At 41.1% G+C, this 71,438-nt stretch overlaps 3 protein-coding genes, 1 long non-coding RNA gene and 1 pseudogene across 8 annotated transcripts; 4 read left to right on the forward strand and 1 right to left on the reverse strand.

Moving 5' to 3' along the window:
• Window positions 1–31,854: 31,854 nt before the first annotated feature.
• On the forward strand, window positions 31,855–34,841 carry LOC133831186 (uncharacterized). Of its 3 annotated transcripts, none has more exons than XR_009892433.1 (5): window positions 31,855–32,274; window positions 32,377–32,579; window positions 32,678–33,328; window positions 33,417–33,959; window positions 34,144–34,841. It is a non-coding gene; the product is annotated as an uncharacterized LOC133831186 (long non-coding RNA). The 3 variants fall into 3 exon arrangements; XR_009892432.1 differs by having other exon boundaries at window positions 32,678–32,783; window positions 33,175–33,328; window positions 33,417–34,841; XR_009892431.1 differs by having other exon boundaries at window positions 33,417–34,841.
• Window positions 34,842–40,036: 5,195 nt separating this feature from the next.
• Window positions 40,037–42,390, forward strand: LOC133829395 (uncharacterized). The gene is made up of 2 exons (XM_062259155.1): window positions 40,037–41,674; window positions 41,777–42,390. The coding sequence occupies exons 1-2, from the start codon at window positions 41,171–41,173 to the stop codon at window positions 42,245–42,247; spliced, it is 975 nt and encodes a 324-aa protein (XP_062115139.1). The 5' UTR covers window positions 40,037–41,170; the 3' UTR covers window positions 42,248–42,390.
• Window positions 42,391–58,546: 16,156 nt separating this feature from the next.
• Window positions 58,547–60,072, forward strand: LOC133831187 (zinc finger protein ZAT5-like). Its single transcript, XM_062261393.1, has one exon. The coding sequence runs from the start codon at window positions 58,793–58,795 to the stop codon at window positions 59,852–59,854; it is 1,062 nt and encodes a 353-aa protein (XP_062117377.1). The 5' UTR covers window positions 58,547–58,792; the 3' UTR covers window positions 59,855–60,072.
• A 2,628-nt stretch (window positions 60,073–62,700) lies between these two features.
• On the reverse strand, window positions 62,701–70,136 carry LOC133831188 (cyclin-dependent kinase D-3-like). Of its 3 annotated transcripts, none has more exons than XR_009892435.1 (9): window positions 69,863–70,136; window positions 69,332–69,657; window positions 68,703–69,001; window positions 68,513–68,621; window positions 67,566–67,691; window positions 67,056–67,291; window positions 66,705–66,983; window positions 65,022–65,144; window positions 62,701–62,946 (listed from the first exon to the last, which is right to left on the reverse strand). XR_009892435.1 is itself a non-coding variant. In XM_062261394.1 (8 exons), the coding sequence occupies exons 2-8, from the start codon at window positions 69,434–69,436 to the stop codon at window positions 65,075–65,077; spliced, it is 1,224 nt and encodes a 407-aa protein (XP_062117378.1). In that variant the 5' UTR covers window positions 69,437–69,657; window positions 69,863–70,136; the 3' UTR covers window positions 64,429–65,074. The 3 variants fall into 3 exon arrangements, 1 of the variants encoding a protein (XP_062117378.1); XR_009892434.1 differs by lacking the exon at window positions 62,701–62,946 and adding an exon at window positions 64,429–64,934; XM_062261394.1 differs by lacking the exon at window positions 62,701–62,946 and having other exon boundaries at window positions 64,429–65,144.
• On the forward strand, window positions 63,718–64,057 carry LOC133831190 (cytochrome b-c1 complex subunit 9, mitochondrial-like; annotated as a pseudogene).
• Window positions 70,137–71,438: the final 1,302 nt, after the last annotated feature.

A 71,438-nucleotide genomic window follows, 5' to 3' on the forward strand; every position in this document is an offset into this window, starting at 1 on the left:
CCCAAATTCCCTAATAAGGCTTAGTGCCTTGATTAGGGGGGGGGGGGGTGGGGGTAGGAGGGCAATAATTGATTTAATTGCATTATTATATGATGATATGCATGATTATATGAATTATGTGAGTTATATTATAATATGACTATATTGGCATGTTTAGGTGTATTAAGCATGCATGTGGGCCTGTTTCCTATTAGAAAGGCATTTTCATAATTTGGCCTGTTGAGGGCATGTTTGTATATGTGTGTGTGTGTGCATATTGATTGAGACCACATTATTATGTGGATATGTTTGAGTTATTTGGCACGAGACGATCCTAGGAAGCAAGTAGTGGTTTACTCACAACGGGGAGAAATACCTGGCTCGGGGGGCGAGCCAATGGGTATTTTGGGTGATCTGGAAAGTCATCGAGACTCATTATAGCGTGAGTCGTATTTTGAGAGAAATAGAAATATTCCGCGTTTAGTGGAATTATTTGGGGAAATTTTAGCATAGATCGGGATTAGAGAGTGAAAATGACATTTTTGCCCTTATGGGGTGTGGAGAGAGAAGTAGGTTGAGTGGGGGCATTTTGGTCATTTGGGACTATTCGAATATAAGGGTTCAGCTGAGTTCATTAACTCAGGAGAAACACAATCTCACTCTCATTTTCTCTCTCGTTCTCTCTTTACGCTTGTTAGAGTTTTCGAAGGAAACTCGAGTTTTAGAGCTCGGATTCAAGCGAGGTTAGAGTCATAACGATTCTAGGGAAGATTAGAAGCTTGATAGCCTAGGAATTTAGCTGGAAAATGACTGTATCAGAGGTAATTTGAGCTTTAAGTTTCTGAGTTTTTGTTTTCTTTAAATTTTTTAAGCTTGATTGAATGTTATGGTTTTGTGGAGTTTTTGATTCATTTAAGAGTTCGGTTTTGTTGCCTGTGATGTACTAATGATGTTCTGGAACTCAGTTGGAGGTTTGGCACTGTTATTAGAGTGAATTTTAGAGGAATTATCTCAAAGAAAGTTTGAAAAACTGGGTTCACGGGGTCGCGCTGCAGTACTCATGAACCCAGGAGCCTCGGCGGTTCCCTAAACCGCCATCGTGACGCGACCCGTGTCAAACAAAAGAGAGGGTGGGCTCTCTGACTTGAGGAGAGTCGTGGTGCCTGTGAGGGGCACCGCGGCAGCTCAAAATGGGAATTTTGTCCAAGTCAGGTTTTGGGTGGCGGGAATTCAAACCTAAAGGCTCGGGAAGGATTCTACAACCCGGTTTAATAGAATTCAAGGTCTCATAATAATAATGATGATGATGATGATTAAAGACAAAGTCTTACATTTCATTTTAAAATCCTTTTCAAAATGTTTTATTAATTAATTAAATAAAATAAAAAACCAATAACGGATCACCATCAGTAGTGCTACACGCATAGGGCAGTCCAAGAAGCCTATGCGTGTGGCACTCTCCTTGAAAAAATGAGATTTGATTTTTTCATGCATTTTTATTTTAATTAATTAATAATTAGAAATTCAAATAAGGTATCATCTTTTTAAGGAAAAGATAACAACTTAAATTTCAAAATTCAAAATTTGAATTTCTATTATCATCTTATTAATAATTAAATAAATATAATAATCAAAACAAATTTTGACTATCCATATTTATAATTTCGCACTTAAATGAAATAATTGATTAAAATCAATTTCTTTTATTTCTACACAATTTAGAAAATTGCACAAATGCAATAATAAATTGTGTAATTTCACTTATCACATAATTGCACATTTATCTCGAAGAATAAATATTCTCTCAAATAGCTCATTCATAGTTTGACCCTTATATCAACTCTTACTTTGATTAATGTTGATAGAGTCGCCTCGGGGACCTATGGACTAATAATTCCAAGCTCCAATAAATAAAAGATTATTAACCAAAATTCTTTGATTCAATAATCATATTTATTAATCTCATGATTATTCCACTATAAATATGAGCCTACACTCTTGAGAATTAAAGATATATATTTACTGAGTACTTTATTATAACCATAAAGTGTCCATTGATATAATCATTACATAAGCTACATAAATGTAATAATTGAATTCATTCATTTATTTCATTAAAACCATTGTCAACTACAATTACTTTAAGGGCACAATTCCCAAAAATCTCCCACTTGCCCTAAAGCAAATGAGGCATTTCCCTCAACCTCATGCTTCTTACATGACCCTGAAAAGATTTAATAGATAAAGTCTTTGTGAATGGATATGCAAGATTATCTTCAGAGGCAATATTCAAGACAGTAACATCTCCTCGGTTGACTATCTCTCGGATCAAGTTATATTTCCTCTCGATGTGCTTTCCCCTCTTGTGACTTCTGGGTTCCTTTGAATTAGCTACTTCCCCACTATTATCATAGTACAGAACAAGTGGTTGATCCATGCCTGGAACAACTTCCAGATCAATATAGAACTTCTTGAGCCATACAGCCTCTTTAGCTACCTCACAAGATGCTATGTATTCGGCTTCCAAGGTGGAGTCTACAATGTTGGATTGTTTAATACATCTCCAAACTACAACACCTCCTCCAAGTGTGAAAACTGATCCAGATGTTGACTTTCGACTATCTTTGTCTAATTGAAAATCAGAATCAGTATATCCAGTGGGGTTCAGGTCTCCACCTGAATACACAAGCATGTAATCTATAGTATGTCTAAGATACTTGAGAATATTCTTTACTATTGGCGAATGACTCAATCCTGGATTGGATTAATAACGGCTGACTATCCCTACTGCATAACAGATGTCAGGTCTGGTGCATAACATTGCATACATCAGACTGCCTACTGCAGAGGCATAGGGATACTGTCTCATGTCCTCCTCTTTCTGAGGTGTTTGTGGACATTTTTCTTTAGACAATTTAACTCCTGATAGGGTAGGCACAGTGTCTTTCTTTTAGTTTTGCATGCCAAAGCGTTCTAGCACTTTGTCAATATAAGTTGCTTGAGACAGTGCCAAAATTTTGTTCTTTCGATCTTTACAGATCTGAATTCTGAAAACATATTTGGCTTCTCCCAAATCCTTCATTTGGAATTTCTCAGCTAACCATTTCTTTACTTTTGATAATGTTTATATGTCATTCCCAATGAGTAGAATATCGTCAGTGTAAAGAATGAAGAATACCACAATCTTATCTTTGATTTGTTTGTAAACACAAGGTTCATCAATGTTTTGTTCAAAATCAAACGTTTTGATTGTTTCATCAAATCTTAGATTCGAAGATCTCAAAGCTTGTTTAAGTCCATAAATAGACTTAAGAAGCTTGCAAACTTTTTGCTCCTGGCCTTTAACTTCGAACCCTTCTGGTTGAGACATGTAAATGGTTTCGTCAAGATAGCCATTCAGAAAAGTTGAATTAACGTCCATTTTCCAAATCTCATAATCCATGCAAGCAGCTATGGATAAGAGTATGAGGATAGATTTGAGCATGGCCACAGTTGAAAAAGTTTCTTCATAATCAACTCCTTGTTTTTGTGTGTAGCCTAGCTTTGAAAGTCTGTACTTTCCCATATGCTCCTCTTTTCTTCTTGAATATCCATTTGCAACAAATATGTTTAACATTTTCAGGTGGTTCTTCAAGAGTCTAGACAGAATTGGAATAAATCGATTCCATATCAAGGTCCATGGCGTTTAGACAATTTTCTTTGTCACAATCTTCCATTGCATCTTTATATGTCAATGGATCATCTTTGTTTGTGTCAGACACAAGCATCTGAACTTCATGCTCATAACGTACTGGTTGTTTACCAACCCTCCCACTACGACGAAGCTCTCTATTGTTCTAACTAGAACTAGCGATATCCTCTGGCCGTTTTTCATTTGTCAATGTTAGTGATTGGTCTTGTTTACTTTAGACCATTTCCTCAAGTATGACTTTACTTTGAGGTTTTTGATTATTTATATAGTCATGCTCTAGAAAAGTAGCATTTGTTATCTTTAGGAATATAAAATATACCACATTTTGTTTCTTTGGAATATCCTACAAACATGCACACTTCAGTGCGTGACTCCAACTTCCTAGTCTTTCCTTTAAGCACGTGTGCAGGACAACCCCATATACGGAAATGACGTAAACTAGGTTTAGTACCATTCCATAATTCCAATGATATTTTCTGAATAGACTTAGATGGAATAACATTGAGTATGTATAAAGAACATTTTATTGCATAACCCCATAATGTTAAAGGCAATGATGAGAAATTAATCATCGATCTAACCATATCCAATAAGGTTCTGTTCTGCCTTTCTGAAACACCATTTTGTTATGGTGTTCCAGGTGAAGTGAGTTGGGATCAAATTCCATGCTCATATAAATGGTCCTCCAATTCATAATCTAAGTACTCTCCACCTCGATTTGATCGAAGTAATTTTAGTAATTTACCTAATTGCTTTTCAGCTTCTGCTCGGAATTCTTTAAACTTACCATAGGTTTCGGATTTCCTTTGCATCAAGTATAGGTAACCATATCTTGAATAATTGTCAATCAAAGTGACGAAATATTCAAAACCTCCTCTAGCTTGGACATTTAGTGGACCACAAACGTTTTTATGTACAAGTTGAAGTGGTTCTGTGGCTATTGAACCTTTATCAGAGAAAGGTCTCTTGGTCATTTTGCCTTCTAGGTAGGATTCACAAACTGGGAGAGAACCAATAGATAGTTCTCTTAAAGGACCATCCTTTGTTAGTCTGTTAATTATGTCTAGACCAATATGTCCCAGTCTCAAATGCCACAGATATGTTTCACTATTGGAATCTATCTTCTGTCTTTTAATAGATCTGGGATTTGTAATTTTAAATAATTCATAATTATAAAAATGCTCGACATTGGACTCTAACTTGTAAAGTCCACCTTTAGAATTTTCAGAACAAATGTCAAAACCATATTTCAAAATAACAATCGAATTATTATTAAAAGAAATATTAAAACCTTGTTCATGCAATTTTGATAAGGAAAATAAATTTCTAGTAAATCTAGGAATAAAATAAACATTGTCCAATACAATAAATTTATTATTATAAAAAATAGGCGACCTTTTCCAAATTTAGCTGTCGAGATCTCATGTCCACTTCCAACTCTCATGGTCACCTCTCCATGAGACAGCTTCCTCGAAATACTAAGACTCTGCGAAGAAAAACAAACATGATTAGTGGCTCTGGAATCAACTATCCAAGATGAAAAATCACGTTCCAGTAAACAAGATTCTAAAACAAGCAAATCAAATTTATCCTTCTTTTTGTCTTTCAGTTCAGCTAGGTACTTAGGACAATTCATTTTCCAATGACCGTCAACTCCATAATGAAATAATGATCCTTTCGGTTCCTTCTTTTTGGAGTTCTTTGCAAAATTATTCTTCTTGGAAGATTTGTTGGTCTTCTCTGGTTGTTTGTCCTTTTTCTTGTCATTTCCTTTGCCACCCTTCCTTATCTTAGAATTACCATTTTAAGTGGAAGGCTTGGTTTCAACAATATTTGCCTCCTCAACCTTGGTGGAACTTTTGTTTAGAGACTCAAAAGTTTGCAACTTATTTAGCAGTTGGGTCATATTGTACTTCAACTTGTTCATAACATAGTTGGTAGTGAATGTCGATAAAGTTGGTGTGAGCAATTCAAGTATCACAGTTACTTGAGTACTCTCATCGATCGCACCATGGATTTTAGCATCGTGCAATATGTTGATCATGTCTAGGACATGTTCTCTGACGAAAACATTTTTCTTCATTTTCATATTCATGAAGCTTCTATCATGTCTGCACTTATCAGATTGCTAGCCAAACATGCCTTGTAGAGATTCTCAAATCTCATAAGCTGTTTCAATTCAACGGTTTCAAACATCTTTCTGAGCACATCGCTCATACTAGAAAGCATATAACATTTGGCCTTATTGTTAGATAAGATTTAATTGTCATATTTTTCTCTAGCATTTTTGGCAGCAGTGAGAGCGGGATCCTCAGGACATTCCTTATTAAGGACAAACATATGGTTTTCACATATCAAAACAATGTTCATGTTTGATTTCCATTTCATGTAGTTATCACCAGTCAATTTCTCATTAGCAAGTAAAGCAGTTATAGGATTTGGATTGGACATATTACTGAAAATTAAATAAACAAAATATAATGAATTAATGCATATAATAAATATCAGTTTATATTTGGAATAGTAAACATGATGCATGAATGCAACAGATAAAATAACACACAAAAAATAGTTACTAGTCCACGATATATTAATTTGAAAATTAATGGACCACCTTAGGGTAGGTCAGACTAATCACAAATTAATCTTGAGATAAGATCTCAACTCCATAAGTGAAAACTTAAAAACTCATTTTTCTCTTTTGACTTATGAATTACCATTAGTTTGGTCAAGATGCACTAGTCGTGCTCGAAAGCCTAGTTACATCTTCAGAGTGTAACCCATTATTTTTTTATTAATGACTTAACTCAAGAGTGTACCTTAAGGTCAGTCAAACTTGAAATACATCACTAATTTTATTCTCTTATGAGAAGTCAACCTTGAGATAAAATAAACATATTTGGAAACCTTTCCTTAGGGAGGCTGCAAACGGAGGCGACACGAGGCCTTTCCTATGCCTCTCGGTGTTCAACCAATAATGGAGACCGTGGGACTTATTTTCATAATTCCCTCTCCCCATCATTATTAAAAAAATGTGTTTTTTCTCAAAATCAATATTTTTCAATTTGTAAAACTAATTAAATAAATTTTACCAAATGATATTCTAATAAATATTAATCCAATTATGCAAAATAAATAATTGTGTCCTAGATTTTATTTTGCCTTTTTAAATAGAATATCATTTAATTTAATAAAAAAAATTTATTAAATAAGAAAATAAACAACTTTAAATTCTTTTTACCATCTTAACTAATTAAGACTAAATTAATTATATGAGTTATCAAATAAAAACATATAATCAATCCTAAGCATGTTTCTAAAAATACATGCTTAATATGTATGGCATGATATCATGCATGATAAAGTATTAAACAATTTAATCATGTTCAAACAAATAAATAAATAGATACGGGTTGGGTGCTTTGGGTATTTCTAGAAAATTACAACACTTGCAAAAACTAAACAAAAATAATTAAACTAACTAAGGTCTAATGAAGAGCAACTCATTTGATCTTGGACCTTCTCTTTTAGTCTTTGGATCATTACCATTTTAATTATCCATTATGAATTAAATAACCTTTTAATTATTTTAAACAACTTTAAAATAATCAAACTTTGGGTTTTAATACCCAACAAGTTATTGAGGCCCAATTGGAATTTGGACTCGCCACAATTAACTCAAAAATTATAATTAAAACACTTTTAATTATATTGTGCTTAAAATGGCCCTAATGGGTGTGTCAATGGTGGGCGGCGGCCGAAGGCCATAGATGGCTGGCAAGGGTGAGGGATGCAGGTGCGCTGGGGCGCAAGGCCACAGGGTGCGCAGGCACGCTAGGTGCGGGGCCACGGGGTGCGCAGGCGCACTAGGCGTGGGGTCGCGGGATGCACAGGCGCCCTAGGCATAGGGCCATGGGGTGCGCAGGCTCGGGCCTCGAGGTTCGAGCTCGAGGCTCGAGCCACACCAAATTTTTTTAAGAATTTAAAAATAAATTACAAAATTCCTATGCCCCAAATTGGCTTACAATTTTTGTATATCTAGAAAATTTAAGAACTTTTCCTAACCCAAAAACACCATGAAAATCAACCCTTAAGAACATAAATGATTCATACATAAACATCCATCAATTCATGTATTAAACATAATATAAAAAATGCATATGATACCCACACAGTAATTAACATATGCAGGGATTAAAGATGGCTCAGGTACCAATTGTTAGGAATAGTTCCTAGTGCGTAGCGGATAATACAATAATGGTAGTATTGTATCCAACAAAAAAATTTCATATAAACAAATTTATATGAGGATCCTTTAATATGCAATATATTAATCAATATAATACGTATATGTGAAAATAATACGAAATGATTTACCTCTTGTAGCCTATCAAGAATCATTGAATCTTTTCGTATATATTTCGATCTTCCTATCCTCACTAGAGTACTCAAACCTAGATCTTCCAAGATGGTCTCTACACCTCAAGATGTGGATGGGCACATAGAGAACAAGAATCAATATTTATGATTCAAAATTATTCTCATCGCATGAGACTCTTGATTATAGGCTAGAGAGAAATGTTTTTCTTTTGTATGAAAAAGATGATACTTTCTTCTTTGTATAAAACTTGTTGTTTCTAATTTCTATCATAAAGAATATATAGACATTATTATCATAATAATAAAATTCATCATCTTTAATAATACAAATAATAATTATTATTAAAGACAAAGTCTTACATTCCATTTTTTTTAAAAATGTTTAATTTATTAATTAAATTAAATAAAAAAACTAATAACGGGTCATCATCAATAGTGCTACACGCATAGGGCATTCCAAGAAGCCCTATGTGTGTGGTACTCTCCCTGAAAAAATAGGATTTTATTTTTTCATGCATTTTAATTTTAATTAATTAATAATTAGAAATTCGAATAAGGTATCATCATTTTAAGGAAAAGATAACAACTTAAATTTCAAGATTCAAAATTCAAAATTTGAATTTCCATTATCATCTTATTATTAATTAAATAAATATAATAATCAAAACCAATTTTGACTATTCATATTTATCCTTTCACACATAAATAAAATAGTTGATTAAAATCAATTTCTTTTATTTCTACACAATTTCGAAAATTGCACAAATGCAATAATAAATTGTGCAATTTCAGTTATCACATAATTGCACATTTATCCCGAAGAATAAATATTCTCTCAAATAGCTCATTCACAGTTTGACCCTTGTATCAACTCCTATTTGGATTAGTGTTGATAGAGCCGCCCTGGGTACCTATGGACCAATAATTCCAAGCTTCAATAAATAAAAGATTATTAACCAAAACTCTTTGATTCAATAATCATATTTATTAATCTCATGATTATTCCACTAAAAATATGAGACTAGACTCTTGAGAATTAAAGACATATATTTACTGAGTACTTTATTGTAACCATAAAGTGTCCATTGATATAATAATTACATACAAATTAATCTTCTATTGATGATTCATAATTAAGTGAGAATAAAATTACTATTTTACCCTTTTAATTATATCTTGATTCCTAGTGTACCATTGACTTTACTTGTGAAGGTTAATTCATAATCTCATTATGAATTTGACGTCAATAACCTTTTCAATTCTAAAAGCCAACCCAATAGGGAACCGCCATTCAATCTATAAGAAGGTATAGATTCCATATCTGTTAAGCTATGTCCCCAGCCATATACATCATTGAGTCCCCAAAACAATAGTTCTTAGCCTGATCATTCTAACAAACTGTAACGCATGAATAAAAGGATCAAATGACATATATAGGAATTCATAGTAACTTTAGGATTAAGATCAATTTGTATATGATCATCAGTTGATGTGTTTTATAATACGACAAAACGGTATTTAAACAAGTATTATTAAATCACATCTGGTTCAGTTCTACATACTTTCAGCATGCAAAATACCTCCACTAAAGTGTCTTACTACACTAGTAACTCGAATCTAGGTCACATGTATTCATAATACTAGTGGACCATACTAGTCGTAATTAATCTAAAGATTCCATAACTTTATTTTACTACGAACTATTTAAGTTCATTATCTCAATCTCGATCCTCTCATACCAATATGAGATTGAGACCACATAGATGAACTTGGGAATTTTCTGATATTTACTTAATATTATTGACAATAATATAGTACATAAGCTACATATATACAATAATTGAATTCATTCATTTATTTCATTAAAACCATTATCAACTACAATTGCTTTAAGGGCAAAATTCCCAACAGTTAGGCCTAATCAAGAGCGCATTATACGCTTGACCAACCCTATGGTCATTGGAAAATTAAAGCGCCAGATACGTTGGGCCAACTCTAAGGCTGGTTATACAAAGGATAGGGTAGTGGGCCCCAGGGTGACTCTATAGTCCAATATCCTAGCGCAACGGGCCTTGGTATGACTTATTAGTCATTTATTTAGGGCAGCGACCCCAGGGTGACTCTATGGTCACGTATATAGGGCGACGGGCCCCAGTGTGACACTGTAGTCACTTATCTGAATAGAATGCATGCATGAGTAGGGTTATTAATGCTAGGCATGCTTATTATGATTATGTGATATGTTATCAACTGCTTATGAGTATGTTTAAGTTTTCTTGATGAGTCTTCGCTCACGGGTGCTATGTGGTGCGAGTAAGGGGAAAGGGAAGTTGGACCAGCCATAAGTTGGAGAGCTTCGGTGGTGATGTGTACATATGTGGCTGCTCGACCACCACGGCCGGGGTTTCTCAGAGGAACTAGGGTGAAACACTATTTTCCCGCTTAGGTGGGCTTGTTGTTCCTTTTGAACTATAATTAGCTTTTTAAACGTTATTTTGGGATCACATGTACGAACGTAAATATTTAATGAAATGGTTATTCCTTTTGATCAAAAAATTTAACCCTAAACCTTAAGCATGTTTAGTTACACATTTATGACCAAGAGACTCGTTTAAATAGTCTATTACTATTTAAAACATACAGTGTAACGGTCTTGGCTATCCAGGGCTTTATAGTTTCCTTGCGGCTTTGCTACTTTAAATAATTCTGAGTTATTAAGTGTTCGTTCAATTTACATGAAAGTGTTTTTAAAGTCTGAATATTCAATTGCATGTCTAAAGGAAAAATTAAGAATAATCAAATTATAAATAAAATATTCTAAAGTCAATACATGCAATAAAATTCAAAATACTAAAAGAAACAAACTAAGACATTGTTCAAACAACAATAAAGTTTCTTTTAATAATAACTAAAGAATTTTAAAATAAAAGGAATTTCTTTAAGGCTTTCTTGAACTAAGGCTTTCTCTCTCTTTGACCTCATGAACATCATCAGCAGCCTTCTTTGAATCGTAAGATTCAATCATCTACATAGAAGAATAAACATTGTTAGTGGACCTCGGGTGTAAAATTTAGGATGACATATCTTTTTCCACTTAGTTATAAGAATGAATAAATCATATTTACCTTTCTTATTCTTCATAATTTTAGCGATTATTTCACGCTTGGCCGATAGAATTTCATTCTCATAAAACCACTTATCATATTGTTGACGGTCTGAACTCATCAACGAAGTTAAGTTAGAAAAATTAAAGTATAATGCTTATAAATGAAGAACTTCAAAAATCTAAACAGAAACTTAGAAAATAGTTGCAGAAGAAAAATGGAGGAAAGAACTTGTATTTCTCTTTTGTGTCCAACTACAATGTTTTTTCCAACCCCTTTCCATGTGGAAGTGGGGTTCCTTTTGTAGAGGGCTCTAATGGCTCCTGATACATCGTAGTCCAGGGGACCAAATGGTACACAAGTACATTGTCAGGAGAGTGGTCTCAGGGGTAGTGGTGTTGGTTTCAGTACATGGTCAGATTCCGTGGAGATGTCTCCACTACTTATTTAGTATGAGTGTTAGAGGAGTGGCACCAGGAGTAGTGGTGCTGGTGGTGTCGACTCTGACATCTGGTTATAAACATACAGGCCATGTCCCCTCTCCTAGTACTCCCACTACTTGTCTGACATGGGCCTTGTGTCCATGCTTTAGCTCCCCTCAGTTTGTCAGGTTGCTCAGTATTTCTTCTGACTCTGCATGAATTGCTATGAGGCTTCCCCAATTCGTTCTTAATGGTGTGTTAAAGAGGTCCTTGATCTTACCTCTTGTTAGGCCCACAGAAAGAGTGGTGCCCCATTAGTAGCACTTATCTTAAGCGGAGAGATAAGGATCCTCCAACGAGGCCCACTGCGTACGCGACCCCTAGTGACACGGATGTGACGAGGCGAGGTGGGGGCATCTCTCGTGAGGCTCATGGCGCGGCTGGTGCATGGGCGAGGTGAGGGTGAGACACTGGTCTCATAACGCCCACAGCGCGGCTGGTTCGTGGGGTGAGGCAAGGGCGAGACACGGGTCTCGTGAGGCCCATGGCGCGGCTAGTGTGCAGGGCAAGGAGAGGACGAGACAACCGTCTCACGAGGCCCATGGCGCGGCTGATGCGCGGGGCGAGGTGAGGGCAAGACAACCGTCTCGCAAGGCCCATGGTGCGGCTGGTGCAATGGGCGAGGCGAAGGTGAGACCCTGGTCTCGCGAGGCCCATGGCGCGGCTAGTGCGCAAGGCAAGGTGAGGGCGAGACAACCATCTCGCAAGGCCCATGGCGTGGTTCATGCGTTGGGTGAGGTGAGGGCGAGACAACTATCTCGCGAGGCCCATGGCGCGGCTGGTGCGCGGGGCGAGGCGAGGGTGAGCACTGGTCTCGTGAGGCCCATGGCGCGGCTAGTGCGCGGGGCAAGGTGAGGGCGCGACAACCGTCTCGCGAGGCCCATGGCGCGGCTGATGCGCAGGGCGAGGTGAGGACGAGACAACCGTCTCACGAGGCCCATGGCGCGGCTAGTGCATGGGGCGAGGCGAGGGCGAGACAACCGTCTCGCGAGGCCCATGGCGCGGCTGGTGCGCAGGGCGAGGCGAGGGCGAGACACTGTTCATGCGAGGCCCATGGCACGGCTGATGCACGGGGCGAGGCGAGGCGACATGGCTTGCGAGACACTTGGGGCACGCGAGGCAGTTGTGCGACCTCAGGGGCGCACATGAGACCCTCATGCACCTGTGAGGCCACGTGGGCGCGAGGCGCCGTATGCACCTGTGAGGTGCGAGGTGCCTTGGCTGGTGCAAGGCGATGAGTCTCACGAGACGTCTAGGGCGCTCGTGGGTGCCCAAGGCGAAGTGATCATTTGGAGCAAGGTTGGTTTGGGCATCCTTTCAAGGGATAAAAGGGATTTCAGACATGGTTGCTTTGGATCTCCCAGGGACCTTACACATGAGATGCGGGCCTTTTACCGGTGTAGAATTTTCAGCATCCACACTTGCCCCCCAGTCTAGGAGAGGGCCTTTAGGTGCTCTGGTAGACTCTTCGGTATGGTGTTTTGAAAGCATAGGCGGTGTCTATGATGATCCTTGTTATTGCTTGAGCTTGGGTGTGAGCCCATTATTGGCTTCACGGATCCCAATGCAAGTGTTTAGCTTTATTTTTTTACCATAGATCAAGCACTAGACTTAATGGCTAAGATGAGATCATGATCCTTATAAATAGCCCTTCATGTCTAGCCTATCCTTCACCCTTTATTTCTTTGGCTTAGTGGTTTTGGAAACATTACTCTTTTCAAGAGGTGAGTTCGATTCCTCACCACCTCAATTTTTATTACTTATGTCATTTCATTTTTTTTATGCCCATAGTCATGTGGGTGCTTGGAGACTAAAACATCCTTTTCCTTTGTTTGTACAGACGCGTACTTTCGACCATTTGCCTTTCTTTGACCGTGACGGTGCTTTTGGCCCTCGACCTCTTTTTGACCACGACAGTGCCCAATTCTACTTGCTTGAGGAATACTTTCTTTCTTCCTTATGTTTATTGGGTCCAAATTAGCACCACTTGGGATGGGGTACTTTGGCCTGAGCTCATCAGGAGTTAACCCAGTTCCATGCCCTCATTCATACCTCGTAGTTGGTTATTTAGAGTGCTTGTGCCTAGAGGTTTTGAGCCCATTCTTTTGTGTTTTTTAGCAATCCTCTCATTTATACGTGAACCCTTTTTGCTTTCGGGACGAGGTCTCATGGCATGTAAAGGATCATTCGACGCTCCTCCGGGGGTCGAGTTTGTTGACTTGTCTTCAGACTCAGAGTCTCCCGAGGACAACCCTCACCAAGACTACGACACCTTAAGGCAGGCCTGTATTCGTCATCTTGAGCACATGGCTGAACTTAGGTGTAAAATCTGGGTGGTCGAGAGCGAAATAAACTCAGTTTTGAGGGGAGACAGAGTGCCTTTCCCTCTTGACCTTAACAGCCATGTAGTGACCCTTAGGGTGACCCTTTTAGATTTGCAGACGGAGTTGGAGTTTATGGAGGGAAATCTCCCGCCTGAGCCTCCTACCCCGTTTTTCCCTAATAACTGTCATGGGGCCGTCCCATCTTCTCCTCAACCCTTATTCTCGATCTACCCTTGCTTAGCGCTTTCACACCCGGTGCCTCGGTGGAAGACCCTTGCTAGGAAGAAAAAATGGAAGGTAAAGTGCCCTGTTTCCCCCCTCACCTTTTTCTTTTGGTTTTGCAGATATGTCGAAGAGAGTGCGACAATAGTTGACTGTTGAGGATCAAGACACTGGCCCCCTGTTGGCATCCACCCTAGTGTCCCATGTGTCTAAAAATAAATTGTTGGAGATAATGGGGAACTACCATGTTGGCCCGAAATACAAATTATACGTTCCTTCGAACAAGTGTCAGGCCGATCGCCCAAATCTGGGTTACGTGGCCATGAGCGAGCATATTTTGAAAGCGGGTGGAACAATCCCATTACACCTGTTTTTCGTCATAGTTCTCAACTATTTTGACCTTGCTCCGCTGCAGTTGGCACCCAACAGCTGGCTGACCTTAAGTTGCCTTTTTATTGCATATATGGAGGGCTTCAAGCGTGCTCCCATGTCCCAAGAGGTGCACTTCATGTACAACCTCACGCCCTCTCCTAAATCCAAAGGCTTTTATTTCCTACAAAAAGCCAATACTTCGGTCTCCTTGATAGAGGGTTCTGTATCCAACCCAGGGTCTTGGAAGCAGGACTTCTTCTTTGTGAAGGGTCCCCTCTCTGTTCGTGAGCACTTTCGTTCAACTCCTAGTAAGTACTTCAAGTTTTTTTTTTTGGAACTTACTGTTTTGGAACATATGTTTGTGTCGGCAACTGTGTTGATTGTATAGAGTATTTCACCATCCCTGAAGTTATCGGGTTAAAGGCGGATGCAGTGGATAAATTCCTCAAGGCCGATCCTGCCAAAAAAATGGTTGTACACCTCTTCACCGTGACCAAACTCAACTTTCACAATCTATCCCCAGTTTCGGAGCCCGAGTTGTTGTGGACTATTTCTGGAACAAAGAAGAAAAAGGTTGTTTTGGCTGAACATCGCTCAGACGGGGGTGAGGCTGAGCGTGTGCCAGAGGGGGTCTCCCCAGGACATGGGCAACCCAACCGACCATCTTTATCTCCCAGGGGTGCCTTCATTTAGCCCCTACAGACCATGACATGGCCTCCCACTCCCAGGATCAACAGGCCATGCCGAGGGGTTTCGTCTATCCTTATTCTGAGGACTTCGATGCTTTCCCTTAGGCTTCCATTGATCCTGGTTCATCGGGGGCTCTTTTTTCTGATCTTCCTGCACCCCCTCCTGGTCCATCGGGGGCTCATTTTTCTGATCTTCCTGCGCCCCCTCCTCCTTCGGCATGTGGGTCATCTGTCCCTACCTATCCAAGTGCCCTTGGCTTAGAAGGGGCGCCCTGGGTGGGCTGCATGGCGGCATCTTATGGGCGATGGTATGTCCAGGTCGCCACGGATCTTCCTGAGGCTGATTGGAGTGGTCTTGGGAATTTTTCCATGTCAGAGCTCAGGGAGACTCTTGCGTGTTCCGCCACATGGGTGAGTTTATGCATCTTACGTCGGCCTTATCCCTTTTCTCTCTTTTTTTTGTTTCTTATCATTGTTATTGTTATTTTTCTTGTGTAAACCTATACAGTGGCTCAGCGATTTGCCGACTCAGCTCAAGACCTCTCCATGTCAAATGCTGAGAGGGACCATCTTATAGTCCAGGTCCAGGGGCTCGAGAGGGAACTTGCTGAAACCAAGCTTAAGCTAGAGAAGGCCCTGATGAAGGCCTCTTCCTCATCAAAAAAGAAGAAGAGGGCGATTTCCAAGGCCACGATGCTGCAAGAAAATGTGACTTGCTTAGAGACCGAACTTGAGGGTGCAAAGGCTACCATCGCAGCATTGCAGGGAGGGTCGCTTCCTTAAAGGCAGACAAGGAGGATATTGAGTATAGATCCATAGAGCGCGCCCTCTACGGAGTATGGAGGCAGAATCCTAACTTCGATTTCTCCTCCTTTGATGAGCACGTCGTTGCCCAGGCGGCTGAGTGGAATGCCCATGGCAAGAGGCCTTGAGATTATCATTCTGCGATTTTTGCCAGTTAGTCCAATGTGGATGTATGCTCATTTAAGCCCTATTTTTCTTGTAATTTCTCCGAGTCCTGTTATGTTATCAAAACTCTTTATATATATATACATATGTGATCATTCATCTTTATTCCTTTGTGTTTGAGGTCCTTTTAAGCCCGCACAATGGGGTTCGATAGGTTCTCTTTTTTATTTATTAGGCTTAAGGCCCTTTGGAGCCCATGTGAAGGGGTTCAATAGGTCCCTCTTTGGTGCCTCTTGATTGTTCCTATAAGGATATATCAACCCCTTGGGTTCTAGTTATCCTTTTATATATTTTTGCGTGCGCTTATTATTTCTTGCGAGAAGCGTCCTTCTCGTCATTATTCATAGTACTTTTTTTCAAGGGTCTCTTTTAGGACCCTTTTTGGCTAGACGGCTTGGTGGCCGCTCTAGGCTTATCGGAGGGTGCTTCCCCTGAGGCACCTCCTCTTGTGGAAGCATTTACTCTTATTTAGATGCTTTTCTTGTAGGACCTTTTGGCCTCCTTGATGTTCATAAGGGTAGCTAATCCTTGTGAACTCAAGCAATACCTTACAAGGTCTTCTTCTTGATTTATAAGGGGGTTTTATATATATATATATAAGGGTCTCATTTAGGAACCTGAGATAAGGGGTCCTTTTAGGGTCCTCCTGATAAGGGGGTCCTTTTAGGATCCCTCTGATATAAGGGGTCCTTTTAGGGTCCTCTTGATAAGGGGGGCCTTTTAGGATCCTCCTGATGGGGGGTCCTTTTAGGGTCCTCCTTATAAGGGGGTCCTTTTAGGATCCTCCTGATAGGGGGTCCTTTTAGGATCCCTCTGATATAAGGGGTCCTTTTAGGATCCTGAGATAAGGGGTCCTTTTAGGGTCCTTCTGATAATGGGGGCCTTTTAGGATCCTCCTGATAGGGGGTCATTTTAGGATCCCTCTGATATAAGGGGTCCTTTTAGGATCCTTTTGATATCAGGGGTTCTTTTAGGATCCTTTTGATATAAGGGGTCTTTTAGGATCCTCCTGATATAAGGGTCCTTTTAGGATCCTCTTCTTTGCTATATATTTTGCCTCCTGTCCTACCCCCCCAAGTGCTTGGCGGAATTTATTCCAGCAGGCACTTTGGTGGATGCTATAGAGAAGAAAATAACATGTGAAGTTTTGAACAGTTTCATTCATAGCAGGCGATTTAGAATGACATATATGAAAGGGTTACATCTAATTGGGAGGTTACCTGGGTAGCCTCTTTGATTCCTATCTACTAAGTTAACATAACAAGGAACAAACTAAACATAGGTCTTCTTTGCATCGGGTGCAGAAGTCTCACTGGTAGTATTTCTTGAGGTGTTCCGCATTCCATGCTCGAGGTATGACGGTGTTATCCATGTGGGCCAGTTTATAGGTGTTTGGTGGTATGCATTGAGCGACTTGGTAGGGTCCTTCCCAGTTCGCCCCTAGTATCCCCGCCCCCGGGTCTCGCGTGTTGGGGAGTACTTTTCTCAGTACCAAGTCTCCTACCCTGAACATTCTCTCTCGCACCCTTGAGTTGTAGTACCTCGCTGCTCGTTGCTGATATGTGGCTAACCTTAGTTGTGCCCTTTCTCTCTTGGCTTCCAACAGGTCCAAATTCCCGACCAATGCTGTGATATTAGCCTGGTCATCATATGCTTGCGTGCAGATGGAGTTAATCTTCATTTCTATTAGAAGGACAGCCTCGCAGTCGTAGGCCAAGTCGAAAGGTGTCTCCCCACTGGTCGAACGAGGGGTGGTCCTGTACGCCCAGAGTACATTGGGGAATTCCTCGACCCAGGCCCCTTTCAACTTTTCCAACTTTGTTTTCAAGTTCCTTTTTAGGATCTTGTTGATGACCTCTACTTGTCCATTGGCTTGTGGGTGTACTACTGCAGAGAAACTCCTCTTGATTCCTTTTTCCTTGCAGTATTCCTCAAATATTCCTCCTTCAAACTGCGTTTCATTGTCGGAGATAATCTTGTAGGGTACTCCAAATCTGCAGACAATATACTTGTTGACAAAGGTGGTAATTTTCTTAGCCGTTATGTTGACTAAAGGCTCTGCTTCCACCCACTTAGTGAAATAATTGACTGCTACCATAGCGTATTTAGCTCCTCCTCTTCCTGTTGACAACGCTCCAATCAAGTCAATTCCCCACACAGCGAAGGGCCACGGATTGGTCATGTTCACCAGCTCATTTGGTGACTATCAGGGGTAATTTGCATGTCTCTGGCACTTGTCACACCTTCTCGCGAAGTCACTTGCGTCCTTCTCCATGGTAGGCCAATAATACCCCTGGCGGATGGCCTTTTTTGCCGTGGACTGCCCCCCAGCATGATTTCCACATTCTCCTTCGAGTATCTCTTGTAAAAAATTTAAAGCCTCTCCCTTTTCTACGCACCGTAGGAGCGGTGTAGAGAAGCCTCTCTTATATAAGGCTCCATCTACTAGGGTGTACTGAGTGGCTTTGTAAGTCAGTTTACGGGAATCTTTTTTGTCCAAAGGCAAGGTCCTGTCATTTAAGTACCTCACGATGGGTGCAAACCATGACTCCTCAGTGCTATTGATCATGTTGATCCTTTCTTCTGCTATGCTTGGCTTGGGGAGGTATTCAACCGGGACGGACTCTCAAGCGTGTCTTCGTCTCGTGTGGAGGCGAGTTTCGCGAGTGCATCAGCGTTTGTGTTCTGCTCCCTTGGGATCTGTTCTATGGTGTATTTTTCGAACTGACCCAAATACCCCTTCACCTTGGCGAGATATGCGACCATTTTTTACCTCTAGCTTGGTATTCACCCATCACCTGAAACACTACCAGCTGTGAGTCACTAAAGACATGTAAATGGGTTACCTATAACTCCCTAGCTAGTCACAGGCTGGCCAACAGCACCTCGTATTCTGCCTCATTGTTGGAAGCTTCGAATCCAAATCTCAAGGCACAATACATCTTGTGCCCCTCAGGTCCCATCATTACTATGCCAGCGCCGGTTCCTCCTTCATTAGATGCCCCATCTACATGGAGGCTCCATTCTTCAGGGTGTTTTCCCTCTTCATGCGCCGGTTCATTCTCTTCTATTTCTCCCTCTTCATGGGGTTGGTGTGCAAACTCGACTATGAAGTCTAGAAGTACCTGCCCGTTGATTGAGGTCCTTGGGGTGTAAGTGATGTCGAATTGACTCAATTCAATCGACCAGTTTAACAACCTTCCTGAAATCTCCGATTTGTGCAAGACTTGACGCAGAGGGGTGTTTGGGAGCACCTCGATAACATGAGCATGAAAATAGGGCCTTAACTTTTGAGAAGCCACTATCAAGGCATTTGCTAACTTCTCTATTTCTGGGTACCATGCTTCTGCGTCTACCAACCATTTGCTCACATAGTACACGGGCTACTGGTGCTTCTTTTCTCCTTTGACCAAGGCGGCGCTTATAGCATGTTCTGATACAGCTAGATACAAATACAACTTCTCCCCTTTTATTGGCTTGGCCAAAAGGGGTGGTTTTCCAAGTTGTTCCTTTATCTTGGTGAAGACATCCTGGCATTCATCATCCCAAGCGAACTTTTTGTTCCCTTTTAGGATGCTGAAGAAAGGGAGGCATTTGTCAGTAGACCTGGAGATGAACCTATTGAGGGCTGCTACTCTCCCTATTAAGCACTGCACCTCCTTCTTTCTTCGTGGTGGGCTCATTTCTCGCAATGCCTTGATTTTTTCAGGGTTAGCCTCGATACCTCGGGAATTCACCATAAAACCCAGGAACTTTCCTGACGAAACTCTGAAGGTGCACTTGAACGGGTTTAGCTTCATTCTAAACTTTCGAAGGGTGTCGAACATTTCCATGAGATCGTTGGTGAGCTCTCCCGCCTTCTTTGTCTTTACCAGCATATCGTCCACGTATACTTCCATGTTCCTTCCTATTTGATTTGCAAACATTTTGGTCACCAGCCTTTGATAAGTAGCACCTGTATTTTTTAAGCCAAAAGGCATCACTTTGTAGCAATACAGCCCCTTGTCTGTTATGAACGAAGTGTGCTCTTCATCAGCCGGGTTCATGGGTATTTGGTTGTACCCAGAATATGCATCCATGAAGCTAAGTAGCTCATGCCCCGATGTGGTGTCTACTAACTGGTATATCCTAAGAAGCAGGAAGTTGTCCTTAGGGCAGGCCTTATTGAGGTTAGTAAAGTCCACGCAAGTCCTCCACTTTCCGTTGGGCTTCGGGACTAGCACTGGGTTTGATACCCATAGTGGGTAAAATGCCTCTCGGATAAACCCATTTGCCTTCAACTTTTCAACCTCCTCTTTTAGGGCCACGTATCTCTCTAGGTCCAGCGCTCTACTTTTTTGCCTCACAGGCCTTGCTTTTGGGTCGATGTTCAGGTGGTGGCACATGATCGCTGGGTCTATCCCTACCATGTCCTCATGACTCCAGGTGAATACGTCGAGGTTGGCTTTCAAGAATTCTACTAGCTTCTCCTTCACGTCATCCATAAGGTTTTTCCCTAATTTCAACTTTCTCAATGGCTCATTCATGACCGTGACTTCTTCCAACTCTTCAACCAGTTTGGCTCTAGGTTCTTCTGCGACTCGTGGGTCTATTGGGCCGACCGAAGCGTAACCACGCTATAAGACTAACAACAGTATGCAGCGTCATTCCGATTCGCATGGGCTTCTAAGGAGATCCAGAGGACAAGATTCATCAGAGTAATGGCAGTACGGTCCTGAAATAACGACGTACATTCCGTATGTAACCTCTTCTGTAGGTTAGTTATGGGGATAAAACTCAGTGTTTCTCGGGGCTATGTCAGTATCGTGGACAACTTATCACACCCAACCTAGTCGCCTAGTCCGGGTTCGTTTACTAACATCCTTCTTCATTTACCAAGACCCTGGTTAGTTTACCAGGATCCGGGTTCGTCTACTGTCGTCCTGGTCCATTTTTAGACTTGGAGGAATTAATATCCTTATCGCATCCCGGACACACCATGCGAAGGGTCCAGGAAGATGAAACATGCCAACCTCACGGTCCCGACTTTCACTCTAGGACAAAGTTTAGGCTGTACCGATATTTGGGCCATCGGGACTCACACCCTCTCCATCTATAAGGCCCGATCTGGGCCTTAAGTCCCTTCAGGGTGGCCCATGGACTAAATGTACGCATCCGCAAAGGGAGGGAGGAAACGGGGATAACATTTACCCCCCAAGCCTGTATCTGTGCTTGCGTAGTGAAGGCTTGCTTCCTTTCCCAAATCGATTCTCGACATCCCGGTTCTTTCCTCAGGTGACGGGTCCGTTTTCGTGGGGGATTGATTGCTGGGAACCTGTATAAAAAGTATCAGAGTTAGCATCCCTGATCAAATCCCAAAGGCCCAATCCATTTACGAGGACCCTGGTTCGTTTACCAGAGCCCAGGTTCGTTTACTTCAAGGCCATTTTGATGATCCTCAATCTTTCAACTTCATCATGCTACACACACGTGTCTCCCTATAACTGGCGCGTCGATGGTACTCACGTCTGACAAATTTGGATACAATCTCTTGGTTATCGTGTCGGCAACCAAACGTCAGCGTAAATTCTGAAGCGTCCCATTTGTACGAACAGATCCTTTAATATTCCTGCATTATTGAGGACTGTTGGATGGGAAATTTTTTGAAATTCCTTTCCTTTGGACCGTTGGATCGAGGTGGCACAGATCGCGACTTGGGGAACCCGCGATCCGATACTCGAGTGGGCTAATTAAAACCCTTGTATAATCCAGGACCGTCCGATGTGGGGGATTGTTCCAAACCGTTAGATCAAAAACAAGCTTTTGGTCCTTATAAATACCCCCAGATTTTTATTTAAAAATTTTACGCATTCTGAACAACCAAAACCACAGAGAGAACTTTTTATGTCCGAGCTCGCCGACAAAATTCTCTGTCAACTACTCTGTCTTTGTCGTCGTCTCTTTCCGACGCATCTGATTTCTGCGCCCCTGCCTGAAAGTGTGACCTCGGCTCGACCATTGGATGAACTTCTGTATCGCCTCTGCCTGTTCAAGACTGTGATTCTGCCGTCCCTGTCGCTGGAAACACGTCACCCTCCACGATCAGCACTTTACAGTAAGTTTCCCAAACCTTTTAATTTTGTTTTCTCGTGCCTATCGTTTTGTGATATCACATTTGTAGCTATAGGGTTGTTAGAGCCGGGGCCACCGTTGAGGGTGGCTCTGGGTGTACTAGAATAGTAGAACAAATTGTCTGGGTCATCCTGTATCCTTCTAAGTCTGGGTTGTCCTTGAACAAACGGTAATAGGCTGACTAGGGGAAACTTTGGCAAAATTCTTCTTATTTGTTCCCGGTTAGGGTTATGGGGATCCTTGGTGATCCCGGATCTTATCCAGAGGGGACTCTTCCAAGAAGTTCGTAGGAGAGCCCCCGTACCTTAACCAAATTTTTGGGTTTTGGTGCTAACTACTTGGTTATTTGCTTCCTTTTCTTTTGTTCCTAGATCATCATTCATGAGTCACGGCGTTACCCTCCATCCGGAAGAGTATGTCCAATCGACCCCTTTCATCATGGAAGGACACAAACCCCCCAGTGACAACACATGGGAGATGGACGGGGAGAAGAATTTGTTCCAGAACTACCGGATGCTGGACATTCTGGAGAGGCATTTGGGAGTGGACTCAACTCCCGGACTCTTTTATAACCACCTGGCCAGGAAGGAGGAAAAGGCCCACACCAGCGTGGAAGAATTTGGGGCCTGGATCATGGGCCACATCAGTGCGGGAGCCACTCTCCCACTTCATAACTATTTTGCACAGTTCCTGAAGTTTGTGGGGATCACGCCCTTTCAGCTCCTGCCCCAAGCTTATCGACTTCTCGCAGGATGGCGTATCTTTTGCGTGGCGAGGGAGATACCGGAGCCGACCCCAGCAGAGGTGTTGTACTTCTATAAGTTGAAGCCGTAGCTTAATGCCAAGGACAAGACCCGAGATGGCTTCTACAGACTGAAGCCTCGTGGCAATTATCCTACTCCCACCAGCACCTGGAAACACCCTCCGAATGTCAGACACTATTGGTTTATGACATCTGGGTTCCTTTTGGATAAGAACCCCACGCTGGTGCTAGACTTCCAGCGAGTGGGTGAGTAATTTTTTTTCTTAGTTATGTTCGTTCTTTTCATTCTTTTTATTATCCGCTTTCAACTTACAGCCGTGGATGACAGGACCATATGCCCAGACCCCTCTCACTTAGTCAATCCTTGACCGGAAGAAGTTCTACACCACTTTAAGCGCAGAAGAACTGGATGTAGGAAGCTACGTAAACACTGCCAAACTGCGAACAATTGGGATGTTGGCGTCCAGTCAGACAATTGTGGCCCCTAGCCACCGCCTCTGAGGAGCTGGATGCCCTATTTGAATAGGCCCAGCCGAACATGGGGGCTCCCGGGGCTAGTATATCGGGGCAAGGTAATTCGCCTTTGCTTTTGACTTATGTTCCCCATTTTGGGGACTTAGTTAGGGATAGACTAGTTTATCGAGGCCATCTCTTCGGGGTCGTTAGAGAAATGGGACCTTCATCCCCCATCGTCGTAGACCCAGAGACTCTCATGTACTCATCCGGGTTCCTTCAATATGGTAACTTCTTGGACCTGGACGACATGGGAGATCGAATCCATTCCTTCGCTTTAGGAGAGTTGAGTCGAGCCCGAGTTCTAGATAAGGGTTTGTCCCGGAGAACCTTAGACTAGTTTTTTAATTACTTCTTATCCTCACCCGTATATTTTGCTGACTTTCTTTTTGTTTGTCTATTTCAGACGATTTCGACATGTCCAATCCTGTGGTCAAGATGAAGCAGGCCATGGAGGCCTGGGCGGCCAAGTCTGGGGCATCGACGAAGAAAGCCGCCAAAGGTGTGCCCAAGAACAAGGTGTTGGATTTGATCCTTGGGGGCTCGGTGCCGGAGGCGGATGCTGTCGGGGAGGCTCCAATCGCGATCCCTCTTACGATGGTACATACCGAAACTGCCCCATCTCAGCCTGCTCATTTTCCAGTCATTGACCTGGAGCAAGAGCCTCTGGAAAGTCGGGGGTCAGAGAAAAGAGCTGCGGACTCAGCTGCTGATGAGTCTGCGAATCGGGCCAAGAGGGCTAAAACCAAGGACCCTTCCTTGGCTGAGGAAAACTCTTCCGGGGAAATCTAGCTCGCCACCCGGGAGCTCCCACGCTTTCCATCAATCTGGTTCTCCCCAAGGAGGGGGACATGGTCCTCCGGGAGGAGAGATCGAGGATGGTATCCCATGCCTGGGAGGATGGCCAGGATAGAAGGGAGGAGGTCTACCAGGCCCTGAAGATCTAGCGCAAGGTGGAGTTCATTGAGTGCCTAACCGCTTTCAGTGCCCCTCAGCCGATCATGGATCGGCTCGCCGCTGAGAATGGATTTCGCCCCAAACTGGGGCAGGACACGGCCCCACTTGCTGCGGATCTGTTGGAGCAGGTTGGGACTACCATGTCTAACCTTCAACTGAAACGGTACGCCGCCTTGGCTAACCGGGACACCTTGTTCATCTCCTAGGCTATCCTTCACCAGGCCACCGCTGTAAGTTATCTTTCCATATCTTCCTCTGCTTTTCATATTTTTAACCTGTATGTTTTCTAACTTTGATTTTTTCCAGGACGCCTTACTGGCCCATCGGAATGTCGACTTGGTGGCAGAGATGGTGATGAGGCTGGAGACGGGCCAGCTGGAATTGGAGGGGGCTATGAACCAGCGGGAAGCCGCTAGGGAAGCCCTGGCCAAGGAGGTTACTCAAGCCAAAGCGTACCGCGATGAGGCCACCCGGGCTCGGTTGCAACTTGAAGAGACTCTTTCCGGGAAGGAAGCTGACCACAAGAAGTTGGTGGATAGTCTGGAGGCAGAACTTCATCTTGTTCGGGGCTCTGAAGCATCATCGAAGATCCTCCTGGAGGTAGCCGAAGCCTAGTCTTGCCAGGATCGGGAAAAGATCACCTATCTTGAATCTCGGGTCCAGGACCTGGACAAACTGCTTCAGCAAGAGGTGAAAATGCACGAGGAGGCCCGCCAAGGGAAAGAGTAGGCAGATGCCTTGTTGGAGGCCACCTTCGACGAGGCTATCTACATGGACTGGATCCAGGACAAGAACATGAACCTCCTGCTTTACCCCGATCCTGCCGCGAAGAGAGCTGAGTTCAAGGCTAAGGAGAAAGCTTACATGGAGCCCTTGGCCGAGGAGGAGACTGATGGGGCCAACCTAGAGGCATCAGGGCACGGTGAAGCCTAGGCCCAGATCTTTTACTTGTTTTTCTTTCTCTTTTTTTTTTTTTGTAACACTTTTATGGACGCGGATGTGTCCAAGACAATTTTTATGTGAATCTATTTTATCTTTTGCACAAGTTTTTCCCGTTCCACCCGTTAGAATTTTACTAAGTGTTTTACCACCTTGCATGAATGAGTCGAATGTTCGGTCCTGGTTCCAACGACCGGGACCATTGGAAAAAAGTTGTAGAAAACGTTTATCTCATCTGGGGACCCATGTTCGGGTCTTTATGGTCCGGAGTGAGTCACCCCGACTTTATAATACGGGCTCCAACGGCCTGGACCATCAGAGATCTCTTTTTAGATTTTAACTTATTAACTCGCTTTAATCTTGTTGTTCCGGTTCCAATGGCCTGGGCCACTAGATAGTTAACAACTGTCACCAAATTTGTTTGTCCTAATTCTGGTGTTCAGGTTCCAACGGCCTGGGCCATCAGAGATTAGTTGATTAGCTTATTTTGGACCTATGGGTAAGGTTCCCACGGCCTGGGCCATTTATAAGATTAATTTTAGATAACTCATACCTAGGACTCACGTTCCAATGGTTCTGGGCCATTATAGGAAGGTGTGGACAGGTATTTGGTTATTTGGGACCACATTTGGTCGACCGATTTTCAGGTTTTTTATACTCCCGGACCATGTATGTCCAAGTTGGGACTAGGCCTAAGCCATTTATCCTATTTGGTTTGTACCCCCCGGGCCATGTATGTTCGGGTTGGGACCAGGCCTGAGCCTTGTGTCCTATTAAGACTAGGTCTGAGCCTTGCGTCCTATCGGGTCCACACCCCCCAGACCATGTATGTCCGGGTTAGGGACTAGGCCTAAGCCTTTCATCCTGTCGGGTTTGTACCCCTCGGACCATGTATGTTCGGGTCGGGACTAGGCCTGAGCCTTGCGTCCTTTTGTTAGGAATCGGGTTTCTGCTACCCCCAGTCTGTACGGTCCGAACTAGGACTAAAATTTGCGCTTTGCATCCTGTTTGTTTTTGTTCCTGGACTTGTTCGTACGAATGGTTATACCCCCCCTCCCCCCCAAGTGAGCGAAGAATGTAGTCTTGGGTCACTTGTTTGTGAAGATAGACGCAAACTTTCATTTCTTTACAATATTTCTTTGTGATGTTTTGTACACATCATTTTCATTTAATAAGAAACCGCCCTGGGGCGTACATTGTTTAAAAGAAAAATTAAAAATAAGAACATGTCCTCCTGACTATTGATAGTACTTATGGAGGTGTTCTGCGTTCCAGGCCCTTGGGACCTCTGTTTCCTCAAGCCGCCTTAAGCAATACATTCCCAGACACACTTCATGTTGGATTTCGTATGGTCCTTCCCAGTTTGAGCCCATAACCCCCACTCCCGGATCTTGGGTTGCAGGGAAGACTCTTCTCAAGACCAGTCGTCAGTTTCAAACCTTCAGCCCTTAACTTTAGAGTTAAAATGCCGGCCAATCTTGCCTTGATACATCTTCAGCTAAACCTAGGACTCTTCTTAGATCTCTTCAATGAGGTCTAAAGATTCTTGGAGTAAGGCGTGGTTCTAGGCGGGATCATACGTCTCTCGTCGGTGGGACAAGACAACTGTTTCCACTGGGATGACTGCTTCGCATCCGTATACCATGGAGTAGGAAGTGTGCCCGGTAGACGTTCTTTTGATGGTCTGGTATGCCGATAGTACGCGGGGCAGCTCTTCCAACCACATGCTTTTGTAGGCTTGAAGCTTTTTCTTCAATGTTCCCTTCAAGATCTTGTTCACGACCTCTGTTTTCTCGTTTGCTTGAGGCCTAGTGACCGCGGAGAAGCTTTTGATGATGCCATGCCTTTCAAAGAAGTCAGTGAACTGGACGCTGTCAAATTGCTTCCCGTTGTCAAACACGATCTTGTGAGGGAGGCCATATCGGCACACAATGTTGTTGATGACAACGTCCAGGGCCTTTTTTGAGGTGATAGTGTTCATGGGTTCTACCTTGACCCACTTGGTGTAATAATTGACGGCCACGGTGGCATACTTCACACCACCCTTCCCGGTCGGGAGCAACCCTACTAGGTTGATACCCCATACTGCGAAAGGCCAGGGACTCGTCATCAGGGTTATTTCCGTTGGAGAGGCTCATGGGATCTTCGCGTACCTTTGGCATTGTTCGCACTTGCGGACGTAAGCGACACAATCCTTGTTCATTGTTGGCCAGAAATATCCTTGCCTTAGGATTTTCTTAGACAAGTTGAGTCCGGCTGTGTGATCTCCACAGAAACCTTCGTGCACCTCGTGCATGATTGTGCTCATTTCAGTCCGGACACGCATCGGAGGTATGGCATGGATAACCCTCTATGATAGAGTTTACCTTCCATCATGACGTATCTGGGGGTCTGGTACTGAAGCTTCCTGGCTGCTACCCTGTCCGCGGGCAACCCCCTAGTTGTTAGGTAGTGGATGATAAGTCCCATCCAGGACGTGGAATAGTCTATAGCGTTGATCGTGGGGGCTTGAATTCTTGGTTCAGGAAGATGGTTGATCGGGACAAGCCCGAAGAGCTCCGCCTCAGCATCCATGGCTAGTTTTGCCAATGTGTCTGCAAACACATTTTGTTCCCTGGGGATCTGGCAGATGGAATACTTCTTAAAAGACTGAAGCAGGTCTCGAGCTCGTGCCACATAAGCAGCCACATTTTCCCCTTTCGTTTTGTATTCCCCCGAGATTTTTCTGACAACCAATTGGGAGTTGCTATAGACCTCCAGACTTGCTGCCCCTACTTCCTAGGCCAAACGCAATCAGGCCAACATGGCCTCATGCTCGACCTCGTTGTTCGATGCATCGAACTGGAAACGCAGGGCACTTTGCAACTGGTGTCCTTGTGGTGACACTAAGATGATCCCGGTCCCCGCTCCATTTTCGTTCGAGGCCCCGTCTACGAAAATCTTCCATAAGGGTGCTGTGGGGTCGATGGGATCATCGTCTTCAGTGATCCCGGTGCACTCCATCATGAAGTCGGCCAAGGCCTGCCCCTTGATTGATATTCTGAGGACATACGTAATGTCGAACTGATTCAGTTCCATGGCCCACTTCAGAAGTCTCCCCGATGATTCAGGTTTTTGTAACACTTTCCGTAAGGGATGGTTGGTCAGTACTCTTATGGCGTGGGCCTGAAAGTAAGGCCTAAGCTTCCGAGATGCAATTAGTAAGCAAAATGTCAATTTTTCGATTAGTGGGTATCGCGACTCCGCACCTAATAACCTCTTGCTTACGTAATAGATTAGGAGCTGGGCCTTCTCTTCTTCCCGTATGAGCGCAGCACTGATGGCGTGTTCAGTCACGGCCAAATAGAGGTACAACGGCTCTCCATCTATCGACTTTACTAAGATTGGCGCTAGGGCCAAATGCTCTTTCAGTCTCTGGAAAGCCTCTTTGCATTCGGCTGACCATTTGAACCTTTGGCTTCCTCGAAGGATGTTGAAGAACGGGATGCATTTGTCTGTGGCTTTCGAAACAAAATGGCTTAGGGCGGCTATTTGCCCTATCAAGCTCTGAACGTCTTTGTGCTTCCATGGTGAGGGCATATCGATCAATGCTTTGATCTTGTTCGGGTTGGCCTCTATTCCCCGGTAGCTTACTATGAAGCCCAGGAACTTCCGGATGCCACACCGAAGGTGCACTTCTTGGGGTTCAGCTTCATCCCATACTTCTGAATAATGGTGAACGCTTCTGCCAGATCATCGGCGTGTCCTCCAGAGGTTTTGGACTTGACTAGCATGTCTTCTATATAGACCTCCATATTCTTTCCCAGCTGGGCTTGGAATATTCTGTTGATGAGCCTTTGATGCGTGGCTTTGGCGTTTTTGAGTCCGAAGGGCATGACGATGTAGCAGTACACCCCCTTGTCTGTCTGGAAGCTGGTGTGTTCCTGGTTTGCTACATGCATTGAGATCTGGTTATAGCCTGAATAGGCATCCATGAAGCTCAAGATCTCGTATCCGGATGTTGCATCTACCATTTGGTTGATCTGGGGTAGAGGGAAACAATCTTTGGGGCAGACCTTATTGAGGTCCGTGAAGTCGATGCAAGTTCTCCACGTCCCGTTTGGCTTGGGCCCCAGCACCGGATTGGCTAGCCATATGGGATACAAAGCTTCCCAAATAAATTTGATCGAGTATAACATCTCAACTTCTAACTTTAGGGCCTTTGCCCTCTCCGCCCCCAGAGGTCTCCGTTTCTGTCGGATCGGAGTCTCGCCCTCGTCGATGTTCAAGGCGTGGCAGATGATGTTGCAGTCTATCCCGATCATATCCGAATGAAAACTAGGCCAAGACGTCCTGATTCTTTTTCACTCGAGCAATGATGGCAGCCCGAACCTCTGCATTCAGGTTCTTCCCGACTTGGATCACCTTGGTCAAGTCGGTGTCGATGATGCACACCTCTTCAATTTCTTCCATGGGCTCCAACGCGTAGTTCGCCCCTATCCGCGGATCCAATTCGTCCTCCTCCCGGACCATCCTTCGTGCCGGGGGAGGAGGCGGGGCTGGATCAACATTTCCCTCCACAAGAGGTTCTTTGCGGACCATATAAATAGGTCGGGCAGACACGTGGTGCAAACACGTGGTAACATTTCCGGGCGCTCTTCTGGTCTCCCCAGACTGTTCCTACCCCTTCGTTGTCGCAAGGGAACTTCATACAGAGGTGGCGGATGGAAGTGATGGCACCGAAATCGACCAGTGCAGGCCGACCAAAGATGACGTTATATGCAGTGGAGCAGTCCACCACTATGAACGTACAGAATTTGAACGAGCCTTGGATCTCGTTCCCTAACATCACGGGCAACTGGATCTTCCCCATTGGGAGTATTGAATCTCCGTTGAGCCTATAGATCTGAGTTGGGCATTAGGCCAGATCTACCTCAGTCAAGCCAATCGCGACGAAGGTTGGCTTGAACAAAATATTGACGGAGCTTCCATCAACACTCGGGACACCATTTTGTTGGCGATTTGGGCATCGATGACCAGAGGATCATGATGTAGGAAGTGGACGTTCCGGGCGTCTTCTTCCGTGAAGGTGATGGGGAGACTTATCAACTTTGAGCATTGAGTCGGAGCTTGGACCAAGGCGCATACCTCTTGGTCATGGTCAAGCTCACTGAGATACCGCTTTTGATCATTCTAGGATGGTCCCCCCAAGTGTGGCCCGCCCGAGATGGTGGCTACGTGACCATCTATTTGTGGAGGCGCGATTCCGGAGGGGAAAGGCATCTCGGGTCTGGGTGCCTACACAATTGGGGTCCCCCAGGGGGGCCTGTGCCACTACTACAAAACTGGGCTTTCCTGACACCCAACCACGACAGTCAACTCTGTTGACTGTCGTAATTGCTTAGCGGGACTCTAAGCCGACAGTTAAAAACTGTAGGCATAGAGACCAACACCGACAGTTAATAACTGTCACTGTTGCTTTTGACTGTCGCTATTGACCCAAACGCCGACAGTTAATTCGAGACCAATGCCGACAGTTAAAATGTGTCGCTATTGACCCCACACCGACAGCTAATTCGAGACCAACGCCGGCAGTTAAAATGTGTCACTATTGACCCCAATGTCGATAGTTAATTCGAGACCAATGTCGACAGTTGAAAGGTGTCGCTATTGACCCCAACGCCGACAGTTAATTCAAGACCAATGCCGACAGTTAAAAATTGTCGTTATTGACCTCAACGCCGACAATTAATAAAAGTCCAATAACGACAGTTATAAAATGTCGCCGAAATTCAAATAAAAAAATCTTAAAATATAATTAATAAATAATTTAATTTTAAAAATAAACTAAATTTTTTTAAATATATATTTATGAAAATTATATATATTTATTAAAAATTTTTAAAACTATTTTTTTTCTAAATTTTTCATATTATTAAATTTTGTATTTATAATAATTTTTATATTAAAATTTAAATTTAATTATATAATGAGATAATAGATGGATTTATGTCTCAAATTATGTATTATTTCTTGGAATAATTAATAAGTGACATTAAAATTTAGAAATGGAGAATAGATTGAATTTAAAGATTTTTACTTTTGTTAAATTGTATTATTATATATTGAGAAATAATTAATAAGAAATCTTTAAATTTAATAAATAAAATTTATCAAGAATTAAAAATTTATATTTTAAATTATGAGAATCAAAATAAAAGAAAGTATATTATTATTGGAAATAAATATCAATATGCTTTTAATTTGAATAAAAAAATTTGAGTTAATTAAAAATGAATTTATATATTAAAATCAGATTTTTTTTGTAATTAAATAAATAAGAAAAGTTTAAATAAAAAGAAAAATCTGTAAGTTAAAACTTTCCCTTTCCCTATTTTCCCTCTCTTCCACGAATCTCTCTCTCTCTCTCTCACTACTGTGTTGCTTCAGCTAGGCCCGAACGGTCGTCGTCCCATCGCTGGAGCCGTACATGTGCCAGCCAAGTCGAACCACTAGCCCTCGAAACGTTGACCCCCACGAGCTCACCACGGTACGCACCGCCCAGGGCTGTCAACCAACAGTCCGAAGCCGTCCGCCTCCTGCACTTTCTGGCAAGATTCTGACTACCCCGAGCCTCCCCAAGCCTAACCAGCATCACCACCATACTCCTCGTGGTCTAAGCTTCAAAACCCACCAAAGGATCGGCCTCACTAGTGGTTGGAAAAAGAAAGGGTATTAGTCGGAATCCATGGAGGTCCGAAGCTTGTAGTGGAACCACCGCCGTTGTCACCATTAGATAGGTAAACAAAGCTTCAAATTTCAAACTAGATATGTGTATGTATATATATATATGTGTGTGTGTGTGTGTGTGTGTGTGTGTTTTGACGATGAAATTGAAACAGGGGGAAGATCTCATCATAGCGAATTTGGGGGATTCAAGGGCTGTTTTGCGAACTAAGAACTAGATGTGTGTATGTATATACATATATATATATATATATATATATGTGTGTGTGTGTGTGTGTGCATGCAGGATTTTTGCAGACTTCCAGAAACGTTTTCATCCTAATTCCCAAATCTATATACCAATTCCAACATGGTCCAAGTGAGTTGTATTTAAAAATCACCACTGATGCTCAAAACTTTAAATAACATTTGTATCTTTGGATTTATTTCTGATTATATGATTCCAATATTTTACAGCCATCATAACATTTGGAGAGATGCCCAAGTTCCTCAGAGGACTTTGCATTACTATCACCCAGAATCTAAGGGGTTAGATTTTGATGGACTGGTGGATGACATTAAGGTAAGTTAATGTACATTCTCAAAAATAATTATTAAGCTTTATACACAAATTTCAATCAGCAAAATTTGTTTACTCTAATCTAATGGCCAGCCTGCCAAACCTACTTATAATGTCTATAGTCTTAACTGCAAAAACGAATTGCACTACATCACAATCACAAATATTTTAGGCGTGGTTTGATTTTGTTTCTCTACACCAGCACAAATTAGCAGATACTTCTTTTAACTATGGACGGTAGAAGTGTAATCTATATATATATTAAATATATGTATGTAGGAAGCTAGTATATTCTGGTGTATGATCACTCATCATAATTAAAGTATCCAATTCTTATTGGGTAATATTTATTTTGTGTGAATGATGTATGTATCTATCTGGTTCTTGTATATAGAAAAAGTAAAAAGGTAGTCAGATCAGATCATTATCGTTGGAAAAATAAAGGCGCACATTGATGAGGGGAGAGCACATATATCATTGTTGTCCCTGATGTCACCTACCATCGTCTCACTCCCAAAGACCAATTCATGGTTCTCACCACTGATGGGGTAATTAAGAACTAAGAACTTACATTGATATTCTTAGATATGTTGGATTTTATAAATTATTTCTGATTGGTGTGTAAATGATGAATAGGTTTGGGATGTGTTGATGAATGGTCTGCGATTTTCCTCTTCTTTCAGAATTAACATTATCCTGGTTTGAAGACTTGAGATGTTTTTGTTGCACTGTTATTTGTTTCAATCAAAATAATGGGCATGCTTGCCTCTGTCTATGCTTTGCTTTGTCTTTTGTTTCAACCAACAGTCGGAAACTTGTCTTTGTCTATTAACAGGAAATATTAATGAAAGTTATTTCTTATAAACCTTTATAGGAACCAGCCGCCCCACACATTACCATGTCTTGTTTGATGAGAACAAGTTCAATGCTAATACCTTGCAAGTTCTCACGAACAATCTCTGCTACACGGAAATACTATTCATTTTTATTTTTTGTTCTCCAATTTCAACATTCTATTGTGAACTATTTTTGTTGGGCCTGTTCTTGACCTGAATTTGGTTTTTCAGGTATGCAAGGTGCACCAGATCAGTCTCCATCGGTATGCCCTGTGTTGCACTATCCCGAATACTATGGTATAAATTCCTATCCCGAGCCCGTTGCACTATCCCGAGCGCTATGGTATAAATTCCTATCTCAGATTCTAATTATTTTAAGTTTTAAAATTATTTGTGAGTTAGGAAACTAAAATGTAATTGTGTATGTTCACAGTATATTGAGAGTTAATTAGTATAATGAGTTGATCTGTGATTTTATTGGTGATTTTATTGGACTGCTCTGGGACTGTCATATGCCTTGTTTGCAGGTTTTTAAAATTTGGAGATGTCTGATTTGCAGCTGTTGTGCTGCTCCCTTTTCTAGAAATTTATGGACTCTTGTCTAGTTACTTTGCAACTCTAGTCTTATTCACAACTTGTTGTGTTGCTTTAACAACTTTGAATTAGATTTATAAATTTGGATTAGTCTATTTCACAACTTGTTGTGTTGCTTTAACAACTTTGTCTGGTATGCTTGTTATGTTACTTTAACAAATGTTATTTGGTATGCTTGTGTTTCATATTAATGATCTATTATATTTATGTTCTCGGTGCTCTTATTTATAACTATATTATCTTTTTTTTTTCTTGCTAAGTACTATGGACTTAGAATCTGAAGCATCTATCTTGTTTGATAAGAAAAATACAACTTTTATATAAATCATTTTTGTGACTAAAGATCAGTCATCCGTTTTATTTCTTCTGCAACCTCAAGTTCTCTATTTATTTTAGTTTTGGTTTGACTTTAATGGTGTTTATTCTGTATTGTTGGCTAAAACTCTACTTGGATATTTAAGAGAACCAAGATAATTATTTAAGAGAACCAAGGCAACAAGAAATTGTTCAAGTTGTTGGGTATTATTTTCTTTCTTGCTTGTAAGAATTATGTACATTGAGGATTTGATGTATTATTTACATTGAGAATAATGAATTTTTATTGAGAATTATAATAATTTTTTATTGAGAATTATTTAGTCTCGCGGGGATTTGATGTATTATTTATATTTCAATTGAATGAATAAACTTTGTATGTATATGAATTTTTATTATGATAAATAATTTTTTTTTTAACAAGGTATGATAATAATAATTAATTATGTGAGTTTTTTTATTTAAATTTATATCAAACTTCAATTGTTAAAAATATAATTAAAAGTTTTAAAAAATATAAATCGAAAAATTATTATTTATATATATATAAATTTAATGTTACGACGACGCTTATTAACTGTCGGCGTTGTCTGCAACGGCGACATTTATTAACTGTCGGTATTGCCAGCAATGGTGATACGTATTAACTGTCGACGTTGCTAGTAACGACGACACCTATTAACTATCGGCGTAGTCAGCAATGACGACACTTATTAACTGTTGGCATAACTACTCCTACGCCGGCATAGGTAAATATGACAGTTAGTTGACTGTCATCATTGCTTAATAGCGACAGTTAAAAACTGTCGTGAAAGCCCGTTTTGTAGTAGTGTGCTTTCGGTTCTGTCGTGTATCCTCCCTGGGGAGGTTGGTACCACTATAAGAAATTTGGCATTTACTTACATATATTTATTGGTAGCAAAAGAATTCTTTTACCTACAATTATATTTTCGTAACGACTATTGGTAGGGGATTCCTTAAGAAAACGTGTGGGGCTAGAAAATTTATTATTACCTACTATTAGTATTGGTAGGTATTAGATTTACTTATGATTATTTTTTGAGGGAAATGTTTTAATAATTCCCGCTTATTTGTTCCTTCCATTTTTACATAATTAAAAAAAAAAGGTGATGTGGCTGCTGACATGTGATGAATATGGTGACTTATCACCCGACTAATACATGTGGGCATATCACTACATGACACGTGGCACTAATATATATATATATATATATTAAAAAATAAATTATAAAATTATATAAATTAAAATTTAATTAATATTATTTTTAATTTAATATATTTTTTATATAAACCTAAAATCTATCTAACCCTAACATATCTAACCCTCACTCTCTCATTTGCCGCCTCCCTCACTCACGATGTTCTTCTCTATTTTTGACTCCCTCCAATTTTTACTCCCTTCCTCCATTTTTGACTCCCTCTCACCAAATCTCTCATCTGCCGCCTCCCTTACTCACGACCTCTTCTCCATTTTCATACTCCCTCTCAACATCCCTCTCCCATTTTCGGACCACTCTCCAAGGTCGACTGCCATTTTCGGACCTCTGTCCATGGTCATCGACGCTTGCTCTAAGCTGCTGCCATTTTTCTTCGAATCTCCAAGCTGCCACCATCGTTGTTCATTTCTTTGAGCCGCTGCCATTGTTGTTGAGTTATCTGAGTTGCCTCCATCATTGTTGAGTTCTCTGAGCCGCCTCCATCTTTGTTGGTCAGTTCTCTTTGGGTAGCTTTTTATTTTCAAATTTGTGTAATTCCTTTGTAATTACTATTGGTAATGTCTCTGATTTTTTGTTTAAGGCTTGATTTTGGTTTCTTTAGAGGCTTTGATTATTTCAAATTGGGTGGATTGGCCTGGCTTTGAGATTTTTCTGGTGGCTTTTACGTTGAATTGGTGGCTGTAAAATTTTTGGAAGTTTGGTTGTTGGTGGCTTTGAGTTTCAGACAAATTGGCTTGGTGGCTTTGAGGTATAAATCTATGATTTTTTTTAATAAATCCCCACTGATCTGAAAGATTAATGATGATTCATTTTTCTGAGGCTTTGTTATTTTTGTTGTGAAGCTTTGTTATTGTTGTTCTGAGGCTTTGTGAATGTTATGCTTTGAAAAAATTATGTTTTGATGATTACTGTGTTTCGGGTGTGTTTCGGGTCTGAGTTGTTTCATTGTTATTTAGTTGTGATTTTGTTTAGAGTTCTTTAGTTATGTGTCATTGTTGTAATCTGGTTTATGTTTTCATTGTTATGCTTTGAGAAAATTATGTTCTGATGATTACTGTGTTTCAGGTCTGAGTTGTTTCACTGTTATTTAGCTGTGATTTTATTTAGAGTTATTCAGTTATGTGTCATTGTTGTAATCTGATTTATGTTTTCATTGTTATATTCTGGTTCATTTTTTTTAATTGTCCTTAGTCTTTGAACTGTTATTTGTGTTGGGGTTTTGTTTATGCTCAAAGAGTTATGAACTGTCACTTGCAACACTTATTTGTTTTTCAGAAATGTTTTTTACCTTTACTTTGTGTATATAAATCTGGTTTTTTGTTTCTGAATAAAATTTTGAACATTTATTTATACTGGTATAAATTTTGTATCTTTGTCTATTTAGTTAGTAATTTTTTAGGTACTTAGTTATTCATTTTGATAGTTTTTTTATTCTTATAAAAAAATTGGAGATTAAATTGGAAATCTATCTGCCTTGTTTGCTATGTTCAAAATCTGCATCTTTTTTTGGAAGTGTCTTGATTTATATAATTTTTTTATCTGTCTTGTTTTAATTTTTTTTTTTTGCCAATGATGTTTAAAAATGATTATGATTGTTATGTTTTGTGATTATGTAGCTTCTTGTGCCCATATATATATATATGTTGGTATGCCAAGTCATGTAAATGCCCTTAATAATTCATATTATATAAATTTATGAAATCTTTGTGATGATCAAACTGGAGATATTTTATTTGTATTAATTTACTATAATGATGTAATATTGTATTAAGTTTTGAAGAATGAGAAATATAAATATTCAGATTGTACAAAAGTTTGTATATTATCTTAAGCTTATTATTGAATATTTAGTAAGTTTATCTTTAATTATCTCATGTTCCTCAAGTTTATCTTATTAATGAAATTTTTTTCCAACAAGTGATAAATTTAATGTACATGCGTTCTATACATGTAGTCTTTATATATGTATTCTAATCTTTTTATTTTATTTTATAAAATTGTTAGTTATCATTTTTTTTTATTTTACATGTATTCTATACGTTCTATACATGTAGTCTCTATATATGTGTTGGTGCAGTTCTTCGCCAACAGGTAATTAAGAAAAGAAGAGAAATGGATTAGTGCTAATGTTGAACCGAAATAGATGAATGATCTTGGAAATGAGATGGTGACACCAAATGCGTTTTTGAGTGGTTCAAAGGTTAAAATCCTTCTACTTCACTAGTCAGTATTATTGCTATATACTGGGTATTTGATTACAATGTATTTCTTACAATCGAGCATCCAACCCCTATTAACTCCCAAGGTCTCCATATTTATAGGAGAATGCACCTGGGAGTTAGTAAGAAGGTCATCCCGTGACCTTCTTACCTATCATGTCAACTCTGTGACATTTATGATTAATTTCTAAACCTGACACATGAGTGTGGTCAAATCAACAGGTAAGGGGATAATGGGCCGCACGGCCCAAATCAGTCGTGGGAGTCTGAATATGCACGTTCCTGCTGCGTGTCCGAGAAGTCAGGGATATATCCAACACGTGATGTCTGATATATGCACATTTACCTTGCGTGGTTGACTTTATAAGGGGCCACAACCTCCAACTCCAGCTCGTATTGCGAGCTGGATCTTCAGCCTCCGAGTTCAGACTCAATCCTTAGGCAATCTTGGCGAACCCTTAGGTTACCCCGAGCTAAGGGGGTAGGACCTTACGATGGCAGCTCCGGTCCTGGGGATGTCTTCCTGGTAACCATGATTAGGTCGTACCTTAGCTCGCTAATCAGCCCGTGGGAAAATCAGGGCATACATCTGCCCCCCAAGCCCCTACTCGTGGTACACGACGTCGTGTAAGGCCACAGTAGGGGATTTTAGGCTTCCCCATGAACTCTTCACATTCCACCCTTTACGCAGGCGCCTAATACGTGGAGCATCGTGGTTGGGGACGGTACGTCTTCCGAGAACCGCATTTAATGGCCTAGCCTATACCCAACCGTCATTTCGTATATCGAGTGGAGGGCCTCGGATCCCACATCAGGGCCATCCAACGGCCCTCTTTATGTGACCTTTCACGTATATAAAAAAGGGGTGGCTACCCTACGTATGGGCCACCCTTTCATTTGAAATTTCTCAGAAATTCTCTTTTTCTTCTCTCTTCATCTCAGAAAAAAGAAAACCCTCTTCTTCCCATCTGCCACCCTCAGCGTTCAAGAATCTCAGGCGTAAGGACTCCCTCGAAGCTTTGGAAACAAAAACTCCGACGAAGCTCCAGCCGAGGCGACTCCTACACCCACTTTCCAGCCAAACACTCTGTAAGTTTCCTGATTGTGCATGCTTTGAGAATATTTTTTCACTGTAGCTTAGGTAAATATTTATTGTAGCCGCATGCAAGGGTTTACTGGTTTTTGTGGGTGCGAAGGGTGAAAGCCTTTTAGGTTAGGGTATTTTTGCAGTAGGAAATCATTTAGGAGTGAGGTTTACAGGATGCCTTTTTTGGGGAAAATTTCTGGGCAGGATTTTTGGTATATTGGGTGCAAAACCAGGTAGCTTAGAGGACACGTTTCACATGCGGTTTTGCCTTTCATGCCTATTGGAACTTTCCCTCCAATGAAACATTTTAACCTGACCCTCGTGACACACGAATTCCGAGTAATCGGGGATCTGTTGGGAGCACAGGCGCGTGTTCATAGAATCGCATGGTCTCACTCTCCACGATCTGGGCTTACCTCAGCTCGTGCAAAGAACATTTGATTTTTCCTCATGCTTGGGTCGCCTTTTTTGAAATCTTTTCTTTTGTTCGCTAGGCGACCAGATGGCACCGAAGAAGAATGCTTCAAAGAAGACCGCTGGCAGCTCGTCCTCCCAGCAAGACAAAGGAAAAGCGGTGATGCCCAAATCCCCGATCCCCAACTTTGGGCCTGCGGTGGAACAAGAGCTCGAGGTAGCTCCTGACGCGTTCTTTGAGGCGGAGAGGATCGTCTCAAAGATTACCGACCAGGCGAAGGTCAACAAAATCTTCCTCTCCCACAACATCGGGCTGGGGAGAGCATCAGTGGTTGCCCGACCTCCCGCTGAAGGAGAGCGGAGCTGCGCGCCGCTCGACGAGGCATTCGCTGCCTGGAGCGACGAGCACTTCAAGGCGGGGGCTTTCCTCCCGTTGGACCAGTATTTCGCTGACTTCCTCAATTTCATGAGGTTGGCCCCATTTCAGCTCCCCCCCCCCCCCCCCCCCCGAACTCTTATCAGCTGTTGGCGGGGTTGAGATATTTATTCTTGAAACACGAGTGGGAGGTCCCCACTCCTGCGGATATCTTGTACTTTTTCTGCCTCAAGGCCAGCCCGGAGCAGCGGGGGCAAGGCGACGAGTTTTATTACTTAACCCGATTCCCCAACACGGCTGCGGTCATCGAGCTGCCCAGCCACCCCAACGACTTTAAAGATCAATTCTTTATGTCGACGGGGTTCAGAAACTGCGAGCTCCACTACTTCAATCGTCCTCGTAAGTGATTTTTAACCTTAGCTCGTAAGTTAAGTGTCGTTTAGCTCCTCTTGTATCCCTTTCTGACTTAGATTAATCCTGCAACCATCTTCGCAAGGACAAAGAAATCTGTGACCCTCGGGGCCCAATACGAGACACTGGCGGGCTTGCCCCCCAGTGAGAAGGATTACCGCGTGCTCGTAACAGACGAGACGATGGTGGCCTGCAAGCTGATTTTCCCAAATCAGACTTTGAACCTAAGGAGGCCCCGGGGGCTTCCCCCAGCTCGCGACACCAGACCCATCATCGTAGAGGAGGTCGTGGGAAATGAAGATGAGGAGGACGAGGAGGACGAGGTTCCCCTCGTAAGGAACAAGAAGCGGGCGTTGGAGGTTGCCCAAACAGCGGGCGAGGAGCGGATCCGGTCTGGAGCAGCCGCGGGTCCTTCTGGCCAAGGTAACCCTTACATGTGTAGGAATTTAGATAGGGCCATTGCCGACCCCCGGCTAGCTAGGTTCAATCCCAGACAGATCGTCCAATGTCACCGAAGAGATCCGAACATGGATACAACCCTGCTCCATTGTGTCGACCAGCTTGTGCTGGACTACCAAGATAGTCGACCTAGGGGTACCATAGTCGTAGATAACACCCTAGCCTTTAGGTCGATTTTATTTGAGGAGTATGGAACCAATCTTCGATCATGGCCATCACTCCGGAGGGGTGCCGTAGCTCCGGGACTTAGGCAATATGTAGAGGAATCTAGCCCGGAACCGGAGTCAGATCCAGAACTTGCACCAGCTCGGGAGATAATCGACTTAGATTCTCCCGCGGGAGCTCCGGAGCCGATGGTTGTAACCATAGGTTCTTATAGCTCGGGGGGTAGGATCCCTTTTAGTATACATATACTTGAATTTCTCTTCGTTTTGCTTTTGAATGGCTGCTAACCATATCTTTGTTTTGACAGAAGAGATGTCTCAGCTCGACGAGAGTCTGCGAGGTGCGTTCGCCGGGGGGAACCCCTCAGCTGGGGCCTCTGGGCCAAGAATGAAGAGGCTCCGGACGTCCAAGCACGCCGCCGGGACCCCCACCAAGTCTCCTGCAAAGGAGAAGGAGCAACCCCCAGCTGCCCAGGTCGTGGGAACGGTTCCTCCTGCTGCAGGGGGAAGCAACATGCCCCCACCCCCTCCGCGAGCTCCGGTCGCCGCCCGGGACGCAGGAACGGAGCTCGAGGCTTCGGCGATTGTACCCTCTGAGGTACGCATCCCAGTCAATCCCCAGGACCTGGAGAAGATTCCAGAGGCCTTCCGGGGAACAGTGTATGAGTCGGCGAACTACGCCGTCAGCCACATATACAAGTTCAACGAGAAGGAGCTCCGGGCCATCGAAACCAGGAGCCCGGTGGGCGTGTTGGAGTCTTCACTGGGCATGGCCATGACGGTAAGCTAACCTTAACCTTTTGTGGTTTTTTATTATTACACTTTGCCCTGTTTTTTCTTTCTTCTCTTTTTTTCTAAGGCAATTGCCTTTCCCCCTTCGCAGAGCGCCGTTGCCCTTCATCGAAGCATCGCCAGGACCAAAACTCAGCTCGAGGAGATGAGGAACGAGCACCAGACGGCCGTGGCCACTCACCAGGCTTCTCTGCAGGCAGCTAAGGATGCCTTGGCGGCGTCGCAGGCCGAGCTGGAAGGGACTCGCCCGAAGCTTCAAGAGCTCGAGACCGCCCTCGCCACTGCGCAGGCAGACCTAGATGCCGCGAAGGCAGAGGCCAAGGCCGAGCTGGCGACCGAGCGGGCAACTTCAGAGGCCGCCATGGAAGACATGTTCTACCATTGCTGGGCCTATAACCAGGACGCTGACTTCTCCTTCCTGGTAGCGAACATCTGGGAGCGCTTGCTGGTGAAGTTCCAAGCTCGCCTTGATAAAGAAGCGCCCTCCAAGGCCGGGGAAGGCTCCGGCGCAGCTGAGCAGGGCGAGACGGCGACCTCCAAGGGGCCACCTGGCGGAGCTTAGGGCCTTCTTCTCTCGCGCCCTTTCCTTCAACAATTTTAACTTCTTTTTTTTTGTGTAACCTTTGCATGAGGTGCCTCCACCTCAAGACAATTTAACTCAATTTTATTTTTAATTGATTTACTCTCAATTTTATTACAATTTTTGAAAAACTTAGTTCGCGTTAATTTTTATCCATATCTCGAGCTCTTTGGGGAGACCAATGATCAATAGATTTAAATCAACTTCTAAGTTTTATGACCTGGTTATATCCAGGAACTTAATTTGAAAACTTAGTTCGCGTTAATTTTTACCCATATCTCGAGCTCTTTAGGGAGAACAATGATCAATAGATTTAAATCAACTTCTAAGTTTTATGACCTGGTTATATCCAGGAACTTAATTTGAAAACTTAGTTCGCGTTAATTTTTATCCATATCTTGAGCTCTTTAGGGAGAACAACGATCAATAGATTTAAATCAACTTCTAAGTTTTATGACCTGGTTATATCCAGGAACTTAATTTGAAAACTTAGTTCGCGTTAATTTTTATCCATATCTCGAGCTCTTTAGGGAGAACAACGATCAATAGATTTAAATCAACTTCTAAGTTTTGAGGCGACCTGGTTAAATCCAGGATAGGACTTAGTTCACGTTAATCCTTATCAATATCTTGCGTCTTTTAAGAAAAACAACGGTCAATCAATATGAATCAACTTCTAAGTCGTTAAGGCGACCTGGTTATATCCAGGTACTATATGCCCCCCAAGTAACTGGGAAAGGGTCTTTCATGGTTACTTTAGATCACACTTGAAAAAAATGTACAAAAATGAACGAAGAGGTTAATTCTCATTGCTTAATACATGAAAAATGGCCTTTCAGGCCTTACAAGGGAATCATTGATAATATTTCTTTAAATGGATGGCATTCCAAGTTCGGGGGACTGCCCCTCCGTCGAGCCGAGCTAACTTGTAAGTTCCCTCTTTAATGACTTTGATGACCTGATATGGCCCCTCCCAGTTCGGTCCCAAGACTCCATCTTTGGGATCCTTACCGGCTAAGAAGACTCTCCTTAGGACCAGGTCGCCAACGCTAAAGGCGCGCTTTTTTACTTTGGAGTTGAAATAGCGAGTGATCTTCTGCTGATAATGGGCGAGCTGGAGTTGCGAATCTTCTCGCCTTTCATCAACTAGGTCAAGGGAATTGCACAGTAGCTCGTGGTTGCGGTCCTGGTCATAAGACTGGAACCTATGCGAAAGCACCTTAATTTCCACGGGGAGGACTGCCTCACTCCCAAAGGTTAGGGAAAAAGGAGTATGACCCGTAGGAGTCCGATGCGAGGTCCGGTATGCCCAGAGAACCTGGGGGAGCTGTTCCGGCCAGACCCCCTTCGCCTCATCTAGTCGCTTCTTGAGGCTCGCCTTGAGGGTCTTGTTGACAGCCTCGACCTGGCCGTTCGTCTGGGGATAGGCCAGGGAGGAGAAATTTTTCACAATTCCGTACCTCTCACAAAACTCGGCAAACAGGTCGCTGTCGAACTGAGTCCCATTGTCGGAGACAATCTTCTTGGGCAAACCGAACCGACAGATGATGCTCTTAACCACGAAGTCAAGGACTTTTTTGGAAGTTATCGTTGCCAAAGGTTCTGCTTCAGCCCACTTCGTAAAGTAGTCGATGGCCACCACGGCGTAACGAACCCCGCCCTTTCCAGTAGGGAGGGCGCCAACCAAGTCGATCCCCCAAATTGCAAACGGCCATGGGGAAGAGATCATCTTCAGCTCGACTAGGGGAGCTCGAGAAACTGTGGCGAATCGCTGACATTTGTCGCGCTTCCTCACGTACGAGACTGAGTCTTTGGACAGAGTTAGCCAGTAATAACCTTGCCTCAGGACCTTTAAGGCCAAGCTTTGCCCCCCAGTGTGACCTCCGCAAAAACCTTCATGCACTTCCTGCAGGATGGCCTTTGCTTCGCCCGGAAGAACACATCGTAGGAGAGGTAAGGAGTGCCCACGCCGGTATAACACCCCGTCTACTATCGTATACCTGGGAGCTTGATACAGAACTCGCCGCGCGTCATTACGCCCTTCAGGTAGCTTTCCTTCGACGAGATACTCAAGGATGGGAGTCATCCAGGTCGGCCTGGCGTCGATCATCTCGACCTCCGCCCTGGCTTCCTCTATACTTGGTTTCTCCAAGAATTCTACTGGCACTAACCCCAAGGTTTCCGTCTCCCCAGAGGTAGCGAGCTTGGCGAGAGCGTCCGCGTTAGCGTTCTGCTCCCGAGGTATCTGCTCGATCGAGCCCCGCCCGAACGCGGACAGCTCAACCTTTACCCTCGCTAGATAGGCAGCCATCCTAGGTCCCCGTGCTTGATACTCGCCCAGAACCTGGTTTACCACGAGCTGGGAGTCACTGAAGCACTGGACGGAGCTCGCCTTCAGCTCCTGAGCTATCCTTAGCTCGGCCAGCAAAGCTTCGTATTCGGCCTCGTTGTTGGAGGCCTTGAACCCAAACCTTAGCGCCGAGTGGAATCTATGTCCTTCAGGGGATATCAAAATGATTCCAGCCCCGGAGCCATTCTCGTTGGATGAACCATCCACAAATATCCTCCATGACGCCTGGGACGAGGTGACCTGGGGCGAGTCTGCCACAGGATCCTCCGGGAATCCTGTGCACTCGACTACAAAATCGGCCAGGGCCTGACTCTTTATAGCAGTTCGCGGAGTGTACAAAATCTCGAACTGGCTAAGCTCGATTGCCCACTTTAACAAACATCTTGATGCTTCAGGTTTTTGCAAAACCTGCCTTAAAGGCTGATCGGTCATGACGTGTATTGAGTGGGACTGGAAGTACGGCCTGAGCTTTCGCGAGGCCGTGATTAGGCAGAACGCCAATTTCTCCATCAACGGGTACTGGGATTCAGCCCCGAGAAGTCTTTTGCTGATGTAGTAGACTAGCTTCTGAATCTGGTCTTCTTCCCGGACCAACACGGCACTGGCTGCGTCCTCTGTGACAACTAGGTAGAGAAAAAGAGGCTCTCCTGCTTTTGGTTTGGATAGTACGGGTGGCTCGGCCAGATGTGCTTTCAGGTCGAGGAAAGCGCTTTCGCATTCTTCTGTCCACTCGAATTTCTTATTCCCTCAGAGCAGGTTGTAGAACGGCAAACACTTATCGGTGGACTTGGAAATAAACCGATTGAGGGCTGCCACTCTCCCTGTCAGGCCTTGGACATCTTTTCGCAACCTGGGTGAGGGAAGCTCGAGCAACGTTCTGATCTTGTTGGGGTTTGCCTTGATTCCTCGGGTATTGACTATGAAACCCAGGAATTTTCCCGATGCGACTCCAAAGGTGCACTTCTGTGGATTTAGCCTCATGCCATACTCCCGTAGGATCTTGAAGCATTCTTCCAGGTCGGAAACATGGTTATCGGCAGTCTTTGACTTGACTAGCATGTCATCGACGTACACTTCCATGTTTTTTCCGATCTGGTCTGCGAACATTCTATTCACCAACCTTTGATACATAGCTCCGGCGTTCTTCAGCCCGAAGGGCATGACCTTGTAACAATAAACGTTAGTTGGGGTCATGAAACTGGTGTGCTCTTGGTCCGCCGGATTCATGGCGATCTGATTGTAGCCTGAATATGCGTCCATAAAGGACATGAGCTCGTGCCCCGCCGTGGCATCCACCAACTGGTCAATCCTTGGCAGTGGAAAACAATCCTTGGGGCAGGCTTTATTTAGGTCGGAGAAGTCGATGCAGGTCCGCCATTTCCCGTTGGACTTCGAGACCAGCACGGGGATGGCGACCCAGATTGGAAACTTGGCTTCACGGATAAAGCCGCATTTTTTGAGTCGGGCCACCTCTTCCTCCAAGGCTTCAGCCCGGGTCGTTCCTAGGCGTCTCTGCTTCTGGGACTTTGCAGGAACACTCTTATCCAGATGAAGTGTGTGCATGATGACACTCGGGCTGATTCCCACCATGTCCTCGTGTGACCATGCAAACACATCCAGGTTACTCCGCAGAAATCTTACCAGCTCCGCCCTCCTCTTGCTGCAGAGGTTTTTCCCAAGCTTGACCATCCGTGATGGATTATGCGAATCGATGTTTACTTCCACGAGCTCCTCAATAGCTTGGAGCTCGGATCTGTCCTCGCCTATTCGGGGGTCAATATCCTCACTTAAGACGATATTTTCCCCTTCGGCGCTTTGAGGTTTTTCAATCTCAGGATCAGCTAAGGGTTCCCGAGATTCCTCTTCACCACCTTGGATGGCCATTGCCAGCTGCCCGGGTTTAGACTTTCCCTTCATGGAAACGCTATAGCATTCCCTGGCAGCGAGCTGATCGCCCTTGACAGTGCATATTCCTGTGGAAGTAGGGAATTTCATCACGAGGTGGCGAATGGAAGTGACGGCCTCAAAATCTATGAGCGTAGGTCGTCCCAAAATTGCGTTGTATGCAGCGGAGCAGTCGATGACCACGAACTCGAGGAGTTTGGAGACTGTTCGAGACCCTTCTCCCAGGGTGATCACTAGCTTGATCGTCCCTATTGCTGCTGATCCTTCTCCCGAAAAACCATACAGCATCATGGAGGTCGCCTTAAGCTCGGCAATGGTCAAACCCATCTTCTCCAATGTGGACCGGAATAGGAGGTTCACAGAGCTCCCATTGTCGATCAGCACCCTCCTGACTCTCCGATTGTCGAGCTGAACTGCCACGACCAAAGGGTCATTGTGAGGGAACTGGACATGGCCCACATCTTCCTCTGTAAAAATGATCGGTTGCCTGTCCAATCGCTGCTGCTTTGGCTGACGCTGCTCTGGGACGAACTCTACTCCGTTGTGCGCCTTAAGTTCGTTCACGTATCTCTTCTCGGCACCCCTGCTCGTGCCAGCCATATGCGGTCCTCCAGAGATGGTGGATATCTCCCCTCCTACCACGGGAGGAGGGACGTCCTGATCTATCCGAGACCCGGGCTGACTGGCCGGGACTTCTGGAGCAGGTCGACTTGCTGGGACTCTATTCCGCGCGTATTGAACCAAGGGGCCGGCTCGGATGAGAGTCTCGATCTCATCCTTTAGATGCCTACAATCATCAGTATTGTGGCCAACATCGTTGTGAAAGCGGAAAAATTTGGAGGTGTCTCTCTTCCCCTTTTGGTGCTTCAATGGCTCCGGCCTCTTCCAGGGGAGGCGAGTAGAATTAGCTAGGAAAATATTTTCCCTAGACTGGGTGAGCTTTGTATAATTCGCGTAGACGGGCTTGAACTTGTCCACGGACTTATTCTTCTTTTGGCCGTGCTGGCTGCCTTCACCATTCCCCTTTCTTTTGCCTCCTCCGGGCTGGTTGTTCTGTGTGATGTTCTGGATCGCTGTCACGACCTCCGTCCCCACTCCAGCGGGCTGATCAGGGACCTGGCTGGTTCCTGCAGCTGAGGCTTCGGCCTCCTCCAAGTTGATCCATTCTTGGGCTCTATTAAGGAATTCGTTAACCGAGCTGACTCCCTTTCTTTGTATGTCATTCCAGAGATCCCCTCCGACGAGGATTCCAGTTCTCATGGCCATGAGCTTGGAACTATCATCCGCGTCTCTGGCTCGAGCAACGACGTTCGTAAATCTGCTTAGGTAGGCCTTCAGAGTTTCACCGGGCTGCTGCCTCATGTTAGCCAGGGAGTCGGCCAGAACGCGGGCAGCCTGGGAGGCTCGGAATGCCCTTTTGAAATCTGCCGAGAAAGTCTTCCAGGAGCTGATTGACTGTCTTTTACCTTGCTTGAACCACTGCCTGGTAGGTCCAGTCAGTGTGGAAGGGAAGATTAAACATCTCAGCTTGAGGCCAATGTTGTGGGCCATCATCAGGGTGTTAAACATCCCCAGATGATCCGACGGATCTCCGTCTCCATTGAACTTGGACAGGTGCGGCATACGGAAACCAGGTGGGTACGCCGTTGCTACTATGCTGGGGGCGAAGAGCTCCATCTCGTCCCCTGAATCATATTCATCTTTTTCTTTTTTTGACAGGAGCTTCCTCATCAGTTCCTCCATCTGGGCCAGGCGCTCGATGGTTTGGTCCTGATGTCCTTGGTTATTCCGGGGCTGTTCAACAGCTCCAGCTCCATTGTACATATTTGGTGGGTTATTGTCCCTCCTATCTTGAGATAGGTTATTTGGGGCATTCCCGCCGTTACGTACTTCGGACAAGCCCCCCCCCCCCCCCGAGCGAGCATAGCTATCTCCTCCTGCTGGCTCCCCTCTATGAGAGTTAAGGCGATCTCGCAGATCGCCTCCCCGAGTGGCTTGTGGGCTTTGTGCCGAACTTAGGCGCTGACGTAGGTCCCCGCCAGAAAGGTCGCTCCAACGACTGCCGGTCCAGTAGCTCCTGCTAGAGAGGCTCGGAGCTCGCCTTTGGTGTTGAGGATCTGGGCTTTCCCTTGGCGCCCTGCTACGTCGGGAAGGTTCGGCTGATGGCGGGCTTCTCCTGCTACTCCCATAGGCTGGGATATCTTGGACAAGCCAAGGAGGAGATGGATATCTGATTGGAGACGGAGGATGCTTGACCAGAGAGGCGATCCTAGTTCCATCAGGACGGATCAAGTTCGGTGGGGACCTTTCGGCCCTGCCAACCTGCTGGTCCCGCGCCTGGCGATCTGGACGAGGCGTAGGACGGTTGTTGGGGACGGGCTGATGCTGCGAGCCCTCCCCGGACCTCCTTCTGGAATTTCTTCGAGCTGCCCTGGGCGCGCTCGAGGCTGGTTCGGAGCTAGGAGTCAAAGTTCTGACCGAGCGGCTGTACTGCTGTTGTCAGGCTCTAGGCACTTCTTCGAAGTTTACCTCTCGATGGTGTGATGAAGGAGTGGAGTTGGCTGTCGGAAGTCTGTCCGAGCGGCTATGCCTGGACCGGTTACCCCGACGAGACTTAGGAGCCTCGCCTTGCCTCTCTCCGACGTTAGCGTCAGTTGTGAGAGGGGGTAGTCAGGCCAGCACATCCTTGATCTGCTGGTTAGCTATTGCTAGCTGGCTCCTCAGCTGAGCATTCTCCATCTCCACCGTAGTGTAATAACAGGGGTTCGAATTAGGTGGCCGGGGCGCCGAACTTCTGGTGTCATCCTGGCCCGCCGGCTGCTTTCCTGGCCGCTGCTGGACTTCAGGAATTTGTTCACCAGGGGTGGCAGTATGATGAGCCTCCTGCCCATCATGTTGTTCTGTCTCGTTACCGTGCCTGGATCGAGTAGTCACCATAGTTGGATATTTGCGGCAGCACTAATCTGACTTGCTCTCAATGAAAGCACCAAACTGTTGGTGCGGTTCTTCGCCAACAGGTAATTAAGAAAAGAAGAGAAAGAGATTAATGCTAATGTTGAACCGAAACAGATGAATGATCTTGGAAATGAGATGGTGACACCAAATGCGTTTTTGAGTGGTTCAAAGGTTAAAATCCTCTACTCCACTAGTCAGTATTATTGCTATATACTGGATGCTCAATTGTAAGAAATACCTTGTAATCAAATACCCAGTATATAGCAATAATACTGACTAGTGGAGTAGAAGGATTTTAACCTTTGAACCACTCAAAAACGCATTTGGTGTCACCATCTCATTTCTAAGATCATTCTTCTGTTTCGGTTCAACATTAGCACTAATCCCTTTCTCTTCTTTTCTTAATTACCTGTTGGCGAAGAACCGCACCAACAATATGTATTCTATTCTTTTTTTTTATTTTATAAATTTGTTAGTTATCATGGCACCTGGATGTCGTACAACTCGTTCCATTGCCCGTGCTCAACAAGATGGACCAGTTGATGAGTCTAATACTGCTAGGCAACAACCTTGTCGCACTACTCCTTCCACCATTCATACTCAGCAGGCTAGTCAACAACCAGATGTCCGTATCACTCGCTCTACTATTCATGTTCTACCACCTCGACCAAATGCCCCCACCACCCGCTCTACTACTCAGGGTGATCCAACTAAGGAAAAACAATATGATGCCACCGCCTCCGTCAAATCAATGTTCTGATGCAAATGTCAGAAATTCTCCCGTCCCTTCAATGCTAGAGGAACAAGATGATTCTTAGTTTTTTTTTATGTTTTTAATTCAAAACTTTAAAGATGTTATATTATGGACATTTTATCTTTTATGTTTGTTTGTTTGAACATTTTATAATATATGTTTATTTAATTTTAGAAAAGTTATTTGTTTTTTAATTAATTAAATTAATTTATCATCTATAAAAAATTAATTTTAAATATTTTCCAAAATAATAATTCAATACTACCTACCAATAAATTATACTATTGCCTACACATATTTAAGTGTAGGTAAATGTGAGAAGCTAATACACAGCCGCGTGGCCAAATAAGCTACTGCCATTTGTAATACCTACCAATAAATTAAATTATTGCCTACACATATTTAAGTGTAGGTAAATGTCCGAACCTGATACACTGCCACATGGCCCAATAAGCTACTGTCACGTGCCATATCATCTGCCACGGTGGAAGACACACCATTTTCCATGTCATCTTTCATGATACATAATTGCCACGTCATGTGCCACGTCATGTGCCACATCACTTGCCACGTATAATGCCACGTCGAACACTAGGTCAATGACGTTGACTCATTTTTTGTGGGGTCCACACGATTTTTACCTACCAATATACTAATCGTAGGTAATAATACCTTTCTCGACTAACTATTACCTACCAATAGGTTATTGGTCAAAATTGGTAGGTAAAGGGATTTACCTACCAATGCACCATTTTTACCCACAAATAAAATTGGTAGGTAAATGCCGAATTTCTTGTAGTGTACGATCCAGACGCACCTGGTATCGCGGGTTGTCCGGGGGCCGCTGGCAGTCCCGGAACACCCACGGGCATCCTGACCCACTGGTGGAGATGTCCCAGTTTGATCAAATTCTTGATCTCGTCTTTCAGCTGACGACACTCCTCGGTCGAATGACCCACGTCTTTGTGATACGCACACCTCTTGTTGGTGTCTCTCGAGTTTTTTCCCCCTTTGAACATGGGGGTGGGTTTCCGGTAATGAACCGTCCTCTCAGTGACCAGGTATATGTTCTCCCTAGTATCCACCAAGTTGGTGTACTCTGAATATTGGGGCTCGTAACCCCTCTTTCCCTTCTTAGAGGGCTCGGACCGGTTCTGTCCTTTCCCTGATCTTTTCCCCCAGGAGGGGTTTACGCTTGCTTCCATTCCCCCCATCTGGGATGGTTGGGCCCCGCCGGGAGCAGCATTGTACCCGGCCGGGGCCATCCCATATCCAGAAAATGGGGTGGACTGGGCCAGCGCGTATCCTGAGGATGTAGGACCATAGACTGTTAGGGCTGCCAAAGTCATTCTGGGCGTACCAGTCGCTCCTAGCGCCACCGGGGGTCTTGAATAGTGAGGGGCCGGATACTGTATTCCGTACCTGGGAAAAGTTTGGGCACTCGGCTGGGGATCCGGCTGCCATCCGAATGCCTAGATTCGGGCCTCCTCCCAGTTGATAAAGCCTTGTGCCCTCCTTATGAATTCTTCGAGGGTGGCCGCCTTACTGCACTGTATGTCATCCCAGAGAGGGGAACCGTCTTGGATCCCGGACTGTAGAGCCACCAGGCACTGCCCATCATCCACCTTGGTTTTTGAGGCCCCTTTCGTGAAACGCTGGATGTAGGCCCTCAGAGTCTCCGTGGGGAGCTGTTTAATGTTAGCGAGGGCGCTGTTCTGCATGTCCATCCTCATGGCAGCCACAAACTGCTTGCGGAATGCTGATTGTATTTCGGACCAGGACTGGATAGATCCTAGCTTGAGCCTCTTCCACCACTCTTCACCGGGTCCATCTAGAGTGATCGAAAAATAGAGGCATTTGCCGTTGTCACAGACATGGGCTGCGGTCATTAACTGATTGTAACAGGAAAGATGGTCCCTAGGGTCTGTGTTCTTGGTATAAGCGGGCAAGTTTGGCATTTTGAACCCCTTAGGGAGCACCACATCTAGGATGTGTTTGGCGCATGGTTCCTTTTCCTCTTCCTCATAATCATAACTGCCTCCCTCCTGTTACGGACTAGATGGTCCATGACTTTCTTTAACACAGCCAGTTGTTCCATGAATTTTCGGGCCATTCCATCGTCCAGGGGGACCCTCTCGTTTCTCCTGTCGTTGAGGTTATTTCTTAGGTCTCCCCCTCGAGGCAGATCTTCTCCTTGCGGGCCCGCTCATTTCGAGCATTTAGCCTGTCGCGTAGGTCTATCCGGGACGTGTCGTCCCTTGAACTAACAGTGTCTGGATCGTCATCACACTGGCGTCCTCAGTGATTTTTATTCACGGAGGCGCTGGGGTGGAAATGTCATTCCCGTCCAGTCTGTCTAGGGACAGCCCGGGGCCTGGTACCCTGCGGCCGCATCCCTTGCGGATCGATTGGGTGATCCCGTCCTGGGATGAGTCGCACCTTCTCTTTCCTAGGGAGAGACCCTGGGTTGGCTCCAGTTTTCGGAACGGGAGGAGTTTTCCTCTGGGGGTTTGCTTTTCCCACAGGGTCAGCTGCTTTGGCTTTCCCTTTTTCTTGAGCCGGGTTAGAGGGGCCAACTTCAGGATCTTGTCTCGGAGGAGGGATCGAACTCATGTTTTCAGGAACGTTGGCCCTAACTGGCGGGGCAGACGGCCGTGTTCCCTGAGGAGGAACAACTAGAGGGTTGGCTGCCAACCCTTGGGCAGCAATGAAAGCCTGCAGGGTCAGGAGAGATTCTTGCATCTGGCGAGTGGCTTCTTTCTGTTCAGCTATCCTGGCCTCTTGGTTTAGGACTTGTTGCCTTAGTTTAATCACCTTCGGGTCCTCCTAGTCGGGGTCTTATTCTTCTGGGATTGCAGGATCCTCAGCTTCGTGATTATGGTATCCCCCTTCATTTTCCTCATCTTCCTCGTAGTAACCTTCCTCGTAATCTGCCCCGTCTTCATAGTTTTGGGACTCGTCAGGATAGGGCATTTGATAAGGTGTATCCTCAGGTTGATTTTGAGGGAGAGGTTGATTGGGCAGTGGCTCTCCATTGCCTTGTTCTTGGTGAGCAGGATCGAACGTAGTATGTCTCGTGTTCACAATCGTTACAGATATTCGATATCTTCTTTAAAAGGCTTTCTTCGGCTCTCAATGAAAGCACCAAAATGTTTACTGAGTTTTACGGAAACTAGAATTATAAAATATAAGAGAGCTTAGAAAGAAATGATTAGAAATAATCACACAAGGAATTTTATGTGATTGGGGCGTTAAAGAGCCTTAGTCCACAAGTCTGTTGTTTTGGAGCTTAAGGAGCTTTAGTAATGGAGTTTTTCTCTGAGTTTGAGCAGAGTATATGCTTACAAGAGAAAAATACGACCCCATCCACAGTGCACAACTATTCATATTTATAGGCAGTTGAGTGCTCTGGGTTTGAGCCGGACTAATCCAGGCCCAATGAGGGTATAAACATTATTTGCTCACTGATGGAGGCTTAATACAAATGAGTGTGATAAATAAAATGCACTAATCAGGGCCCATTGGGCCAACCAGAGCATAACCACGCTATAAGACTGACAACAGTACGCAGCGTCAGTCCGGTTCGCGTGGGCTTCTAAGGAGATCCGGGGGACAAGATCCGTCAGAGTAATGGCAGTACGATTCTGAAATAACGGCGTACATTCCGTATGTAACCTCTTCTGCAGGTTAATTATGGGGACAAAACTCTGTGTTTCTCGGGGTGATGTCAGTATCGAGGACAACTTATCACGCCCAACCTGGTCACCTGGTCCGGGTTCATTTACTAACATCCCTCTTCATTTACCAAGACCCTGGTTCGTTTACCAGGATCCGAGTTCGTCTACTGTCGTCTCGATTCATTTTTAGACTTGGAGGAATTAATATCCTTATCGCATCCCGGACACACTATGCGAAGGGTCCGGGAAGATGAAACATGCCAACCTCATAGTCCCGGCTTTCACTCCGGGACAACGTTTGGGCTGTACCGATATTTGGGCCGTCGGGACTCATGCCCTCTCTGTCTATAAAGCCTAATATGGGCCTTAAGTCCCTTCACGGTGGCCCATGGACTAAATGTGAGGATCCGCAAATGGAGGGAGAAAACGGGGATAACACTTATTCATATAACATTTTTGTCACACAAGGACTAACTAGAGTCTATAATGCTATTATTTACATAGCATTAAGTACTAATAATATGATAATTGATCAATATAATATTTATAGACATTCACACATACGTATAATGCAGTAGAGTGAGTTGCCATTTGAACCTACAAGCTAGAGAGAGTAGCTTGCACGCTATATATGTGTATTATTAGAGGTTGGCTTAGTTAAGTAGTTGAAGAGAATTTTTAGAGATTCCATGCACTGGTGGAAACTAGGTCTTTTCTAATTATATCTCTAGATAGAGAGATTAGCCAGGTTGGCCCCTTTATTTTTTTTTTCTCCCAAGGAATCAGTCAATTTTAATAGAACAAAAATAATTAAGTGGTCCATTATATATTTAATCATTTAATTGAGAAGAAATATAAATATATATATATTTATAGAGAGAGAGAGAGGAGGGAGAGTTTCCAAGTGATGAAGAGAAATACATTTGTTTTTTCAGTTCAATTCATCATTCATGTAATAAGGCAACTAATATTAATAAAGGGGAGACAAGAATGATCTCTTTATGTCTAGATGATCTGCCTCTAATCTGCCAATTGTCTGTATTTATGGGAGCCATTTAATTATATATATACATTAATTAGTAATAATATGTATATCAATTACTACGTAAAATAAGTAAAATATAATCTGACTTGTGCCTGCAGAGACCTAGAATAGTCTAGCTAATAGTATACTTCTCCTTTGTTTAATTAATTATTATCATTAATATCTTCATATTTTTTACACCAAGTGAACTAAAAATGGTGATAATTATTCACTAACTAGTGTGTGTATATATATCTTAAATAGTAGCCCCACCCACCTCTTTGTCGTTCTACAATCACTACATTTAAATATATTATTATTTGGAAAGTTAAATTAACGAGGAAACTAGTTCTAATGCTTTATTACTTTCCTGAAGTAAATTAAAAAAAAAAGTGTCATGATCTTCTTTATGTCATTACCAAATGTGGTACCGCTGGGAGCTGACCAGTAACCATATGGTCATATGGGCAACGAATCACATTATTATTATATATTATACATTAATTAATTAGTTAATATCATTAATCAATGCTCACTCCGCAAGAAATTCCTTTTTTTATCATTATTATATAATAGTCAGTACACATGATCCTATGGATAAGGGAAGAACCTTATATGTGAGATATGATCCCATTTCATTCAATGCTGGGAAAATTCAGGCTTTAATACCATAATTTTCAATTAATTACACTATGTTTAAGTACAATTAAGTAACAATAAAATCTAACTAGTGCAGTTATCATGAATTTAATTTGATTAATAACTATCAACCATTTTCAAAATATGCATTATTTAAAGTTCATGAATAACTTGTTATATTGTTAGAAAACATGAGGTCACAATATTATTAATTATCATAGATTCATATGAAATTGTAAAAGAAGGATAGAATTTGATCATATGCAAAATAATATATATATATATATATATAAAAGTGTAAAGTGCAAAACCCACATGCATAAAGTACTTGTTTTTTAACTAATTAATAATGTACATATGTATATATAGTTGATTCAAAGTAGGTATATATATATTAATTTGTCTCTCCATGACCAAATTCACAAAACATAATTTGACTTATTTCTATAAATATATAAGGAATTTTAATGATAAAGAAGAGATGGAGAAGTAGTTGTAGTACTAGTAGTAGGAGAAGAGTTAAGATCACACAAGAGAGAGTGGAGAGATACATATATGGATAGCTAAGCCAGAAATTAAGCAAAAAGGTAAGAATAGGAAGGCACAGCCCACGTTAATTTCACCAACCAAATCCCACAAAATCCATTTCATATATTATTATTATTATTATTATTATTTATGATTAGAGCCCAAATTAAAAAGAAAGAAATAAAATTGATGAGTGTATATAATTTGATGCTTTACTTTGGGTCACTAACTACTGGTGATGCTGGCGTTTTGCCCTTACGTGCCCCTCACAACCCTCTTAGCCCTTAAATTCTTCACGCCAAGAATATCTCCTCTCTCTACTTCTCTAATTATTTCCTCCACATAATTACCCTCCACTCCATATATTCCATTATTTGCTTCACTCAATCTACTTCATCACTCTCTCTTATATATATATATATATTATTGTGAGGTAACCCTTATTATAAGGTCACCGTCCATCATTTAATATATATATATATATATTTATCTTTGCTTGCTTTCCATTTCATGTACACCAAAGGTTCCCACTAACCACACACACAACTACTATCTCTAGAGAGGTAGTTTAAACTTTCGCTAACCTTTATCCCTACCCAAAATATTACTTTCCCATAAATAAGGTGTCATTTTGTAATATGAACAGAATCCCAAATAGAACAAACTACATTTATAATTGTTTATATTTCAATTTTATGATCTTAAACGTGTCCGAGTCTCTTTATTTTATCTTTAGAGGGAAAGCGTTCACAAGGGTTTTCATCAATATGTATAGTAATTGCAATTTATTAATATATATATATGGGTTATTACAGTAGGTAATGTATTTTGTAGCAGGAATTTTTTTTGTTTATGGGACATAAGTAAGTAACATGTAACCCCAATTTGTTTATATTGTGACGTACATTGTAGTCATAGGAACCTTTTACAAATTTTTAAAAAATTCTAAACAATTTAAATTGTCGAAATGAGAATTCAAATAACTTATTATACGTGTGTCTTTGTTTGTTTTAATTGTCGAAATGAGAATTCAAATAACTTATTATACGTGTGTCTTTGTTTGTTTTTTATGTATGTGCAAAAAAAATTATTTGAATTCTAATTTTAACTTCTAAATTATTCAGAATTTAAAAAACAAAATTTGTAAAATATCTTCTATAATTATAATATAAAAAATGAGATTATAATTTATCCGTATAAACAAAATAGAAAAAATTCCTAGAACTTTCTCATATTACCTACAGTAAAAGCTTCCATATAAAATATATACATAATTATATGAGTGGCTCTATATCCAATATTGTTGTTTTGGTTGTACCATCGTTGTTGTGGTTGCTATTACACAATCATGAAAGATGTAGATATAGATATATAACAAGTACCGGCCGCATGTTGCATGAGAGTTATAAAAAGCTTAATTTATAATGTCAAAAAAGTCAATTACTTCATTCCATCTCCAACATCGGATATATATATATAATAAACTACTAATTCACATTGTAGAAATTAGATATGGATGTTCCAATTTGGACGCATTCAAATAAATAAACCAAATATATAATTGAAACCCTAGCTATGCATATATAATGGATGCATGATAGGACCTCAATTAATTCATGACCTAGGAAAAATAAATTTACATGTGTGATTCCTAGGCCTCTATAATTAGGCTTTAGCTAATAAACATATATATATTTGTATAAAGATAGAGTAGTGTTACATACCAAAATGTGTCATGTTTTACACCAACCGTTAATGATTAGCTAGCTAGATAGATTACTTATATTATATATGGATATATAAGATTTTAAGCTAATAATTTGATGATATAGCCGGCGTGATTTTTGGGTGGTTGTCCACACAAATAGTGATTAGTGTTATGATATGAAGTTGGGGTGGGTCAACTGCACATGAAACTGCTTGATTAGAAGAACCCCTCTAATTAATCTAATCCAAATTAATAACCGGCCCATTTAATATTTTTAAGGGAAAAAAACTTTATAAATAAAGTCATATATAAAATCCTCATCACTACTCACAAGTAAGAACTCACTTAAAGATTAAAGATAGATACAATAATAAATATATTACAACATATATTGCAAATTAGTAAACTGTACACTACTACAACAATTATATATATTTTCTTTGTTATAACAAAATAATAAAAAAAAAGTACAACTTAAAATAAATAAAAGAGTGGAAGAAGTAGCCATGGGGGCAAATTCTATGGTTCCAGGCTTGCAAACCAATCCTCCAGTAAGGAATCGTTGGAAAAAAGTAATGGGTTTGCTTCAAAGGTAACCGAATCTCACTAGTTTCCTCCCCTCCTCATACTTACATTGCATCTCTCTCTCTCTCTCTCTCTCTCTCTCTCTCATATTTAATATATATATATATATATATTTATATCAATCATTATAATGATATGTCTATATATGTATAACTTCGAAGGTTGGAAAACACCCAAAGCTGGCAAAAACCAAATAACCTAAAATAATTTACGGTTACTACTACTACTATTCACGAGGGCGGCTTTTATATTAGACAATACAACTCTCTCTCTCTCTCCCTCTCTCTCTCTCTCTCTCTCCTTACTTAACCAACATCACCACTCTTCTCTTTTCCTTTCATAATTCCTCCCACAGCTTTTCCATATCCATTTTTCTCTCCCATTTTTCATATTTATATATATATGTCCAATATGGAAGCTCAAGAGGAATTAGTAGTTCTTAAGAAGGATCATCATGATGGTGATCATGATGAAATGATGATGATGAGACAAAACATGATGATGATGATCAAAGGGAAGCGCACCAAGCGTCCAAGGGCACCAACCCCGGTTCTAATTTCCCCTCCAAACTTCACCCACATGGCTTCAAGCTCTTCTAGTACTGGTGGCGGCAGCGGCGGAGCCGGTGGTGGTTTCTTTTTAGCTTCTCCAACTACCTCCTCCACAGAAATAACGGAAACTGTTAAGACTACGGAGGAGGAAGAGGACATGGCTAACTGTTTGATTCTTTTGGCTCAAGGAGGTCTACACGGTCGCCGGACCTCACCTGAAAATGATTTCCCGGCGGCGGAGACAGCGGGCGGGAGTAGTGTTTATCAATGCAAGACATGCAACAGAAATTTCCAGTCGTTTCAAGCGTTGGGAGGGCATAGAGCGAGTCACAAGAAACCTAAAACGACAGCGAATATTGCTGAACAAGAGAAGAAAACGTTGTCGTTTCAAGTGGTCATGGACGATCAGGATCATCATCACCATCATCATCATCATGAACAATTGATCGTCAACGGTAATAGTACCACTAGTACAGCTCTTTCGTTACAAATATCCAACAATAACAACCACAACAGCGGCATGAATACAAATACTACTAAGGTTCCTAAGGTTCATGAGTGTTCGATTTGTGGAGCCGAGTTCACCTCCGGCCAAGCTTTGGGTGGACACATGAGGAGGCACAGAACGACGCCGTTTAACAACGCACAAACGACGACGACGACAACCATGACGACGTCGTTTACGAGTAGTACTGATGATGAGTTATTGAAGAATAATAACAATAACAATAAGATGATGATGATGATGATGATGAAGAAGAAGAAGAAGCCAAGACATGTTCTAGAGTTAGATCTTAATCTACCGGCACCGGATGAGGACCACCGCCGTGAAACTAAGTTTCCGTTCAACGCCGCCGCCAAGGAACAAGTCATCGCCTTCTCAGCCTCTCCTCTTGTGGATTGCCACTACTAATTAATCATGATCAAGTGAATCAAGGGCCATACAAAATTATTATATTCATCTTTTTTTTTTTAATTACGAGATTCATTATTCATTATTGGTGGGGCTTTTCTCACCCCACAAAAAAAGAAATTGTGAATTAATATCAATTACTATTGACTTCATTTTTACACATTATTAATTAATTGTTCGTTCTTTTACATCATTTAATAATATTACACATGTCTCTGTACTCAAAAATATCTGAGGATGATAATTAATGACGATCAATCATAGTAATTAAATATACTTGAAATTGAAATTGATTCTTTTAACTATATAGTACACTTCTTGCTAGTAGTAAAGTAGTGCCTTGTTATTTAACGTGACATGTTCTTATTTAGTTCACAAAAAAGTGTTATAATCATTAGTACTTTGTCGTTTTTTATTTTTTCTTTTTTGATGGGTACCCTTTATTTTAATTTGGTGGAATAGATACATATATATATGTGTGTGTGTGTGTGTGAGAGAGAGAGAGAGAGTAGTACTACTTAGCATGTGAGAATAGGTTAATTATAATGGCATGAGTTTGGCAACATATGATGGATAGCACAAACCGAAAGGGTGGTGGATTAGGTTCCCTTGTTTGGTTTGCAAGAAAGCTAAAAGCTGTGTTTCTCTGTCGAGTGTCCTTTTCATATAACTGACAAAGAAATTAAACGGAAAGCCAAGCAAAAGCCCCCACTACTCTCTCTCTCTCACTCCATATAGCTAACTACCCTTCTTTTATGGATCCAAACTTCACTTTTTTTGTACATATATAAATATTTTTGTGTTTAGGAAAGTGATATTTCTCAAACACACTCTTACAATGCATTTATATCAGTTTTCTTTATCACCATTTTTATTAATTATTATACCACATTCATGCAAGTATAACGTGTATACATCATATACTTTTTCTTATATTCCGGATATTTGTCATAGCTTCTCAGTGTAACAATATAAAAAAAATAATGCAATATATCAAACTATTCACCATACATGTGAATGTTATAATATAGTGAGTGTCATGTACACTGATCTTAGCTGGCCAACTTTTAAATTCTCTTTCTGCTGCCTCGATGTCACTATGATACATTTATATCATTTATTATTTATTTATGAGTCTTTAGTTAGCCGCCTAATCATGTGAAGTATAAACTATAGTTATATATATTGCTTCTTGACAATTCAAGTGCAATATATAATAATAATTAGAAAACTCTTTTAGTAATGTAGCTTTTTGAAGGTTACAAAATTGATATCACTTTATTCAATTATACAAGCGGTTCGCGTAACAGAGTATTTGGTTACATAAACATGAGTTTTGTCATGAAAAAGATGAAATGTCACCATTGATGGGAAATCCTAGCCAAAAGAAAAGGTCACTTTTGATGGGTAAGATGAAGATCATAAAGGACAAAAGCACACTATACGTACCTAGCTAGCTATATAGTTTTCCTTTTTGACTTATGCTTCTCCTTTCTTAACAGAATTTTTTGTATTTTTAGCAGCTAGAGAGAAAGACAGGTGGAACTACTCCCATTAAAACAAGTGTATCAACTCATTTTTGTTTATTTATTTAGTTCATGGTTATTGTTGACAAATGTGGTGTTGGTGATGGGTGTTAGCCAGCCATATTGATTATCACTTTACTTTCATGTAGTTTATTTATGATTAATTATAGGGAATATATCAATTAGGGCTTTATTGTTTGTCTTTAGTACATGTTTAATTAATATTATTTTAATATGGTAAATTAGATTAAAATTCTACATTTTCACCAATTTTAGTAAAAACTTGTGAAGTTTTAGATCTAAAAGGAATTTAAATAAAAAAAGTTAAAACATATATGTAAATTAATTTTTTATATATAAAAGAATATTTGTCAAAATTGGTGAAAAGATACAATTTAAAAGTAATTTATCATATATATATATGAAGTATACAAATGATATTAATTAAATAAGTATATTAAGTTAGTCTAAGACAAACACCAAATTGCTGAAATGACACATTTCCTTAATTATAAGATAGTTATGGTATCATATGAGATATATCTTTAGTATATGTTCTATGAATCTTGAATATGTTATAATTTTGGCTCATTTTCAGAATGAATTAATGGAATGACTAATGTCACATATAGTTTGTAGTTGAGATTAATTTAAAAATTCTCCTACAATTATAATAATTGTACTGTATGCTTCTGAATTTTCAAAAACTATAGGTCCTCTACTTTGTATTATGCTTTTGCTTTTTCCATCAACTAACCTAGAAAGTAGAAAGTGATAAATTTTAACAATATATGATATATCACCATATATAAGAATTAGATTGGGTACCATAAAACTTTACTTTTCCCCAATCCTCAATGTGTTTCTCTTCAATTGTGGAGACACAAAAAACACTAAAGCAAACGCCAATGTCAAAGCAATGAAAAGTATATACGCATATTTATATAAATTCTTATGGGAAAGAAAAGTTCGTTTAAGTTCTAATATATCATTTAATAAGTGGAAGCCCAGAAATGAGTAAACTTATAACTATAATGCAAAATACAAAAGGGATAATGTGAAATATTTAAATTTTATAAATAGTTCAAAACAAATTGAAACACCACATTTGCTTAGCCCTTTCCATTCAATTAATTTTGATAAAATTATTATAATTTAGAAAAAATTCTAAAATTAATACTTTTTGTTTATAAAGATAATAATGATTGTATAAGAGGAAGAGAAATGGGGTCATTGGCATTATCATGCACATGTATGGTCGTTAGGCTCTGCCATAAAACAAGTCACAAAAAACTCTACAAATCGAAGCTTAGAAGTCGGTTGCTTACATGCATATATTTAATGTTGTCGTTAGTTGTTTGAGCAAATTAAGGCCCTCTTTTCATATTGCCTACCCATTAAAGGCCTCAAGGTTTATACATACATATTTACACACACACACACACACACATATATATAACAGGAATTTGGAGCTTAAAATTGTTTTGTGGTGTACATTTCATAGGTCCCTACTCCCGTCATCTCCCAAGATAGTGTCTTTGGTCATGCTTGTTTCTTTGGACAACTCTTCACATGCATACAAGTTCAATTTAGTCTTCAGTAGAAAACAGAATGAAAATTTAAGATAACAAAATATCAGACAAACACACAAACAACAACTAATCAATATAATCTTGTCATGCCCCCTTACCTAGTTTGTCTGAAGTGAATAATTCCTCTAGGTAAAATGTATCACTTGGATATTAGCCATTATATTCGTGAGTTGGATTATGCTTCTCTCATCTTTATATGCTTGAAAACAAGTTAAACTCTTATTTATATGCTTGAAAAAATTAATAAATAAATTAATTAATTAATTAGGCCTGGCATTGAAATTGTATTAAAAGTGACTTTTAAACCTTTCATGTCACAAAGTTATGCATGTGACTCATTTCCCTTCAGTGCAGAGAAAACAATCAATATGTAGTTTGTTGAGAAAACAATCAATATGTACTTTGTTACTCGTGATTGTTTCTCGCGGTAGTATGAATGCGATTGCTAAACCTTGAAACCATCCACGGAATCTTCGTTTTACAATAATTTAATAAGGACTCTATCACACAAATATGAGCAAATTTTGTGTTGTGTTTATTATGAGTTTTAAAAATGAAGATCTTTTAACTAGTGTATTAACCAAATCCATTACCATTAACTCCACTCTAGTGAAGCAGGATTAACAAAAACAACCCCTAACTGTTTCAAGATTTCAACAAACAAAAAATAATTGCCTTCTTGTTGAGGTAGGGAGCTGTATTCATGTTAATTAAAACAATTTCTCAGCTCACCATGGTTAATGGTCGTAGACTAAGGGAGTGATTTGGTCAGTAAGGTAACTAAATAAGCTACACAACTGTCTGAAAACCTAGGTTACAGATCCGGAAGGAAGAAGGGAGAGAGGTTAGGGAAGATTAACAGATTGCCATGGATTCAGCCTCTCGAAGAGCCAGTGGTGGCCTTTTTGAAGAGCATTACAAAGGAATCATGCCCCGGAACTCTGTCTACGTGACTTCGTCATCGCTGGTGCTTTCCTCAGAGAAAGGGCCGTGGATTGTGGAGTTCATAAGCTCCGGGAGTACAACAATGTTGGGAAACGATATGAAGATATCCAGTTTTGGGTCAAAGGCAGTGAGAAGAATGAATTGTCAAAGCATGCAATATGCACTTTGTAGCTGTTCCAATTTTTGCAATAAGTATTTGGTGCATTAAACTTATCTCTTAATGATTGTTACATTGATGATTGAACTGAGAGTTTGGAGTTGTTTCTCAGTTTTCATTTCCATCACTACAATGAGGAATATTGTATTGGTTGGCTTCTAATCTGGTTGTGTTCTTGTTCTTAAAAAACAAAAAATGAGCCACAAGGGTCTTTACATGGTATATTCAAACACACTTTAAAATGCATAAATCTGTTAATGCCTCTTAGAACAATGAAGTGTTCTTGGAAGAACGAGGCTTATAATTAAAGTTCTGAAACATTGTTTCAAAAGAACATTAGAGCATGCATAATAGTATCCAAATTAAAATTCCTCCATGGAATTACAGATGTTATAACAATCAAATCATTGAAGGTTACAAATTTATCATCCTTCAAGAAAAGTAGATACAAAATCCAGTCTCTCTGCCTAGGAAGACTTCACAGTTCACAATTAACACACAAAAGCAGTCAAAATAGAGCCAAAGATAATGTCACTAATGGCCCTTATATAAGTAGGTCTTAATCTATACTCAGACAACTACACTAGTCAGCTCCGTAGTCGGCACTTGACTATCCGTACCATAATCTCAGAAGAAATAGTTACAATTTGTAAATGAACAGGGAAGAAGAAAACAACTTCCAAAATTTTGGGTCTTGCCTGAGCTATGGTACAAATTCTCTGTGCTTATCATCATTTCTTATTTAATCTGCGTCTCATTTTTTTTTTCCTTTTTTTTTAAATAATCAAATCACCATCAGTTTTCAGCCCACAAACTCACATCCTATCGCTCTCCAGCACTTCACTGAATATGTCATCGTTCTAAGAACAAGTAAAATAGCCAATAAAAGCCTATACTACATGGAGTTATAGGAGGTAGCAACATAATTTAAAGTAATTGATGCATACCTCGGTAATGTGAGCCAACAATGTTACATCCTTTAAACATATAAGAAATGCTTTCAGCGCATAGATTCTTCAGGGTGTTGAAATTCAAGATCTAGTTTCCTCTTCAGATGTGTTCTATCAGCACTGCCCAATAGAAGAAAAACCGAATCAACAATAAACATTTGCCTATCAAAAATGTCAGACCATCCAAACAAGCATTAACATATTCTCCTATCTTTAACTTAATGTGTAACAAAAGCATATACTCTATTTAACTTAATAAGTTGAAAAGGCATTAGCATATTTTCCATCTTAAATCTTGTGAGTATAATGCCACTAAAATACGTCTTCTCTCTATCTAATTTAGGATAAAAGGGGAACATATTTTACAGCACTGGTCGACAATAACCACCCAAACAAAGCAGCTGTCAATAGCCTTTTCTTATCAGTAAACACTAACAACTCAAAATCTGAGATCTACAACGTTTCTTCCCATAAATTCTAGTTTAAACAAGTATTTGACAGTCACAACATATATAAATGTATTATTTTTCTTTATTTATCATTTTGCTAAAAAGGAAACTTAAATAGGGACAAAAGCTTCCCATATATTCAAGAGCAGCATACCACTTAGGCATCGTGGTTTAAAATTAACACATAAAACAATCCTTAAAAAGTAATTCAGACAAGCTCTGATTGTCATAATTGAAAAAGAAACTCTGGCCTGCATATTACTATAAATTTAAAAACATAAAAAGTATTTTATTTATCTTTTCTTCGTTAAATAGTGGCAACATAAACTTTTTTTTTATAAATGTACAGTACAGAGAAATATGCTCTATAGAACTTTGGAAGAAAAATTGTAAATTGCAAATTAAATAAACAAGAAAAAGTAACAGCAGAATGAAAGGAAGAAAGAAAGAAAGAATGAAAAATGTCCACAAAATAATTTTTTTTCCACCACAGACTGACGAATTATAAGATTAATTTAAGCAGGAAACAGAATATTTTATTAATAAAAAGAAAGGATTATGAAATCCGAAATCAGTAATCACATTCACATATGTGCAGCCAAAACATACCATTACCAATACCATGTAAGGGCACGAGAACTTTAGCAATTAGATTAACTAATTATTAAAATAGGCATTTTAATACAATATAAAGGCTATTGTAATGGTATGTTTTGGCTGCACAATTATAAAGAAAAAAATTTGTGTGCCTTTATATTGTATTGGTAATGGTATGTTTTGGGCACACGTATGTGACTGCGATTAATTATTAAAATAGGCATTTTTAAGACAGTTATAAAAGAAAGAATTGTGCTGCACAGTTGCCATGATATTCTCAAAATATTTATTATTTCATGGTTCATTACAACCACACCGCCTGCCCTTGACTACAGATTCAAAACTATGTAATTTTTTATTCCTGAATAATTGTTCTACAGCCAAACAAAGGACAATCTTAAAGTAAACCAAGGACATTCATAGAAAGCAGACAATATAGCTACCCCTGAACGTCAGCAAGAGCAAAATTTATGATTTTGATGAACTCTTGCTATGAGATAAATGAACTTATCCATCTAAAAATATACCAGCAAATAGTTTTAAAAGTTTTTCTCAAGCCGATTGTTATGTGCTCTCAAATTAAGGTTAAAGAGATTGAAAACTATTAAAAGGAACTGAAAAACAAAAGTGTTACCTGTTAATGGTAGGTCTATTTGGGGGTTTTGCACCAAATATTGAAAAATCTACTGACATCGGCACATGCTCATTCCTACTTGTATTTTCCCCAGCTGGCTGTCTGATTTCACCTCCTTCAAAACCCTCTGGCTGTGCAGTCACTCTCCTTGATTTTCTGGGAGGTGACAATACAGTTGGACCCTCATTTGGATCAAAATCTGAATTCTTAGACTCCCGCTTAGGAGCAGGTCTAGGTAGCTTATTAGGAACTGTAGGCAAAGGTGCAGAGGTAAAGTACCTACAAGGAACAGAAACCAGTAAGAAGATGAAAGACAGTTTTGTGTCACCAAAACAAAACAAAGTCAAATACCTGTGGTCCAATGCTTGCTGCACAGATATTCTAGATTTTGGATCATAGGTAAACATCTTTGATAATAAATCAAGAGCATCATCACTAGCCATTGGAAACATTGAACGCAAAGGGGGTGCAGGAACATATTGGTATTCCACGTAATCAGGCAGGAAGACCATGTCAGGCCACTGAGAAGATGTTGGAGTCCCAAAAGCAGCAAAGATTTTTCCTAACTGATCAATATCACTAGATCCCTATAACATATAAAAGTATCATCAATGAGAAAAAGTTTGCTAGAAAGATTGTTAAAGCAATCAGTTGTACTCAGCCCTGGCACACAAAGCAAAAATGCAAACCTTAAAGCCATATGAGAAGAAGAATGAAGTAAATAGAAAAGTATACCATTTCCTTAAATATGTATATTTATATATGCATATGCATAAACACATGAGGAAAAAAAAGAACAGAGTATTTATGACAAAATCAGATCATGAAACACAAAAAATTAGCATGTCTCCAATAATTCACCTGCAGAAAAGGTCGACGTAGAAGAAGTTCAGCAAAAATGCAAGCTGCCGCCCAAACATCCACCCCAGAACCATATTGCTTGGTGCCAAACAACAACTCAGGTGCTCTATACCATCGAGCAAAGACCTACCATAAGCATTATGAGCTTTTAACTAAGATGCGCATCAAAACTTCAAAAGCAAATGTAAAGTGCAAATTATTGAAGGATGTAAACGAAAACTATTACCATTGTAAATTTCAAATTAATTGTGTTAATATTGTGAAAGAGATATGTCACATATGATATCAAAATGGTAATTCCATCAACATTTGATAAAGTGTAAAAGTGATGTTCAACTGAGAATTGTTTTGTGTTTCTCCAGAAAGTAAATGAAATAATGAATAGATAGATTGTTATTGACTGTAAGGTTATAGCAACAGAGGTGAAGACAAATGTACAGAATAATACTAAAATTGAAATAGGAATGTCAAACAAAATGCATATATATAAACAATACATTTATTTAAATATTGAGCACACATTTTCGGACTTGCATTGCTGCATTAACAATAATAATAACAGGACATTAAGAACTTTAACATGATACCATCAACAAGTGATGAAGCCATCAGAAGAGTGCCTACAATATCTGGATATACACTGACAAGACCTCCAGGTAGACTTCATATTATCCACAAAAATACTTCAATGAATGATTATACTCAAAATCAAAGATTAAATGAATGAAAATACTTTTTTATCACTGAATGAAACCCCAAACTAAAGTCAGGACAATTTTCCTCTTAAAAGCCTTCATAAACAATGCTTCATGATTAAAATGCTGTGTTAAAATAGTAACCAACAAAAGCACAGTTCACTCAATGTTAACTACCCTATAATTAAATTGCAAAGGCATCTAAACTAAAATAGTTGTTCTTGGACACTTCAAAAGACTAGAGAAGAATACCTGGTGTGTGAACCTACGATCTGGGCTCCCAAATATTCGTGCTAAACCAAAATCTGCAAGTTTAAGCTGTCCATTAGGCCCTATCAACAGGTTGTTGGGCTTCATATCCCTGAAAGGAGCACATACAGACACTTCAGACATTATAGCAAGCATGTGATCTCAAATGAGCTTCTGAAGACAATTTCAGTACCTGTGCAAGACCCATTTCTTATGGCAAACAGCAAGCCCTTTCAATGTCATTTGAAGGTAGGATTTTATGTCACCGGGTGAAAGAAATATGTTTCGGTCTCGAATAACAGCTTCAAGGTCTGTTTCCATAAATTCAAACACAAGATGCAAGTTTCCTTTGTGGGGGAATGCGTCAATCAACTCAATTATGTTTGGATCTTTGAGCTCTTTTAGCAGTTTAATTTCTCTAAGTGCTGTAAAGTTTACACCTTCCTTTTGCTTTCCCAAACGAATTTTCTTTATTGCCACTGTCTGTCCTGTCTGCAAAATAACCAAACCAAGATTTAATTAGTAAAGACTATCAAGCTATGCAACAACAATCACCAAAATCGCTATAAGTGTTGCAATATGACACTAATAGATTAATATTTATTCTCCCATGCAGTTACCTAGGAAAGTAAGAACTTCACTAAAATCATTTCAACGAAAACCCCAAAACTCAAAAGAACAAGACCTTTCACACCAGACATAACCCAGATATTGCAACCCAAACTTAAACCAACTTCCATAAGCAATATCTCGAACCCTCAAATTATTCAGCAAATAGATTAAAAAATAATAATAATAATAAGGAGATGTTATTAAGATTACCTTAGTGTCGATGGCTTTGTAGACGACACCATAAGTACCCTCACCGAGAACCTCACGCTTCAAGTATCTATCGGCCACTTTCTTTGTTAGATCAGGCTCTGCCATTTTTTTTATTCTGTGGTATTTGTATTAGTATGGACTAAAAGAATTACTATAAATTGTTCCACTTTTCAGAAAAGGGGGAAAAAATTCATTAATTTCTATAGACTGTGTACAGAAGAATTTTTCAAACAAATAATTTTCCCGAGAAAAATTGCGCTTGTAAAAGCTGTCACCCACTTATGACCAGTATGCAATCTTCCACTGATTTCCACAAGAAAAAAAACCTGCAACAGAAATTATAACTATGAATCTAAACAAGGAAAAGCACTTTATCTCCATGGAAAAAGAAAAAAAAAACACATACGAAACCACACAAGCTCAGACAATCACACCCAATCGCCCAAAACAGCTTCTACAACTTGATCCGATTAAACTATGAATGAATTTAATCATCACACAAATTGAATATTAAAAAAGTGAAAAAATTACCAGAGAAATTCGGGGAAGACGCTGTGGAACCCTAGTGTGAGACAACTATAAAATGGGAGCTGAAAAGCGCGGAGAGAAGTAGAGAGGGAAAGAGCAATGCGATATGAGATTGGGAATGGGATTTGGATTGGGATTGGGATTGAGCTTGGAGAAGTGGATTTTGCCCTAAAAATCAAATTAAAATGGTGCAGGAAGGGAAAGCAAGGTCCATAGCCGCAGTGTTTAGTCGGAACGGGAATGAAAACCAGAACCACTGCACTCAAAAATCTATAATTATAATAATTTCAAAAGAAAAAAACTATTATAATAAAAATAATAAAATATAAGAAAAGTTTTATAAAAAACCAAGGTGGAGCTGAAATGTTATTTTCACTGACCAATAAAAAATTTGCTTCTATTTCATTTTTTTAAAAATAAAATAAATTAGTATATCACTCTGACAAACGGTAACGGTATTAGAAAGAATTAAGAATTTCTATTACAACAAATTATACTATTTTGGCCTCTCACTAACTTAAATTCCAAACAAATATACTCCTTTTTTATAAAATTATTATTTATTCCAAATTTATTAATCTTGTTAACCTGACTCCGTGATTGTATTTACTGATATATATTTTTGAATAATTCATGGTCTGATTGGTTCGCGATTAGAAAATTGTATTTTTTAAAATTTGGATTCTGAAATAAAAATCTGAATTTAGTGACTAAAAATATATTTATGAAAATGTGATTGGGACTAAAAATATGTTTCTGAAAATGTGATTGGTTCAATATCATTAAATTTTTGTTGAGTTTTAAAAAACTAAATCTATGATTGGTATTAAATTTGAAAATATAACAGAAACTGAATATGTGATTGGTTCAGCCGAATCTAAATATTATTTTAATTTTGTATAGTATTAAATTTTGATTTATCAATACATTTAATTAAGTAAAATTTAATTATATTGGTAAATTAAAATTTAATAATAGTGCATTGATTAAATTCATAACAAAATTGCATTGTCATTAATTTTGATTTTTTTTCTAAATTAAAGTTACATTTTTTTAATTAACTAAATATTGTTGTTATAACTAAGCTATATTTGTTCAGCAATGTCATTTCTAACATTTTCCATCTGAGTCATATAAGCTTGACTAAAATTAATCTCTGATGCCTCAGAAATTCCTGCTTCATCTCCTTCTTGTTGGTTTACTATTGTTGTATTAGATTGACTTTCAGTTCCTTCATTATCTTCAACAAGTGTGTCATCAACTAAATATTGTTCAAACATTCTATCATTAATAGAATGCATTTGGATCCAGTTGTGGATAGCACAGTATGCTATTGGTATTCGACGTTGCTTTCCAAGCAAGTATTGGAGGCATTGACTTCAAAATTGGAAACCTGACTTTTAGAAGTCCAAAACAACATCTAATCACATTACGCAATGATGAGTGCCTATAATTGAATAACTCCATCGCACCTCTAGGATGGTTCCCTCTTCCTCTAAAGTGACGCAAGTGATAACGTTCACCACGATATGGTGCTAGAAACCTAGACATATTTGGATAGCCAGAATCAACAACATAG

Source organism: Humulus lupulus, chromosome 4 (assembly GCF_963169125.1).
Source record: "Humulus lupulus chromosome 4, drHumLupu1.1, whole genome shotgun sequence".
Taxonomy (NCBI): Eukaryota; Viridiplantae; Streptophyta; class Magnoliopsida; order Rosales; family Cannabaceae; genus Humulus; species Humulus lupulus.

What these genes read in the sequence shown, in the direction of transcription:
- LOC133829395 (XM_062259155.1), top strand. Translation starts at nt 41,171, where the DNA reads ATGGCTGCTAACCATATCTTTGTTTTGACAGAAGAGATGTCTCAGCTC. An exon ending in CACTGGGCATGGCCATGACG is followed by an intron (nt 41,675 to 41,776) that starts GTAAGCTAACCT and finishes CCCCCTTCGCAG; the next exon opens with AGCGCCGTTGCCCTTCATCG.
- LOC133831187 (XM_062261393.1), top strand. Translation starts at nt 58,793, where the DNA reads ATGTCCAATATGGAAGCTCAAGAGGAATTAGTAGTTCTTAAGAAGGAT.
- LOC133831188 (XM_062261394.1), bottom strand. Translation starts at nt 69,436, where the DNA reads ATGGCAGAGCCTGATCTAACAAAGAAAGTGGCCGATAGATACTTGAAG. An exon ending in ACAAAGCCATCGACACTAAG is followed by an intron (nt 69,002 to 69,331) that starts GTAATCTTAATA and finishes GTTATTTTGCAG; the next exon opens with ACAGGACAGACAGTGGCAAT. An exon ending in AAGAAATGGGTCTTGCACAG is followed by an intron (nt 68,622 to 68,702) that starts GTACTGAAATTG and finishes TGCTCCTTTCAG; the next exon opens with GGATATGAAGCCCAACAACC.